The sequence below is a fragment of the Podarcis bocagei genome, assembly GCF_964188305.1.
Source record: "Podarcis bocagei genome assembly, chromosome: 2".
Classification (NCBI taxonomy): domain Eukaryota; kingdom Metazoa; phylum Chordata; class Lepidosauria; order Squamata; family Lacertidae; genus Podarcis; species Podarcis bocagei.
In genome coordinates this window covers 17,465,115-17,534,493 of record NC_138126.1, presented here as the reverse complement: position 1 = coordinate 17,534,493, position 69,379 = coordinate 17,465,115, and the positions used below count along the sequence as shown (strand labels likewise).

Here is a 69,379-nt window from a genome sequence, read left to right as displayed (position 1 = left end):
TTAGGTCGAAACGGGTCTAATGTCACCACTTGGCACCCATGGGCAGCTGCCAATACCCCAGGAGCTGACTGGTACACGCCCTGGGCACCCCCTTAGAAACAGCAACAACAAATACATCTGGTGATCGGCCATGTTTTGAATTTCCCCAGCTGCCCCTGCCACAGCATTGCCCTGGGTCATTGTGGGAAATTTACATGGTGGGACTGTTTGTGGCAGCAGTAGGGCCTGGAGTAAGAGGGCCCCTAGAGAGGGCACAATGCCAAAGGGGCCACTTCCCAGGCTTCCCCCCCACATGATGCCCTCCAGACATTTTGAACTACAGCTCCTCATTGGCACCAGCTGGTATGGTCAGAGTTGTAGTCCGAAAAAATCTGAGAGGCACCATGCTGGGGAAACTTAACCTCCTCTGGCTAGCTGCATCTCACCTGTGTCTTGAGCAGAAGGTCTTTTCTCTCCCGCAGTTCTTGATACTTTTAACTGGAGAGGACAGGGACCGAAACCAGGGCTTTTTGGGTACAAAGCAAGTACAGTGGTACCTCAGGTTAAGTACTTAATTCGTTCCGGAGGTCCGTACTTAACCTGAAACTGTTCTTAACCTGAAGCACCACTTTAGCTAATGGGGCCTCCCGCTGCTGCCTCGCTGCCGGAGCACGATTTCTGTTCTCATCCTGAAACAAAGTTCTTAACCCGAGGTACTATTTCTGGGTTAGCGGAGTCTGTAACCTGAAGCGTATGTAACCTGAGGTACCACTGTACTCTGCTGCTGAATCAAATTACGGGCCCTTCCTGGTTCTCATTGTGGCAACGCGCAATCTGGCCTGAGGCCTGCCGTTCAGGACCCAGGGAATCTTCCCTACTGAGAGGGAAGGCAAGTCTTATAGCAAGGGTGGGCAACCTTCTCGCAACCTTAGGCAGGGATAGGTGAGGCGAGTTGTGAAATTGGGAACAGCAACTGACGCGGCACTTTGTTTATTTATTTTTGAATAGATTTTTATTAAATTTTACACAAATATCTCCAATCAAACAATTTCCCAAATAACATATTTTTCATCTTTTGAACTTCCCTCAGCTTCTCTGACAACCATCCGTATTTAAATTTTTTGTCTACGCATTCCTCAAATTTAGTATCACCTTTTAAAAGTACCTTTATGACCTTATTTACATTCTTGCAAGATTCCTTATTTTTTCACAAAGCTTCTTTAAAACCCACTAGCGTTGTTTGCTCATCACATACACTCTTCAAATATTCTGAAAATTTTTCCCAGTCCTCAATGAACTTGTGATCTCGTTGATATCTAATTGTCCCGGTTAATTTGTCCAGTTCTGCATAATCCATTAGCTTCATTCTCCATTCCTCCAGAGTCGGTAGTTCTTCCTGCTTCCATTTTTGGGCCATTAATATTCTCGCTGCTGTTATTGCATACTGAAAAAGTTTACAGTCCCTTTTATTTATTTCATTTCTTGTTATTCCTAGAAGGAAGGTTTCTGGTTTCTTTACAAAACTATATTTCAACATCTTCTTTAACTCATTATATATCATCTCCCAGAACCCCTTCACTTTCTTACATTCCCACCACATATGAATAAAGGTTCCTTCTTTCTCTTTACATTTCCAACACTTATTACAAGTTTTAAACATTTTTGCTAATTTAACTGGTGTAATATACCATCTGTATACCATTTTCATAACATTTTCCTTTAGCGTAATGCATGCAGTGAACTTCAGGTTATCATTCCATACTTTGACCCAATCTTCAAGATATATATTGTACCCAAAATCTGTGGCCAGATGAATCATTACCGACTTAACTTCCTCGTCCATCGTATACCATTCAAATAAAATTTTGTACATTTTTGAGATTATCTTACAATCATTATTAACTATTTCTGTTTGGAATTTTGAATCTTTTTCTATATAACCCTTTTCTTTCACATCTTTTTTAAACATGTCATTTATCTGATAATAGTGCAACCAATCAAATACATATTCTTTTACTTGTTCATATGGCTTCAATCTCCATTTCTCTCCATCTTTAACCACTAGATCTCCATAAGTAATCCAATTACCTCTCATGTTAATTTTTTTAACACACATGACCTCTAATGGGGACAACCAGTGTGGGACTCCTGATTCCAGTAAATTTTTATATCTGTCCCATACTTCGATTAACGATTTCCGGAAGATGTGGTTTTCAAAAGCTTTATGACTCTTCTTCTTCTCCAACCATAAGTACGCGTGCCACCCAGATCTGTTATCAAATCCTTCTAAATCCAACAATTTTGTATTCTTTAGTTTTATCCATTCTTTCAACCAACAGAGACATGATGCCTCATAATAAAGTTTCAAGTCTGGCAGGGCAAAGCCTCCTCTATCTCTTGCATCTGTTAGTAACATAGTGAATTCTTGGCTTTTTGCCCTGCCAGATATATCTTGAAATCACTCTTTGCCACTCTCTAAAAATCATTGTCCCTTTAAGTATTGGAATCATCTGAAATAAGAATAACATCTTTGGGAGTACACACATCTTAATCGTTGAAATTCTACCCCGACACGGCACTTAATTTTTGTATAGCACAGACGCATCTCCCCGTTTTGGAGAGCAGGAGGCCTCCCCACAGTTCAAGAAAAGTTTCCAGCCAGACAATAAGTCACTCAAGGAGAGGGTAGAGGAAGGCTGGTGAACAGCAGTGGCGACATCTATGGGGAGACGGGGGACCGAGCCCTCCCAGATTTTCTGTGGCCTGTGGCAGGTCCTGGCAAACTTACCCACAGCCAGGGCAAGCCTTGCAGAATAATAATAATAATAATAATAATAATAATAATAATAATAATAATAATAATATATTATTATTTATACCCCGCCCATCTGGCTGGGTTTCCCCAGCCACTCTGGGCGGCTCCCAACACAATCTTAAAGGCACAATAAAACATCAAGCATTAAAAACTTCCCTGTGCAGGGCTGCCTTCAGGTGTCTTCTAAAAGTCATGTAGTTGTTTATTTCCTCGACATCTGGTGGGAGGGCGTTTCACAGGGCAGGTGCCACTACTGAGAAGGCCCTCTGCCTGGTTCCCTGTAACCTCACTTCTTGCAATGAGGGAACTGCCAGAAGGCCCTCGGAGCTGGACCTCAGGCTGAATGATGGAGGTGGAGACGCTCCTTCAGGTATACTGGGCTGAGGCTGCTTAGGGCTTTAAAGGTCAGCACCAACACTTTGAATTGTGCTCAGAAACGTACTGGGAGCCAATGAAGGTCTTTCAGTGTTATATGGTCTTGGTGGCCACTCCCAGTCACCAGTCTAGCTACCACATTCTGGATTAATTGCAGTTTCCGGGTCACCTTCAAAGGGAGCCCCACATAGAGCGCATTGCAGTAGTCCAAGCGGGAGATAACCAGAGCATGCACCACTCTGGCGAGACAGTCCACGGGCAGGTAGGGTCTCAGCTTGCGTACCAGATGGAGCTGGTAGACAGCTGCCCTGGACCTGTGCCTCTATGGCTGCAACAGGTCCCAACAGGCCACCCTGTGGATGCAATGGGCCCTAGTGGGCCTTTTCCTGCCATGCAATGTCACACACATGCACCCCCCCCCCAAAGTTGGGCAGAACCCAGTGCATGTGGTGAAGGATGAGGCCTAAGGAGAAGGCAAGTAGCCTGGGAGAAGGGCATGGCCTAGGGTCCTGAGGGTCGAACAGAGAGGCCTGGAAGGCTGCCTTAGTCTCCTATGGCCTGAGGATCCCCACACCTGCTGTACATAGAGAGAAAGCCCTCTGGCCAGATCCTCAACAGGGTGGGAGCTGACGTAGCCCTATTTCAAACCTGCTCAGGGATGGAATTTTTGTAAACAAAATCTGCCCTTCTTCCCTTATGGGGTATCCATGAGCCCATATAGAGTCCTTAAGTGGGTTCTCTATCGGTAGGAGAAAATAACAGAGGCCAACCAGAGAATATTGAGAAGCAAAGCAGCTAGTAAGCCTGATCTTTATTGAACTGTTGCAACAGGGTGCTCCCCTCACACGCAGGAGGACGGAGGAGGAACCCAGAACAAAGGTGTGCCCGCCCTTATATAGACATTTTAAATTCCCTGCCCTGGAGCTCAAGACCACCCCTCCATACATCATACATACATCACAGAAGCGGTGTAAGCCCAAGACCACCCCCCACAAACACCATACTTACATTACAGAAAAGGCGGTCTACAACAGACATTTGAATGTTGTTGTTTTTCCTGTCTGCCAGGTTATCTGATAATGCCTTATCTGATTGCCTTTCCTGGTAGTCTGCCCATTCCTTTGAGATGGTGATTTCCCAATTCCTGAGACAATGGGAAGGTTCCCTCACCCCCTCCCTCCTTGCAGAGAAAACATTTGGTCAGTTTGGGAGTCAACATGGTTTCAGGGCAGTCTTCCTGTGCTGCTCCAGACATGTAGTCCACATATCTATATGTACATGCTTGGTTGGTACATTTATGAGCATTTATTATATATAAAAGACCTTAATTTTTTTATTACAGCGTCCCTGTGGACCTGCAGCCTGAGGCTGGGCAGTTTCTGGAACTCTCTGCACTCGGTCCTCAGAACTCCCTTTAATTTTAACTTATTAATGCTGCAATGGTATAAATTGCTTGCTGGCCTGAGGCCATCGAAGCGGCATACAGCGAGACAAAGGTAAGATAAAATACTAGCCGTACATATTCTGAAAGCATTGCTACAGATGCACCATTAATATTTCATAAATGGCCGGATCGCACTTCAGGGACAGGCTTCACATCATGATGTCAGGCGCCTGTCAAATTTCAGCCGGTAATTGATTCCAGAAGGCTGGTAGCTGCAACACCGAAAGCCCCGTTTTGAGAACACGCAGTACACTCAGCAGCACTCCATCTGAGGAGTGCTGGGATATATGGGGGAGAGGCAATTCTTCAGGTAACCTGGTTCCAAGTTGCTTTCATAGAATCATAGCTTTAGGGTCTTGACGTGCAGAAAGGGATCAAGATGTACGCAACTCAGTATCAGCAACTGGCGGGCGATTTGAAGTCTTTGGGTTATCCAGGCCAGGTACAAATCCTAGAAGCCTGGCCTTTTCCCTTGAAGACACAGCAATGCCATCTGTCTGCTGCACTACTGGCTTCAATGCCCTGGTTCCATCATGCGGCCTCAGAGACTCTCATGGAAGACTGCATGCCGGGCAGGAACCTGAACAAGGACTATTTGGCTGTCTGAACCAAGGACAGGGTAGACACAGGAAAACACCTGCTTCCACCTAGATCACAATGCCACCTGGTGACTCAAGCGTATAATGACACTATCCATCAGAGTTTGAATATGGCTACCCATTAAAGCTATGGTTTTCCCAGTAGTGATGTATGGAGGTGACCGTAAAGAAGGCTGATCGCCGAAGAATTGATGCTTTTGAATTATGGTGCTGGAGGAGACTCTTGAGAGTCCCATGGACTGCAGGAAGATCCAACCTATCCATTCTGAAGGAAATCAGCCCTGAGTGCTCACTGGAAGGACAGATCCTGAAGCTGAGGCTCCAATACTTTGGCCACCTCATGAGAAGAGAAGACTCCCTGGAAAAGACCCTGGGAAAGATGGAGGGCACAAGGAGAAGGGGATGACAGAGGACGAGATGGTTAGACAGTGTTCTCGAAGCTACCAGCATGAGTTTGACCAAACTGCGGGAGGCAGTGGAAGACAGGAGTGCCTGGCATGCTCTGGTCCATGGGGTCATGAAGAGTCGGACACGACTAACTGACTAAAGGTAAAGGTAAAAGGACTTGCACTTTGACGTGCTTTTGAACTGCTAGGTTGGCAGGAGCAGGCACCGAGCAACGGGAGCTCACCCTGTCACGGGGATTTGAACCGCTGACCTTCTGATTGGCAAGTCCTAGGCTCTGTGGTTTAACCCACAGAACAACTAAACAACAACCAAAGCCCCAGGATGAGCCCAGCCATCGAGTAAAACTCTGCTGGATGCTATTTTTGAAAACGTGGAAGTCTTTCAAAGGTTTCACTTGCGGTTTCCTCTCTCGAAACATACTTTACGTAAACATCATTGCACAGAGATCCACTAGGGGGCACTGAATGCTCAGTCACTAGTTAACCTGGGTTTACACTAGGATATGATACTAGAACACGACAGAGAGGCAAAACACCGATTGCTGTGTGTACATTGTTATTATTTGCAGCAGCATGGATTATGTATGTATGTGCATCCTTAAAACACCTGTGTATACGCATGCTGGCTCGCACCATGTGTGTGCTGTTTGGGGGCTGCTGTATACTTACAAGCATAGTAAGGAGACGAGTGTTTGCAAAATGTGTACTGGAGACTCTGCAGGAAATGGTGTCAGAAGTGTCAGGCCTTGAATCTGTGACCTGGGAGAAGTCAGGCGGTTGTTTGGCTTGTGTGCCACCAACTGGCCAAAGGAGAGAACTACAGGCAAGAAGCCTCTTAACGGTGATAGGCCTGCAACAGGTTGTGTGAGCTTGGCATCTTAACAATATTTCCAGCCCAGGGTCACTCATCAGCCCTAGCCAGCATGGTGAATGGTCAGGAATGATGGGAGCTGTAGTCCTGTAACTTCCGGAGGGCAATACATCCTCCACCCCTGATTTTAGGACTTGCAGAGCAAAATTAAAGTGGTTCTGCAGAAAGCAAATGAACCAATGATCTGAACCAATGATTCTTGAATTTTATTGATATTGATGCTGCATTTTATGTTGTATTTTATGCTGTTTTAAAGTCACATTTTAATCAATGTTTTATATTTGATGTTAGCCGCCCTGAGCCCAGTTTTTAAACCAGGAATAAAAAATTATTATTATTATTATTATTATTATTATTATTATTATTATTATAATTATTATTATTAGGCATTTCCCAAACTGGTGTGTGTGTGTTGTGTTTTGCAGAGATAGCACAACCTTTGAGTCCTTAGAGAGGTCTTATATGTATGTGTTTCGAACCCGGGGCCCTCCAGAAGCTGCTGGACTCCAATTCCCATTAGCCCCAGACAGTATGGCCAATGGCTAGGGAAGATGGGAGTTGTTGTCCAGTAGCATCTGGAGGGCCCCGGGTTCGAAACACATGCATATAAGACCTCTCTAAGGACTCAAAGGTTGTGCTATCTCTGCAAAACACAACACACACACACCAGTTTAAAAATATTTTTAAATGACTGAACTATATATACTTGCAAAAAAAAAGAAGAAGTGCCATTTAGGTTCCTGTTTTGTGACCAGGCCTACAGAAAGGATTTGATCCTGTGAAAAAAAGGCATTAAAAGTCACATGTCGTTTGGCCCCCAACCAATCCATTACGAAGCAACAGGTGGAGGTTGCAGCCCATTTCTGCAGGACCAAGGACAGCTCAGCCAGGCAAGCTTTAATTAATGGGATCTAAGCTGGCATGGGGGACACGGGTGGCGCTGTGGGTTAAACCACAGAGCCTAGGACTTGCTGATCAGAAGGTCGGCAGTTCGAATCCCCATGACGGGGTGAGCTCCTGTTGCTCGGTCCCTGCTCCTGCCAACCTAGCAGTTCAAAAGCACGTCAAAGTGCAAGTAGATAAATAGGTACCGCTCTGGCGGGAAGGTAAACGGCGTTTCCGTGCGCTGCTCTGGTTCGACAGAAGCGGCTTAGTTATGCTGGCCACATGACCCAGAAGCTGTACGCCGGCTCCCTCAGCCAATAAAGCGAGATGAGCGCCGCAACCCCAGAGTTGGCCACGACTGGACCTAATGGTCAGGGGTCCCTTTACCTTTACCTTTTAAGCTGGCCTGGAGGACATAGACTCATAGAATTGCACCAACCCCCAGCAACACAGGAATCTTTTTGCCCAATAAGGGGCTTGAACCCAAGACCCTTAGATTAAGAATCTCCTGCTCTGTTGACCAAGCTGTCCCAATATGTATCCCTGCCATGGGAAGCTGCTTAACAACTGATTGGTTCAAAATTGGGAAAGGAGTACAACAAGGCTGTATATTGTCTCCCTGCTTATTTAACTTATATGCAGAATTCATCATGCAAAAGGCTGGGCTGGATGAATCCCTAGCCGGAATTAAGATTGCCGGAAGAATCAACAACCTCAGATATGCAGACGACACAACATTGATGGCAGAAAGTGAGGAGGAGTTAAAGAACCTTTTAATGAGGGTGAAAGAGGAGAGCACAAAATATGGTTTGAAGCCCAACATCAAAAAAACTAAGATCATGGCCACTGGTCCCATCACCTCCTGGCAAATAGAAGGGGAAGAAATGGAGATGGTGAGAGATTTTACTTTCTTGGGCTCCATGATCACTGCAGATGGTGACAGCAGCCACGAAATTAAAAGACGCCTGCTTCTTGGGAGAAAAGCAATGACGAACCTAGACAGCAGCATCTTAAAAAGCAGAGACATCACCTTGCCAACAAAGGTCCGTATAGTTAAAGCCATGGTTTTCCCAGTAGTGATGTATGGAAATGAGAGCTGGACCATAAAGAAGGCTGATCGCCGAAGAATTGATGCTTTTGAATTATGGTGCTGGAGGAGACTCTTGAGAGCCCCATGGACTGCAAGAAGATCAAACCTCTCCATTCTGAAGGAAATCAGCCCTGAGTGCTCACTGGAAGGCCAGATCCTGAAGCTGAGGCTCCAATACTTTGACCACCTCATGAGAAAAGAAGACTCCCTGGAAAAGACCCTGATGTTGGGAAAGATGGAGGGCACAAGGAGAAGGGGACGACAGAGGACGAGATGGTTGGACAGTGTTCTCGAAGCTACCAGCATGAGTTTATGAGTTTGACCAAACTGCAGGAGGCAGTGGAAGACAGGAGTGCCTGGCGTGCTCTGGTCCATGAGGTCACGAAGAGTCGGACACGACTAAACGACTAAACAGCAACATATTATGGTCAGGAAATTCCATTGGGAGCAAAATAGCCTGCAAACTGTGCTACCATGATCCTCTGCAGGGGTCAGAAATTGCATTGCAGTTTTGTAATGCCTGTATGTCTGGAGTTGTGCAAATGCTGCAATTTTGCAGGTTTCCTTTCAAACCCGCTCGTCTGCTTTAGAATTTCACTTCCCTTCAGGATGTGTTATAAAAAGGACAGCGAGCCCCTGGCAGGATCAGGGGTAAATATTTGGTTCGTTTCACATCTTAATGTCTGTCTACCTACTCGGCGCTTTCCAGAACAACAGGCAAAACTGAAATGCAGACTGAAATCTTTCGAAATGTGCACTTTTTGCAATGCAGTTTTCTCTGCATCTACAAAAATGCAGATATTGGCAGAAAACGTGCATAGGCTCATGAAAATGCATTCACAAAATGTGTTGTGTTGGGGGTAATCGCTTGCAGAAATGTGTCTGTTGGGCCTAAAGGGCTGACAAATTTTCAGGATGTCTTTAAAAAGAAACACAGAGAGAGAGAGAGAGAGAGAAATTGATGTGGAAATGTTGCAAACTGAACTTAAGATGGGAGAGATGAGAAATTGCTGGAAACTGAAATAAAGAGATTCACCCGTCCTTAACTCTGGGAGATACTGAATGGGATGCATAGGGAACATAACTAGCTTGGACCAGCTCAATAATAATGGACCACGTTAATAATCATCATCATCATCATCATCATCATCCCCTGCCCATCTGGCTGGGTTTCCCCAGCCACTCTGGGTGGCTCCAAGCAGAATATTAAAAACTTCCTTAAACAGGGCTGCCATCAGATGTCTTCTAAAAGTCAGGTAGTTGTTTATTTCCTTGACATCCGATGGGAGGGCGTTCCACGGGGCGGGTGCCACTACCGAGAAGGCCCTCTGCCCGGTTCCCTGTAGCTTCACTTCTCGCAGGGAGGGAACCGCCAGGAGGCCCTCGGAGCTGGACCTCAGTGTCTGGGCTGAACGATGGGGGTGGAGGCACTCCTTCAGGTATACTGGGCCAAGGCCATTTCGGGCTTTAAAGGTCAGCACCAACACTTTGAATTGTGCTTGGAAACCTACTGGGAAACATACTTCTTGCCAACTCTGGCTGGCAGCAGCTCTCCAGGGTCTCTGACAAGAGAATGGTATTTCCACCACCTGCTCCCGGATCCTTTGGCCTGAAGATGCCAAGGATTGAATCTTGGATCTTCTGCATGCAAAGATAGGAGCCAGGAGCTTCCCCCAACCAGCTGTCAGGACAGCACAAAGAGGGATGCAGTGGTACCTCTGCTTACAAACTTAATTCGTCCCTGAGAGTTGTACCTGTACATGTCTGTCAATCATTCCTCTTTTTAGCAGTACGGTAGTATCTTGGGTTAAGAACTTAATTGTTCCGGAGGTCCGTTCTTAACCTGAAACTGTTCTTAACCTGAAGCACCACTTTAGCTAATGGGGCCTCCTGCTGCCACCGTGCCGCCACAGCACGATTTCTGTTCTCATCCTGAAGCAAAGTTCTTAACCCGAGGTACTATTTCTGGGTTAGCGGAGTCTGTAACCTGAAACATCTGTAACCTGAAGCGTCTGTAACCCAAGGTACCACTGTACACTAGGTTAAAAACACACCATCTCACAACCACACACACCCCTTTTCCACTTTTTTTAAGAAGCTGATGAGTTAAAGTCATTTCTAGGATGTTGTTAATTATGTACAAGTACAAGAATATTTGGCTAGTTTAGATGTATTCAAGTCTCCAGGGCCAGATGAACTGCATCCAAGAGTATTAAAAGAACTGGCAGATGTGATCTCAGAACCACTGGCAGTCATCTTTGAGAATTCCTGGAGAACAGGCGAAGTCCCGGCAGACTGGAGGAGGGCAAATGTTGTCCCTATTTTCAAAAAGGGGAAAAGAGAGGACCCAAATAATTACCGCCCAGTCAGTCTGACATCAATAGCAGGGAAGATTCTGGAGCAGATCATTAAGCAAACAGTCTGTGAGCACCTAGAAAGGAATGCTGTGATCACCAATAGTCAGCATGGATTTCTGAAAAATAAGTCATGTCAGACTAACCTGATCTCGTTTTTTGACAGAATTACAAGCCTGGTAGATGAAGGGAACGCAGTGGATGTAGCCTACCTAGATTTCAGCAAGGCATTTGACAAGGTGCCCCATGATATTCTTGTAAAGAAGCTGGTAAAATGCGGTCTTGACTATGCTACCACTCAGTGGATTTGTAACTGGCTGACTGACCGAACCCAAAGGGTGCTCATCAATGGTTCCTCTTCATCCTGGAGAAGAGTGACTAGTGGGGTGCCACAGGGTTCTGTCTTGGGCCCAGTCTTATTCAACATCTTTATCAACGACTTGGATGATGGACTCAAGGGCATCCTGATCAAATTTGCAGATGACACCAAACTGGGAGGGGTGGCTAACACCCCAGAGGACAGGATCACACTTCAAAACGACCTTGACAGATAAGAGAACTGGGCAAAAACAAACAAGATGAATTTTAACAGGGAGAAATGTAAAGTATTGCACTTGGGCAAAAAAAATGAGAGGCACAAATACAAGATGGGTGACACCTGGCTTGAGAGCAGTACATGTGAAAAGGATCTAGGAGTCTTGGTTGACCACAAACTTGACATGAGCCAACAGTGTGACGCGGCAGCTAAAAAAGCCAATGCAATTCTGGGCTGCATCAATAGGAGTATAGCATCTAGATCAAGGGAAGTAATAGTGCCACTGTATTCTGCTCTGGTCAGACCACACCTGGAGTACTGTGTCCAGTTCTGGGCACCACAATTCAAGAAGGACACTGACAAACTGGAACGTGTCCAGAGGAGGGCAACCAAAATGGTCAAAGGCCTGGAAACGATGCCTTATGAGGAACGGCTAAGGGAGCTGGGCATGTTTAGCCTGGAGAAGAGGAGGTTAAGGGGTGATATGATAGCCATGTTCAAATATATAAAAGGATGTCACATAGAGGAGGGAGAAAGGTTGTTTTCTGCTGCTCCAGAGAAGCGGACACGGAGCAATGGATCCAAACTACAAGAAAGAAGATTCCACCTAAACATTAGGAAGAACTTCCTGACAGTAAGAGCTGTTTGACAGTGGAATTTGCTGCCAAGGAGTGTGGTGGAGTCTCCTACTTTGGAGGTCTTTAAGCAGAGGCTTGACAACCATATGTCAGGAGTGCTCTGATGGTGTTTCCTGCTTGGCAGGGGGTTGGACTCGATGGCCCTTGTGGTCTCTTCCAACTCTATGATTCTATGATTCTATGATTCTATGATTCTATGTACCTCATGAGAATTATTTTAAGCTTTCTGTTTAATGATATACAGTGGTACCTCTGGTTACGAACTTAATTCTTTCTGGAGGTCTGTTCTTAACCTGAAACCGTTCTTAACCTGAGGTACCACTTTAGCTAATGGGGCCTCCAGCCATTGCCGCCATGCGATTTCTGTTCTCATCCTGAAGCAAAGTTCTTAACCCAAGGTATTACTTCCGGGTTAGCAGAGTCTGTAACCTGAAGCGTCTGTAACCCAAGGTACCACTGTATTGGGAAGCTGCCTTACCCCCAGTCCGACTCTCAGTATAGTGGTACCTCAGGTTAAGTACTTAATTCGTTCTGGGGGTCCGTACTTAACCTGAAACTGTTCTTAACCTGAAGACCACTTTAGCTAATGTGGCCTCCTGCTGCCGCAGTGCCGCCGGAGCACGATTTCTGTTCTCATCCTGAAGCAAAGTTCTTAACCTGAAGCACTATTTCTGGGTTAGCGGAGTCTGTAACTTGAAGCGTATGTAACCTGAAGCGCATGTAACCCGAGGTACCACTGTATATCAAGTTTCAGTTCTGTCCACACTGCCTAACAGCAGCTTTCCAGGTCTTCAGAGTTCCTTTGCAACCTATACATGGGATGCCAGAGATTGAATTCTACATACAAAGTGTGACATTTGCCCCTGTGCTAAAATCCTTCCCTCGAGTGCTTGCCGGCAAAGGCTGCCCCAGTCAGCTGCCAAGGCTATGTGCAGAGGAGCAAAAGAGGAAAAGGGGAAAGGGGGCAGGTTACAGCCAGCACTGAGAGGCAGCTATGTTGCATTTTAGCCAGAGAGTCAGCAGCTCCTAAGCGTGAACTACATACAGTGGTGCCTCGCAAGACGAAAAGAATCCATTCCGCGAGTCTCTTCATCTTGCGGTTTTTTCGTCTTGCGAAGCAAGCCCATTAGCGGCTTAGCGGATTAGCGCTATTAGTGGCTTAGTGGGCTTAGCAGATCAGCTGATAAGCGGTTTAGCGGCTTAGCAGATCAGCGGATCAGCTGATTAGCGGCTTAGCGGGTCAGCTGTTAAGCGGCTTAGCAGATCAGCTGATAAGCGGCTTAGCGGATCAGCTGTTAAGCGGCTTAGCGGCTTGGGATCAGCTGATAAGCGGTTTAGCGGCTTGGGAAAAAGGGGGGGAGGGGAAAAAACCCGCAGGAACTCGCAAGACATTTTCGTCTTGCGAAGCAAGCCCATAGGAAATTCGTTTTGCGAAGCACCTCCAAAACGGAAAACCCTTTCGTCTAGCGGGTTTTCCGTCTTGCGAGGCATTCGTCTTGCGGGGCACCACTGTATTACCCTTGTGTTGCATTAGCCAGGCCACAGATGGGTGGGGCGTTGTCAGTCGTAAGAGCTGCCTTTGAATGAGCTGGACCACGGGGTCATTTAGCAGAGGCAGTACTGCGTACACTGGCTGGCAGGGACAATCTCCATGCTTTTCAGACACAGTTCTCTCCTAGCCCACCATGGAGAGGGTGGGGATTAAGCCTGTGGCCTTTGACATGCCAGAGCTGGATTAACCATTAAGCAAAATAAGCATGCGCTTAGGGCATCATGGGCAGTGTGGGGAGAGGGCACCATCGAGATTTTCCATTGCCGGATTTTTCACATTAACGGTGACAAAATTGCTCAGCTGAACGATTGTTTTCTCAGCTGAAATATATTAAAAAAACCCAACAGAACAACTACGCAACAAGGCCCAGGCTGGGTCCCTCATCTTTTCTGCTAAGTGTTGGAAGCAAATGTGTTACGTAAGATTCGTTTTGAGGATCTGATGAAAGACTTTGCAATTAGAAAAAGTAGCAGAATTTCCTTTCAAATATAAAGTGGAAGTGTACAAAAGTAAACATTGTTTTCCACCTTACTGTTGGTTTTGTTTCATTTTTATTTTATTTTATTTTTATTTTACGGTTGTTTCTTGTTTATATTTTGAATTAGATATACAGTGGTACCTCGGGTTAAGAACTTAATTCGTTCCGGAGGTCCGTTCTTAACCTGAAACTGTTCTTAACCTGAGGCACCACTTTAGCTAATGGGGCCTCCCGCTGCCACTGTGCGATTTCTGTTCTCATCCTGAGGTAAAGTTCTTAACCTGAGGTACTATTTCTGGGCTAGCGGAGTCTGTAACCTGAAGCGTCTGTAACCCGAGGTACCACTGTACATGAGGGCACCAAAATCTTTTAAGTGCTGCATGCAAAGTTTATTTTTCTTCTCCTTTTCAAAGCTTCCTGGCCGAGGAGGCAAGAGGAAGTGCAAAGCCTTCCTCTTTTCTTGAAACTCACCCACCCGTTTTTTCCGTGGGAGAGAAGGAAAGAGCAACACGCTCAGAACCTCAAAAGAGGATCTTTCTCTTTTCTTGCTTGAGCGTCATTTGTGGCAGTTCTATGCTCAGAGTTTATTTATTTTTTCCCCTCCATTTGCACATTCAGTCATCCTTTGAAACACAGACTGTCTATCTGCCAAAGCAACACACCCCAATCTCTTCCCCCAAAATATCACCTCTCTATATACACCTGAAGTTGGAGGGCATGAGATTAGGGTAGCCTAGCACATAAATAGGGACATGGGTGGCACTGAGCCTCTTGGGCCTGCCGATCAGAAGGTCGGCAGTTAAAATCCCCGCGACGAAGTGAGCTCCTGTTGCTCGGTCCCTGCTCCTGCCAACCTAGCAGTTCAAAAGCACATCAAAGTACAAGTAGATAAATAGGTACCACTGTGGTGGGAAGGTAAACGGCGTTTCTGTGCGCTGCTCTGGTTCGCCAGAAGTGGCTTAGTCATGCTGGCCACATGACCCAGAAGCTGTACGCCGGCTCCCTCGGCCAATAAAGCAAGATGAGTGCCGAAACCCCAGAGTCGTTTGCTACTGGACTTAACGGTCAGGGGTCCTTCACCTTTACCTTTTTTTAGCACATAAATGCTCCTTGCACCGGGGCAATGCTCCATTCCATTCCTCCAGTGACCAGACAGTGAACGTAGCTGAATGAGTTTGACTTGAAGACGTCCTACAGCACTTCAGCCACATTCGTTGTAAGATTATTTGAAAAATAAAAATAAAACGAGCAGATCTTCACAGTAAGTTTTACTGGTGCACCTTGCTTTGAGGGGCAGCGAAAGACAGGCTATTGTAGACTCAATGAAGCTAGTGTACAGTAGGAAAATAACAGCTTTGTGTAATGAGAGAGGGTAGGATGAGAACAGAGATGATTGCAGTATACAAGAAAGAGTCTCCCTGTTTTCAGCTCTGACATGCTGGGAAGTCTGGTGAGATGTCACAGCACAGATACAGAACCTGCTTTCTGTCACAGAATTGGTTTTCTTCTAGGTTTCTTCATGATTCGTATATATTCACGTTTGGTCACTTTTGCACCCCACCTATGGTTCCATACATGGGGTTCAAGCCTGAGAGGTAAGTCAGCCTAAGATGAATGGCTTATCTGAAGCCCAACCCATTGGAGATTTGAACCCAGGTCTCCAAGGGCATGACAGCGTGTCAGCGACTGTAGAGATGAGCTTGGGCAGCCATAGGCAAATTCCAGCCCTCCATATGTTTGGGACTACAATTCCCATCATCCCTAGCTAACAGGACCAGTGGTCAGGGATGATGGGAATTGTAGTCCAAAACATCTGGAGGGCCGGAGTTTGCCTATGCCTGAGCTAGGAAATGTCTCCATCCCCCCTCAACCCCCTTCCCTTTCTTTGCGAAAATGGAATCCAAATTGTTTGAAGATGCAAAAAGAGGGGGAGCAAAATAAATTAGGCACACCCCTCCCCGCAAGATCTATGCAAAGATATTCAACCTGCATCGAACAGTCCAATGGCCGAATGTTTCAGCTTCTCTGGGGCCAGAATCCGAGCACAACAGATACACAGTCCACATCAAGCACAGAACCTTCTTCCCCTCGCTGAATCTCCCATTCCAGTCCAACGAAAGTTCAGTCCTGTTCCACGAACGACTGGTCCCCACTCACCGCGCCCTCCGTTCCGTCCTCTTCATTTGGCTCAGGCCTGCAGCGGCTTCCCTGATCGGCCGTTTCCTTTAGCTCTGCCACTGTAGCATAGTCGTTGTTGAGAGATGCCAAAGGGGCTGGGCAGGTTCCCCCATCACACTGCCCCCTATTGCAATCGGGGAGGTTCTGCAATTCGGCATAATGCAAGCTAGCTTCATCCGGATTGCCGGCCACACCCTAGTGAAAGGGAAGGATACAGCAAGAGGTCACATCGGTTAGTGCCAAAAGATGAGAAGAGCGGGCTGGTTAATTCGAACGTGAAATTCAGCCCCCCCACCACCACCATACCTCCTCCTCCATCCTTGTTGGCCCCTGGGAGTTCCCTGGGCACAGTGCTTGGATGGTGGCAGAAGCCACCATTGGCAGAATTCACCTGTCAGGGAGGGTCTCAAACCCATCTCTTCTTACCTCCCCCTGTGAGGGCTATGTTTCCGTCACCTGACCTCACAATAAAGGTAAAGGTAAAGGGACCCCTGACCATTAGGTCCAGTCATGACTGACTCTGGGGTTGCGCGCTCATCTCGCTCTATAGGCCGAGGGAGCTGGCGTACAGCTTCCAGGTCATGTGGCCAGCATGACTAAGCCGCTTCTGGTGAACCAGCGCAGCGCACGGAAACACCGTTTACCTTCCCGCTGGAGTGGTACCTATTTATCTACTTGCACTTTGACGTGCTTTCGAACTGCTACGTTGGTAGGAGCAGGGACCGAACAATGGGAGCTCACCCCGTTGCGGGGATTCGAACCACCGACCTTCTGATCAGCAAGTCCTAGGCTTTGTGGTTTAACCCACAGCGCCACCCATGTCCCTGACCTCACAATAGGCATGGATTTAATTCAGTTTTGTTTCTCTCGGTTTCCTATTTTTACAATCAGTTCTCCACATTTCTGAAGCAGTTTGTTTGTTTGTTTGTTTGTTTGTTTGTTTGTTTGTTTTACAAAAAGATCCCAATGAAAATTATTCAGCATTTTAGTGTGAATTTCTCTGAACGGGCACTTTTTTTCTATTTAGGTTTGAGTGATGTACACATTTTTTGCAAGCAGTTCTTCCTAGTATAATACATTTTTGCATGTTCCTTTCGCCACTCATTTCTATGCGCACTTTTACTTTATATAGATGCATTTATTTATTTTTGTAAATGTTATTTGATTGCAGAACTGCATCCTGTGAGTAAGCCCTATGGAACTCAACAGGACTGACTCTCCCTAGACCTGGGGCTCAGCTAGACTGGTAGAAGAAAAGCGATTTATATGCGTCGTATATGAGATATAACAATGTGCCACCAGACGGTGATGCATTTTTCTCTCCCTGTTTTCCCTGTTTACATTTGCAACGCTTTAAACTGGAGCGCTTCTCTGATGGGTCTAAATGCAGCCCTGGTTCGTATTGTGCAATTGTGTGCACCCAGAAGGAACCCCCACTGAGTTCAACAGAACTTATTCCTAGGTAAGTGGGGTTAAGATTGCAGCCTTAGTCCCTTGACTGGAATAAAAATATCTGTATTTGGGCCTTTGCTGTATCAGCTGATTTCCTCGCTACCCACCCACTTTCTGCAGCAAGTACAAATTTAGCCCTATCACCTCCACCACCACAATTCTGGTCACAGTTCAGCGGAATTCAGCTTCATCCCACTGCTCAAATTTTATGCAAATCGGAGTCCTTTTTTGGTCGCACACTTCTTCTGCATTTTTTTTAAAAGGGAGATTGGTAGCTACCTGACTGAAATCCAGCTTCCACCGAGGAGCTAAACTTGTTTCTCTGGACTGTACCAGACTTTAGATGTGCCCTCATAGGCTGGAATTATTCTCCAGTCCTCTGGACAGAAAACCCCCCCTCTCCACATAGAAAAGTAGAAGTCATTCCAAAACCGCAATGATCAGCTCTAACACCTTGAATTTATCTCAGGGATGACCTTCTGGTATTGATAGAATTTAGAATCTAGAGATTCTCCCTTAGCATCATGAAGGTTGGTGATTCGAGGCCTTGCCCTAGAGCCACATGGGCAGGGACAGCCCATGTGGTGATGTTCTGGGCAGGCTGGCTTGGGATGATAGGGCTTGCAGCCCTGACATCTGCAGGACTCCACAATGCCCTAGAGGTTGTTGTGCAAGTTTGCCTTAGAAGCTCCGGAGAATAAAGTTCCTTTGAGCCATTCCTCTAATTCGTCTGTGGATCATGAATCTACATGCTGCAAATGTGTACAGTTCTTCCTCACCCAACCTCCTCTGCCCGCTTGGGTATTGTCTCTAAATCACACCATACTTACTTCTACAGGTTTTCGCTTCTTTCCTGCGAAGGAAAACAAAAACACTTGTTATACCCGAAGGAGCGTCTCCACCCCATCGTTCTGCCCGGACACTGAGGTCCAGCGCCGAAGGCCTTCTGGCGGTTCCCTCGCCGCGAGAAGCCAAGTTACAGGGAACCAGGCAGAGGGCCTTCTCGATAGTGGCACCCACCCTGTGGAACGCCCTCCCACCAGGTGTCAAAGAGAAAACCAACTACCAGACTTTTAGAAGACATCTGAAGGCAGCCCCGTTTAGGGAAGCTTTTAATGTTTAATAGATTATTGTATTTTAATATTCTGTTGAAAGCCGCCCAGTGTGGCCGGGGAAACCCAGTCAGATGGGCAGGGTATAAATTATTATTATTATTATTATTATTATTATTATTATTATTATTATTATTATTACAAAAATTGTGAATTAAAGGTGTGTTTGCTTTCATTTTATATTCTTCTTTCCTCAGGTTGTACTTTATTTTTTTACAGCAAGCAGCAGCCCAGGAAGTTGCCTTAATAACCAAAACTCAGCCATTGCATTCTCCATAATCATCACACACCCACAGGCTTGGGGAAAACCCTGAGGTTTGCAGAAGTACAAAAATACTTTACATGCGGGCACGCAAAGCTCGCATAGGGCAACCACCTATTTTTCCAGGCAATGTCACTGGGACAAGCAACATTGTCAAGACATTCTGTTGCTCCCAAGGCAATTTACAGCCCCCGCTTCTTAAAATGTGGTTGCGTTGGGTCCCGGTAGCAGCCATACTTTGTAGCTGCTTGCATGGTGATTTTCTGTGTATACAAAAGTGATCCTTAAAAGTATTTGACAAAGTGAAATATCTGATTTATAGGTCCCTCCAGAATATTCCTTTTTTTAAAAAAATAAAATTTTTATTAGGGTTTTCTCTTTTTTTTTTTAGACAAACACAAAAAACATAAACATACACATCGACACTACACACAAATAACACGTATAATTTTAAAACCTTATTTTCTTAACCACTTTCCCGGACTTCCCCCACCTCCCCTTCTTGCATCCCAATTCCAAAAAATTTAGCTCAGCAAGTTCCTTACCCTCCAGAATATTTCTTTGGATTTGTTTGTTTTCCCCCAAGAGCTTTTGACAATACAGTGGTACCTCGGGTTAAGTACTTAATTCATTCCAGAGGTTCGTTCTTAACTTGAAACTGTTCTTAACCTGAAGCACCACTTTAGCTAATGGGGTCTCCTGCTGCTGCCACACCGCCGGAGCACGATTTCTGTTCTCACCCTGAAGCAAAGTTCTTAACCCGAAGCACTATTTCTGGGTTAGCGGAGTCTGTAACCTGAAGCATCTGTAACCTGAAGTGTATGTAACCTGAGGTACCACTGTATATCACTGATGCAATATAAGTATGTGAGTGGTAGATGTACACTGGGTCATCCACGTATCATTTTGGTATATTTGGTGCCTTATTGGCATCCAGAGAGGTGCTTTTACCCTACATCTTCCCATAATGGCTGGCTGGTGGACTCTGATTTTAAAGGTTTGCGCATTTTTGTTATGAATATATATAGCTGTAAATTGCTTTGGGGTTGTTGTTTTTTTAAAAAAATATAGTAGTATATAATTTTTTTTTAATGAATAAAAACAACAGTAACCCAGAACATTTGTGGTGTGGAAAGCCAACAGGATTTCAGTAGGAAATGGCAAGACATGCACTGATTGTGGAAACAAAGCAGTCTGCCACCCCACAAACACCTGCAAGTGCTTTTACATGTGTTGGAAGCCACCAAGAGTGGCTTATTATTTATACCCCAGAAGGATGTGAGGGGTGTAAATAATAAAACAATTACTAAAATTATTGTGGAAAGTGGGGTTTCGTATTCTAGCAGGGGGGTTTTAGGTTGAGTTATTTCCCTGTCCATATCTATACAGTGGTACCTCGGGTAACAGACGCTTCAGGTTACAGACTCCGCTAACCCAGAAATAGTACCTCGGGTTAAGAACTTTACCTCAGGATGAGAACAGAAATCGTGTGGTGGTGGCAGCGGCAGGTCCCATTAGCTAAAGTGGTACCTCAGGTTAAGAACAGTTTCAGGTTAAGGACGGACCTCCGGAACGAATTAAGTTCTTAACCCGAGGTACCACTGTACTGGAGATGTTTTGAATCTGTCATGGATGCTTTTGTTGAGATTTCTGCATTGAAGCAGGTTGAACTATATGATCCTCAGGGTCCTTTTGAACTCTACGATGCTATAATTTTTAAGCTTTTAATAAATCGCTTCATCACTTTTTCTTTGCTTGCCTGAGATCCTTGATAATAAATACGATAAATAACATACCCTCCAACATTTTCCCGATGAAAATAGGGACATCCTATTACATAACAACAAGAAGTAGTTTGTGATTTATACCCCACCCCATTTGACTGGGTTGCCCAAGCCACTCTGGGCTGTTTCCAACAAACAAAAACATAATAAAACATTTTTTTTTAAATTTCCCTATACAGGGCTATCTTCAGATGTCTTCTAAAGGTTGCCTGGTTACTTATCTCCTTGGCTCAGGGGTCGGATAACTCCATACCCTCCAACATTTCTCCGATGAAAATAGGAACGTCCTAAGGAAAAGTGGGACATTCTGAGATCAAATCAGAAACTAGGACGGCTTCTGTAAATCCAGGAATTTTCCTCGAAAATAGGGACACTTGGAGGGTATGAAATAATAAATAAGGGAATTTCAGGTTAGCGCCTCCCACAATGGCGGATTTCCTCTGATCGGGAGGAATCCGCTTCGTGGGAAATAGGGTCTGGACCGCCACGGCGAGGCGGAGACCCATCAAAAACCACAGGCGGGAGAAGCCTGTGGATGTGGGATTCGGCTGGCACCTTTTGCGCCTCCCCTACTCGCGGGGAAACCCGGTTTCGGGGATCCGGAGCGACGTGGGGTGAGCGGCGCGGTGCTTCGAATCGACTGCTCTTTTCACGGAGTGAAGCCGCATTGCTGTTGCCGGAGAGCGCTGACTTTTTCCTGTGGACAATTGGACTTTAAACAACTACCCGTGAGTAGAACGGAAAATTGGACTATGAAACATCTTAATTTGGTACTGAAGCGGGAAGGTCTAAACAGGAAGTCCGCCTTCCGCTTTTGTAAATAGATTGAAGCAAAGACATTGCAAGCTAAAGTCTGGAAAGTCGTTTGTAAAGGACTAAATTTCCATCAGTTAAAACTACCAAACCCCCCTTGGAAGCAGGAGAAGAGGGGGAAAATCTTAGACTGTTTAAACCTGCAGGAGAGAGAGTAAAGAAAGATAAATTTCCACAGTCTTGAACCTGGGAACGGGTGTCAGAGACAGATGCTTTGAGGAAGTTCATTGACTGTGAATACGTTTCTTTTTGACAGATAGTTAAAAAAGAGAAACATATTGATTCCAATGTTTCCTTTTGCACTTAAAAGGAACAAAATATCTGAAAAACGAAAGGAATTTTGTTGCTGGATCTGCTTTTAAAAAGACGGATACAAACAGAAATTGTTTCCTCTAGAGGGAGCTTGTGAAACTGTTGCTGGAGTCGATCTGGGGAATTCTACAGCTGTAGAGATTAAAGATCGTGGGAACCAGACATTGACCTTGAATAAGAATGTGCCCAGAAGACGTTTTAGTGCTTGCTTTTTGCAAGACAAGCACTTTACTGGAACAGTTACATGAGAAGAGGGATTTGATGACTGTTGCAGTTAGCAATTTTGGACAAACAGTGAATACTCATATAGAAATCACTCAGGAACCAACCCAGGAATTTGTTTTGACAGGGCAAGTTGTGCAGAAGACAAAGGAGGAGGTTGTTGCTGAACCTCAAGTAATAGAAATGGAGAGAGTTGCGGCCCTGCAGGAACACAAATTGTTGTTTTTGACGACTGAATCTGGAGAAAGTCAGATTTGGAGAGATGGAGTACTGTTTGGTTTGGAGATGGGAAGTCGGATAGATCCCCCTATGCAGGGATGGTTTGACTTTTGGGATTTGGTTTTGGGTCAGGGGGAGTTTGGAGTTGTGGGGGCCCTCAACCTTGGAGGGACTTTGAAACATGCCCTCAAATATCTTTTGGATTTCAGTGCTGACTATGGAGAATGGGCTGACCTGTCGAGAAGGGATAAAGATACTGTCAAGTTGGAGTCTCCCCGAGATCTACTCCTCAGTGAGAAAGGAAGGAAATTAAGAATAAGATCAGCAGAAGACAAAGTAAAATGCAGGTATAAACATGAAGAAGACCTGCAGAAGGGACATGGAAAAGACTTAAGAGCCTCAGATAGAAGGTCACCAGGTTGATGGACTAGATGGAAGGGATAGAAAGGACTGACAAAACCCGAGACCAGGAAGAAGAGACGATGGATGAAGATTGGAAGAAAGTTTAAAAATTCATTTAGAGAACTATTGTAAAATTAATGAGTGTTAGAAAAAAATATTGGAATGAAATTACATGGCTTTAGTAGAAACGTTATAAGGAATTATGTATAAATAAGTTTTAAGTTTTAAGTTTTAGGGCTTTATAAGGTAAGATGAGGTAATGGATTGTTAATGGGCCAAAGTGTAAAACCTAAGGTCAGACTGGGTTAAGGTAATTTATAGAACAAAAATTGAGAAAGATGGAAAGGATTTGCTGAAATAGCTAAATTGAATTACAAAAAAGGGAGGTGTGAGGAGGTCGATGAAACAAGTAAATGAAAGACTAAGACATGGAAATACTGGATGTGTTTTTAAATGTTTTTGGTTTTTAAATGTTTTTGCTTTGTTTTGTTTTTTATTGTTGTGCTGTATTGTTTTTTATTCTGCTTTTTATTTTATTTTTTGATGTATTGTAACTCTTTATTGTCTCTTTCCCCCCTCTTTTTTTGTAATTGTTAAACTTTTAATAAATATCATTTTTTAAAAAATAATGAAATAATAAATACACAAAACAAAGGATGTCTGAAAGGGGCCCTGTATCTGTGTTCTGATCCTCACACTAGACCAGAGAGATCAGGTCTCTGCGAAACGCAAAGCCAATAAACTTATTGAGGTTTCCTAACTGTTGGGGACCGGGACTGATTTGAGGAAAATATTCCCAGCTTTAGAACAATTCCCCCCTTCCCTACTCATTTCAGGAACAGAGGGTTTAGGATTCTCCAGAGAGGACCAACATATGTATAACCTCTCAGCTAAAAAGGTTTTGATTTTTCAAAAAGGAAGTCCTTTGTTTCGGGAAGTTTTTCTCTCCTGCTTTAGAGGGTGTTCCCAGATATTTCACAACGAGATCCTTACCTCTTTTGCAGACACGGCAGAGGCAGATGGAGAGGATCACGATAACCAACAGCATCAGGAGAATGGCCGCTCCTCCTCCGAAGAGCAGCCACTTTGTGATTTGGCAGAGATCTGCATAGTTGGGAAGATGTGAGGCCATCAGTGCCAGGGAGCCCAGTCCCCCTCTTGCCCCCCGTTCCTCTTGCCTATGACCCCACTCCTCGCCTTGGAACCAAAACTAACTGTAGTTTGTGTCACCCCCTCCTGAGGTGGCTGGAGCAAGACCTCTTCCACCCAGCGCCCATTCCAGAGGGTGGCATGGCTGGACATTTGCCAGGTCCCAACACTGCCCACAGAGTATCTGGTGAACAGATGCCACCTAAGGATATTCTTTCAACCAGAGAGAGAGAGAGAGGAGACAGTGCCAGCCTGTTCCAGAGTGGGCATTTTTGTGTTGTTTTATATATATGTGTTTGTGTTTGTGTGTGTGTATACACCCACACACCCACACACCATAGCTGTCAACTTTTCCCTTTTCTTGTGAGGAATCATATTTGGAATAAGAGAATTTCCCTTTAAAAAAGGGAAACGTTGACAGCTATCACATGCACACACACACAGTGGACGCTCGGTTTGTGAATGTGATCCGTGCGGGATGCACATTCACAACCCACAGTGTAAACAACCCGCAGCAGCACATCTGCGCACATGCAGGTTGCGATTCGGTGTTTCTGTGCATGCGCAAAGTGCAATTTAGTGCTGCTGCTCATGCGCGACCACCGAAACCCAGAAGTAACCCATTCCGGTACTTCTGGGTTTCGGCGCGTCCGTAACCCGAAAAAACGCAACCTGAAGTATCTGTAACCCGAGGTATGACTGCATGTATATGTGTGTGTGTGTGTGTGTGTGTGTGTGTACACACACACACACACACACACACACACACACAGTGGTACCTCAGGTTACAGATGCTTCAGGTTACAGACTCCGCTAACCCAGAAATAGTACCTCGGGTTAAGAACTTTGCTTCAGGACGAGAACAGAAATCGTGCTCCAACAGCGCAGCAGGAGGCCCCATTAGCTAAAGTGATGCTTCAGGTTAAGAAAAGTTTCAGGTTAAGAACGGACCTCCGGAATGAATTAAGTACTTAACCTGATGTACCACTGTGTGTGTGTGTGTGTGTGTGTGTGTGTGTGTGTGCGCGCGCGGAACCTCAGTTTTCGAACGTAATCTGTTCCGGAAGACCGTTCAACTTTCAAAACATTCAAAAACCAAGCATCAATAGGCGGTCGGCAAAATCCATTGGAAAAATGGAAAAACACACAGCAGAAGCCATTTAACTTCCGAGGCACATTCGAAAATGCAAGCAATTACTTCCAAATTGTTCGGCTTCTGAGACGCTTGAAAAACCAAGGCTCCACTGTATTCTAGTTAGGACATTTTTAAATTCAGCTTTCATGAAATGACAGTTATTTGCTATTAAAATGCGCGATTCATCATGACGCTCTTTCATCTAAGTAAATTGTGTTTGAATATTTAAAGGGAAGATTTAAAACGTGTCCTTTCGCGTGCCCTTTTGAGTTTGTTCTTTCCTTCAAGGAAAAATGCTTTTTGAAAAGTCCTGCAGCCTATCCCAAGCTCCTGTTGGATTAGCTCACACAAATTACCTGATTTCTTTTTTTTTCAAAGCATCCACAACACACACAAAAGAACACAGCAGAATAAATCGAGACGTTTGCCTGAGCCAATCTAAGGGCTTGAGAAAATTACCTGCTCGTCTCAAATGCCCTACCTCATCGTCAAAAGCTACCACCCAAAAACATACTCTCCTCATTTTCCATGCCTTGGTGACATAGGTGCCAACTCCCTAGGGACCTGGGTGCCTGGGAACCCACAAAATTCCCCATGAAGGGGCCAGGCACCCACAAATTTTGGTGCCGGGGCCTTGCACACTGCATGGCACTCACGGCCCAAACATCCATGGTTGTGGGGCCAAACAGGCACTGCTGCTGGTGATGAGAGCAGAGGTGAAGGGGTCCAAGCAGAGGAGGAGAATGAGTTTTGGGGTGCCTTCTCTCGCCTTTGTGGCTCTGACGTCCTGGGTAACAGCACATCCCAGCTCAGGGGTCCATGGGAGGTGCAGTTTCCACAGCCCCTGGGAGAACTACATTTCCTATGGCGCCACCGACCGCACACTGAGGCACAAAGCTGGAAACAGTAGATTGTTAAAAGCCTCCAGGAATTGTAGGCCAGCAGATAGTAAACTACACTTGCCAAGATTCTTTGGGGGGAAGCCATGTGTTCTAAATGGGCATTAACGATACGATACGATACAATATCTTTCTTGTCATTGTCCCATAGAGAACAATGAAACTGAAAAATCTACGTAAGACATTCAAAAGCCCCTAAAAACTCTGAAACCCCATTTTAAAATACAATATACTATAGAGACCCCTTATACTGCGTTTAGAACCAGAATCGCATTTGGGTAGAAACTGTTTCTCAGGTGGCTAGTCCTGGTCTTTATAACCCTGTACCTTCTTCCAGAAGGCAGAAGCTGAAAGAGATCATTTCCGGGGTGCGCACTATCTTGCACTATCTCTGCAGCTTTCTTATAGCACCTGGAAGCATAGATTTGATCCAAGGTGGGAAGAGTGCACCCAATTATTCTCTCTGAAGTCTTTACAACCCTGGACAGCATTGTTTTTCCCCTGGCCGTGCAGCTCCCAAGCCACACACACAGACCATAAGTTAATATACTCTCAACAGTACAATGGTAAAATGCCATCAACAGGTCCTTTGAGAGATTGTTTTTCCGGAGGATTCTCAGAAAATATAACCTCTCAGGTTTTTGCTGTTTTCTCCCCAGGTTAGGTCATCTCTCAACTCCATTCCCAGAAATCGAAACCCCTCTGCCCCACCTCTGCCTCTGCCCCTTGAGGAACCTGCCTCAGTCTACCCAATGGCAGGGCTGGCCCCGATCCCAACCTGTGGATGAGAACAGTTGACACCAAGGACTGAAATGCACCTACCGTTTCCTTCACAATGCAAAACAAGCATTGCCAGAGTAAGAAATGAGGTGTTCTAGAACGAAACAAAAGAGACAAATAAAAGGCATGGGATTATTATTATTATTATTATTATTATTATTATTATTATTAATGGTAGTAGGGGGCAGGCTGTCTCAGAAAACATTTTCTGCCATTATTGATCTATAATTTAGGAACTTGAGAGTCCCATGGACTGCAAGAAGATCAAACCTATCCATTCCGAAGGAAATCAGCCCTGAGTGCTCACTGGAAGGACAGATCCTGAAGCTGAGGCTCCAATACTTTGGCCACCTCAGGAGAAGAGAAGACTCCCTGGAAAAGACCCTGATGTTGGGAAAGATGGAGGGCACAAGGAGAAGGGGACGACAGAGGACGAGATGGTTGGACAGTATTCTCGAAGCTACCAGCATGAGTTTGACCAAACTGCGGGAGGCAGTGGAAGACAGGAGTGCCTGGCGTGCTCTGGTCCATGGGGTCACGAAGAGTCCGACACGACTAAACAACAACAAATTAAGGAACAACAGGGTTTCCCACAGGCAGATAAAAAGAGCATTGCAAATATTCAAACTGCTTCATGTACAAAATGAGCAAACCCTCACAACTGCTGTAGAAGGTAAGTCAGTAATATAATCATCTCTATATTGGAGATTGTGGAAGACGGGTGGCTGAAGCTGAGGGAACAATGACCCGTCTGACAGTCACCAAGCGTGTCTGAGATAATTTTGTACCTAGAAATGCAACTCACATGACTAACTGCTGCACTACATTGCTGCAAAAGTTACATGGGGTGTTTTTTAACCACCACAACAACTCCATGGTATGTGTCCAATTTGCACAATGCATGCTCAGTTATCACAACTGGCACAGAACTGTAGAGTTGGAAGGGGCCGTGAGGGTCATCTAGTCCAACCCCCTGCAATGCCCGAATGTTTTGCCCAACGTGGGATTCGAACCCACATCCCTGAGATGAAGAGTCTTGTGCTCTGCCAGCTGGTCTATACAGCAGCTACACAGCAAACGCAAGTGGTGAGAGCCACCAGAATTGCAGACAAGAACCCCAAGGCTTGCAGAAGTACAAAATAAAATAAAATAAAATAAAATAAAACTGTTGAGCTCATACAGCTCAGTCGCTCCACCGCTCCAGCCCTCTGAACTTTGTAGGTGACTGAAGCCTCAGACATTTCACAGGAAGACTCACTGAAATCTCTCCCTGCCCCTAATATCAGTGTCTCTCTTCATTCACCCATTCCTTTGCGCTTTCCCAAATCCTCTGCCCTTCCCACCACCCTCTCACAGATCCAGGCCCTAAGCGGCTCACAGGTTCCATTTAATCCCCTCTTACCTTCTCCCACTTATTCAATTTGGTCCCAAGGGCTTTGGGGCGTCTTCAACATCCCAAGCGCTCAGGCATCCGTCCTCGGCCGCCTGTCTTCGCTTTCGATCTGACACCTTCTTGTGACAGATGTCACGAAGCAGCGAGCTGCAACTTCTGCTTCCACCAGGAAACAGGGACCCGGCGCGCAAAACCAGAACTTACAGAGCAGATGTTTCCATTCGACCACTGGGGAAGAAGAAGCAGAGCTCAGAAGGCGCTCACTACGGAGGACAACGGGCTCCGCTCCCCAAGAGAGAAGTCTCAAGATTGCTATCTGAGCTGTTAGAAACACGGGCTTCGTGTTCTCAGGCTGAACTTAGCCAACCCAAGACAAAAACTGGGTTAACAAACCCAGTTTGAACGACAGTCGCCAGAAAAGCAATGGAACGGAATGATCAAGGCGGCCTGACGACTTTCCCCCCAGGGTGAATTGAAATGGTTGTTTTGGGGGGCTTTTTTAATATATAATTTTTATTAAATTTTCTAATTTACACTTCAAAATGTTCATTTAAACAACCTTAAATCAATGACTCCCCTTCTTCTCTTTCATTTTGCATACCATACATCCCTGAATATTTTACATGAACTGAACCATTCAGTAATCCATTGTTACATCCATCAAAACTTATTTACACTGTTGAATTTATCTTAGTGCTGCCAGCGTTTTTAAATGAACACAATTTTCACCCATATATTCAGTAAACATTTTCCAGTCTTCTTTAAACGTGTGTTCTTCTTGTTCTCTTATTCTATATGTTAAATCTGCAAGCTGCACGTATTCCATCAGCTTAAGTTGTCATTCATCTTTAGATGGGACCTCGCTCGTTTTCTGTTTGGGGGCTAACAAATCACAGACCGCAGTAGTAGTAATATACATAGTCTTTTTTGACACCTGGGAATTTCCATCTGAATTGCCCTCAACAAAGAGGACTCTGGTTTTTTTGGTAAGGTACTTTTAAACATTTTTTTTTCAATTCATTATATATCATTTCCCAATACTCTTTTACCTTTTTACAAGTCTTCCACATATGATAAAACGTACCCTCAACCTCATTACATCTCCAGCATTTAGCTGATTCGGACTTACACGTTTTAGCAAGTCTACTCAGAGTTACATACCATCTATAAATCATTTTCAGGTAGTTCCCCTTCAAAGAATAGCATGCTGTGAACTTCAGATCACTCTTCCAAAGCTTCTCCCAGAGATTCAAATCTATATTAAATAGGTTTTTGTTATGAGATGGGTGCTCCTTACGCAAGCACATTTTTCACAGCAGCCACACAATGTAGGGCTTGTCCACACTTCTGCTTATCTGCACTGCTCAGGGGAAGGGAAAAAAAACCCTCTCTTTAGTGCTAAATCGGAGCAAACATCAATCAGGAGAAAACCCAAATTGCCGTTTGCTCCGACTGAGCGCCGAAAAGTGGTTTTTTCCCAGAGGAAATCAGCGCAACAAGAGGAATAGCGGATAAACCCATAGCCAGCCAAAAGCCAGCCCACAGCCCCACACTTCATCCACTTTAATTGGGATTTAACCTTTCCGGGGGGGGGGGAATCCCGTTGCTAACGATCTGCTTACAATATTGAGCCACCTCTTGGGAGCACCAACACACAAATTTAGACACAATGTCGGTTCACACATTCATACCCACCACGTGTTTGGCCCGTGTTCATCACTCACAGGGCTGTTTCACACATTACACCTGGATTTGCCACCGACTCCACATCTGATGTGTGGCTCCAGCCAATCCCAGATCCCTGAGAGTTGTACCTGTACGGGTCCGTTCTTAACTTGAAACTGTTCTTAACCTGAGGTACCACTTTAGTTAATGGGGCCTCCCGCTGCCACCACCACACGATTTTTGTTCTCATCCTGAGGTAAAGTTCTTAACCTGAGGTATTACTTCTGGGTTAGTGGAGTCTGTAACGTGAAGCGTCCATAACCTGAAGCATCTGTAACCCGAGGTACCACTGTATTCTTTAAAAAGCAGCGCACAAAGAGCCCTTGGATGCATGTAGCTGATGGGAGCTGCCCAAATGGTGTTAATTTTTGTGACAGAGCCTTTCTGGGTGGTGGCTCCCTGTTTTTGGAATGCCCTCTCCGATGACGTGTGTCTGTCCATTGTTCTTCACTTTCGTGAGGAACTTTTAAAAAAACACATATTGCTGTTCAGCTAGGCACTTGATAGCTCAAAGACCAGCAGCCCTGTACGTTAAGTCACTATTACTATCCCCATATCACAGGTGGGAGGACTGAGGCTGAGACTAAGTGGCTAGCCCAAGGCCACAGCCAGGATTCAGGGCACAGCAACATTCAAACCTTCTTTATAGCCCAATCTATTAAGCCACTATACAACACTCGCTCTCTCTGATGATTTTTTCACATTCGTAAGCTACCACGTGATGCGGCAGCCATCAAGTGACAAGCCACTGAGTGATAAATGGGTGGTGTGACATGGTCACATTCTCTTTTTCTCCCTTCATTTTTAAAAAATGTATTTATTTATTATTAATGTTGCAATACATATATGAAATCTTTACATAATGATACGTATACATTATATTTGTAAATTCGCATTTTCACATTTCATTATGTACCAACATTTATCCATTTCTTATTTCTTGCCCTGCGTCTTCCCTCCACCCGTGCGTGACTTCCTTGTTATTATTTTGTAACTTTATTATTGAGATTGTATTTTTCTATCTTAATAATTAAACATTCACTCTTATATATCTGCTTAACGTTTAATTTTGTGAAATCAGTCTATACATATCAATAAATTCTTGTTGGAGCATCGTTTGGTCATGTATTCTTCTACACATTTCCATTCCTGTTTGAGCTTTTGATTAATTGTTGCCGTCATTTTTGCTCATTCAATCATTTCAAAAAATTTATGTTGCCAGTCTTATGTTGCCAGGAGTGTTGGTACTCCTTCTGATTTCCAATTTTTTTGCAATCAGTAACCTTCCGGCAGCTGTTGCACATAAAAAGATTCTCTTCCTGTCTTTGGAGATGTCATTTGTTTTAATTCCTAAAAGGAATGTTTCCCACGTGGCATGGTCGCATTCATTGAATTGTGGCGGATAAGGGTTCATGTGACTACTTTTGTTTTAAATTGCAGCTTACTAGAAGCGAAGATGGGGCAGCCCACTATTCCATGAATCTCAACTACAGTGGTACCTCAGGTTAAGTACTTCATTCGTTCCGGAGGTCCGTACTTAACCTGAAACTGTTCTTAACCTGAAGCTCCACTTTAGCTAATGGGGCCTCCTGCTGCCCCTTCGCCGCCAGAGCAAGATTTCTGTTCTCATCCTGAAGCAAAGTTCTTAACCTGAAGCACTATTTCTGGGTTAGCGGAGTCTGTAACCTGAAGCATATGTAACCAGAAGCGTATGCAACCCGAGGTACCACTGTAATCTGGAATTACAGTGGATGATACCCAGCTCTACCTCTCTTTTAAATCAGAACCAGTGAAGGCGGTGAAGGTCCTGTGTGAGTGTCTGGAGGCGGTTGGAGGATGGATGGTGGCTAACAGATTGAGGTTGAATCCTGACAAGACAGAAGTACTGTTTTTGGGGGACAGGAGGCGGGCAGGTGTGGAGGATTCCCTGGTCCTGAATGGGGTAACTGTGCCCCTGAAGGACCAGGTGCGCAGCCTGGGAGTCATTTTGGACTCACAGCTGTCCATGGAGGCACAGGTCAAATCTGTGTCCAGGGCAGCTGTTTACCAGCTCCATCTGGTACGTAGGCTGAGACCCTATCTGCCTGCGGACTGTCTCGCCAGAGTGGTGCATGCTCTAGTTATCTCCCGCTTGGACTACTGCAATGCGCTCTACGTGGGGCTACCTTTGAAGGTGACTCGGAAACTACAACTAATCCAGAATGCGGCAGCTAGACTGGTGACTGGGAGTGGCCGCCGAGACCATATAACACCGGTCTTGAAAGACCTACATTGGCTCCCAATACGTTTCCGAGCACAATTCAAAGTGTTGGTGCTGACCTTTAAAGCCCTAAACGGCCTTGGTCCAGTATACCTGAAGGAGCGTCTCCACCCCCATCATTCTGCCCGGACGCTGAGGTCCAGCGCCGAGGGCCTTCTGGCGGTTCCCTCATTGCGAGAAGCAAAGCTACAGGGAACCAGGCAGAGGGCCTTCTCGGTAGTGGCGCCCGCCCTGTGGAACGCCCTTCCAGCAGATGTCAAAGCGATAAACAACTACCTGACATTCAGGAGACATCTTAAGGCAGCCCTGTTCAGGGAAGTTTTTAACGTGTGATATTTTATTGTATTTTTGGTTTTTATGGAAGCCGCCTAGAGTGGCTGGGGAGGCCCAGCCAGATGGGCGGGGTATAAATAAATTATTATTATTATTATTATTATTATTATTATTATTATTATTATTATTATTATGCTGCTCTGTGCTGCATGTATGTGCATAACTCTGGGTGCCACATTCCACTCTGGGGGCAATAAGCCAGTGGTGAGTGGGGCCAGAAGCAAAAGGGGATGGAACAAATACATACCCCACAAGAGTCCTGGAAAAGCCAGAACACCCTATACCAGGGGTCAGCAAACTTTTTCAGCAGGGGGCTGGTCCACTGTCCCTCAGACCTTGTGGGGGGCCGGACTATATTTTTTTAGGGGGGAATGAATGAATTCCTATGCCCCACAAATAGCCCAGAGATGCATTTTAAATAAAAGCACACATTCTCCTCATGTAAAAACACGCTGATTCCCAGACCATCCGCAGGCCAGATTTAAAAGGCAATTGGGCCAGCTCTGGCCCCCGGCCCTTAGTTTGCCTACCCATGCCCTATACTTTATCATGAGAGAATGGCGGCCATTTTGGTTGCTGTGATCTTGTTTGATTTTGCAGCACTATTTCCCCCTGGAAAATGTTGGCCTCCGTGCCCCCCCAAAACACCTTTTTGTGGGGAGTGGGGGGAACCAGCTGGGGACCCTTCCAAGGAAAGAGGGCTCAGAGCCCAGGGAGTGGTGATGTGCGGTTAGAGGGATAAGACTGAGAAGAGGAGGTGTCAGAAGCTGAAGAGGTAACAGGCTTTAGTGAGCAAGGGGAGTCTGTGGCAGAGAGACGTCCAGAATCAGAGGCAAAAGCGGAAGGAGGAGAGGGGAGAGGACAAGAGGCAGAGATGAGTCAGGTTGGTGAAGAGTCACGGGTGTCTCCCGCTCCTACTGCCACAAGCTCCCCTCCCTGCTTGTCTCCCAGAACCAGAAGAGGCATAAAAAGAGCAGAGGACAGCTTGGCTGCATTCAGGCCCAGTCTCTGATTGCTAGGGGAAAGCCCCAGAGAGGAGGGGACTTAGATGGCTGTGACAGCAACTGATTCTAATGGAGTAAGACCCCTGAGAATGAGCTGCTCTCCTCATTAGGCCTGACGTCTGACCAAGTTTGTGGAGATCGTATTTTTGCTAATAATGTGCTAACTCCAACTCTGAATGGTGCGATTACTAATCGGCCAGAGCTGCCAACATTTTTTGACTCTCCTTCTGAATTTCAGAATGTGGCACAATGCCGCTGCTTCGGTTCTTGCAGCAGAAGCTGAGATTTTGCAGAAAGGAAATCGAGTAGGGTGGGGCCCACCACCACAACCCACACAAAAGAAGTCGGGGGTCAGGGGGCACCTGACAGGATGAGCGTTCTGCTTCGCTGGGCTGCATCACCCACAATAGCTGGGGTGGGGCAACAATGTCTGCTCCTCTGAGAATACCTCAAATAGAGAAGGCCCACAATTCCCTGGGGTAAACGGTGGTGGTGGGAGGCAGGTTATCACATTTTACTGGCCCAGTAAAGAACTTCATTTCCCCCAGTAAACGGATGCCAGAAACCAAAAATGTGAGAGGTTTCATCCTCCTGTGAAGCGTACAAGAATGTAAAGACGTTTCTATAAAAGCATGTTTTTAATATACCCCTGCTTACTATAAGACAGCCTTACCCAACCACATGTTGTTGGATTCCAACTCCCATCAGCCCCAGCCGGTGTGACCAGTGGTCAGGGATGATGGGAATTGTAGTGCAAACATCTGGACGGTAGCAGGTTGGGGAATGCTGCTAAAAGCGTGTGGAACTCCCTCCCCGCTGAGGCCTCCATCTGTACTACACATTGTTGTTGTTTAGTCGTTTAGTCGTGTCCGACTCTTCGTGACCTCATGGACCAGAGCATGCCAGGCACTCCTGTCTTCCACTGCCTCCCGCAGTTTGGTCAGACTCATGCTGGTAGCTTCAAGAACACTGTCCAACCATCTCGTCCTCTGTCATCCCCTTCTCCTTGTGCCCTCCATCTTTCCCAGCATCAGGGTCTTTTCCAGGGAGTCTTCTCTTCTCATGAGGTGGCCAAAGTATTAGAGCCTCAGCTTCAGGATCTGTCCTTCCAGTGAGCACTCAGGGCTGATTTCCTTAAGAATGGAGAGGTTTGATCTTCTTGCAGTCCATGGGACTCTCAAGAGTCTCCTCCAGCACCATAATTCAAAAGCATCAATTCTTCGGCGATCAGCCTTCTTTATGGTCCAGCTCTCACTTCCGTACATCACTACTGGGAAATTTTAAAGCAGAAATATAGCACTTTAAAACAGGCTCCCCTGAAAGAAACATGAGGCCTGTAGTTTCTTAAGGGAGTTGTTAGGTGACCCCTATTCCCCTCACAGAGCTACAATGGCCAGAGTGGTTTAACAGCCAACCGCTCTTCCAGGAAACTTTTATTATTGTCAAAGGATTATTGTATAACAGGGGTCGGCAACCTAAGGCCCATGGGCCACAAGCGGCCCATGGGGGTCATTTAACCAGTCCATGGACCCCCGCCACCTGCTCAGGGACCCCTGCTGCCCGTTCGGTTGGCTCCCATGCACCGCGCTAAACTGGCACAGAGCAGAGTGGGGACTGCCTTCCGTGACACTGGCCGGCTTCCCATTGGTTGCAGGAAGCTCCTGCAGCCAATGGGAAGCTGCGCATGCCTCCTCCACACCAGAAGGAGCGCCAGAAATAGCATTTGCGCCTGGAGGGAGAGAAATAAAACCACACATCAACTATTTCAGCTTGATGAAAGCCTCAATACAGCTATGGAAAGCCTAAGTATTCTTTTACAGTACACTGGGTGCTGGCTGCAAATAAATAAAAAATAAAAATGTATTCACTTCAGGCACAACTTTTAAAATTTTTTATTCAGTATTTTTAAACAGGCCCCTTTTCTTCTCTCCCCTCCCTCTCCCCCCCTCAGCCACACTTTATCAAGCGAGCTTGATAAAATGATTGGTCTAAGTATTATTTTAACCAAAAAGATCAGGAGTTATTTTCTTTGAATAGAGGGCAGTACAGTGGTACCTCGGGTTAAGTACTTAATTCGTTCCGGAGGTCCGTTCTTAACCTGAAACTGTTCTTAACCTGAAGCACCACTTTAGCTAATGGGGCCTCCCACTGCCAACACACGATTTCTGTTCTCATCCTGAAGCAAAGTTTTTAACCCGAGGTACTATTTCTGGGTTAGTGGAGTCTGTAACCTGAAGTGTATGTAACCTGAAGCGTCTGTAACCCGAGGTGCCACTGTACTGTGTGTTCCCCCCATGTTACCTCTATTTTCAGTTTAGGGTTTTTCTTCTTTGGGAGTTGCATTATCTTTGTAAAACAAACATTGCTTTCTCCAATTTTTCTGTTAATGGCGAAGAATGGAAATAGAATAAAGTTTTACTGATTTTGAAAAAGAAAAAGAAAAAAGAAATAGCGTTTGCACAGGTGTGTGTGCGTGCGCAATCCAGCCCACCGCAGCGGCTGCAGAACGTGGACTGGCCCAAGCCATAAAAACTTTGCCGACCTTTGTTGTATAACAAGAGAGAGAGAGAGAGAACCAACTGTGATGTAGTGCAGTGTTTCCCAACCGGTGTTCCGCGGCACACTAGTGTGCCGTGAGAAGTTGGCTGGTGTGCCGTGGGAGGGAGGTGGGCGAGTCGGGCGGTGAGAGGCGGCGGCGGCGAGGATCCGTGTCGAGCCGGGGGCGGCTCCGCGGTGGTGGTGCCGAGGTTTCTCTCTCCATTCTCCCCTCACACACACACACAGGAAATAACACAGGATCAGCTGACAGGACCCAGCCAATGGGGCGGCGGCGGGGCAGCGCGTGCAAAAGGGAGGAGCGCGAGACAGCGGACGAGGAGGAGGCCGGCATGTCCGGGCAGCAGCAGCAACAACAGCAGCAGCAACTCCCGGCGACGGCTCCTCAAGCCCCGGGCAACCCTACTCCCTCACCGGCCTCGGCCGCCCTCCTGCTCCACCCGCCGCCGCCTCCCCCGCCGCCGCCGGCCACCTCGGCCCCGCCGCCGCCCCCTCCTCCGCCCGCTATCGCCGCCACCACCACAACAGCCGCTGCCGCCTCAGCTGCCGCCGTCCCTCAGTCCCTCGCTTTGCTGCCTCCTCCCCCCCCCACCCCAAAGCTTGGAGGTTCCCCGGCAAGGGGGAGGGAAAAAAATTGAAAACTTTCACTTTCGTGCGTCCCTCCCGGCGTGACGCTGCGCGCTGACGTCACGGGGCTGTAATGGTGGTGTGCCGCGAGATTTTTTTCCTCAAACAAGTGTGCCTTTGCCCAAAAAAGGTTGGGAAACACTGATGTAGTGGTTAGAGTGATGCGCTAGTACTTTGGAAACCAGAGTTGAAACCCCGGTTAAGGCATGAAGTTCACTGGGTGACCTTGGGCCAGTCACCATTTAACCTACCTCACAGTGCTGTTGTGGAGAGCAAAGGAAAATCATCCTTGGGCTCATTGGAGAATAGGCAGGATAGAAATATAATCTTAAATAAATTACCGTATTTTTTGCTCTATAAGACTCACTTTTTCCCTCCTAAAAAGTAAGGGAAAATGTGTGTGCATCTTATGGAGCGAATGCAGGCTGCGCAGCTATCCCAGAAGCCAGAACAGCAAGAGGGATTGCTGCTTTCGCTGCGCAGCGATCCTTCTTGCTGTTCTGGCTTGTGAGATTCAGAATATTTTTTTTTCTTGTTTTCCTCCTCCAAAAACTAGGTGCGTCTTGTGGTCTGGTGCGTCTTATAGAGCGAAAGATACGGTATGTTTCCTGTCTTCCTCTGTGCCAGCTGTAGGCTTCGACTCTTCACTCTCTCGGGCGTGAGGCTCCATACAGCCTCCTCTGACTTTTTCCTCTTTTTCTCGCAGAAAACACAACCAAAAATGTTTTGCAATCCGAGTTCAAGAAGCCCTCTACGGCTTAGTCTGACGTCACCCAGGAAAGCATGGGTGGAGAGCTTTGTTGTCAACTGCATAGCCTGGTCCATCATACGTTTACTTGGAAGCGAGCCCCTCCTGGTGGGCTTCCTTCCACGTCAGCGCCATGCAGGGAGCTGCAAACTTTTGGTGACTTGAGTGCAAACAAGTCTAGGGTGTCCTCGGACTGTGCAGGAAGTGGTTGTTTCCCCCAGGCCCCTTTGCCAGTGAACGTTTGAAAGGGCTACACCTAGGTTTCATTTTAGTCTAGGACAGGCTTCCTCAACCTCAGCCCTCCAGATGTTTTTGGCCTACAACTCCCATGATCTCTAGTGAAATAAAAAATTTAAGGTCTTGCTGTTGTTGTTTAGTCGTTTAGTCATGTCTGACTCTTCATGACCCCATGGACCAGAGCACGCCAGGCACTCCTGTCTTCCACTGCTTCCTGCAGTTTGGACAAAATCATGCTGGTAGCTTCGATAACACTGTCCAACCATCTCGTCCTCTGTCATCCCCTTATAAATGTTCATAAATGCACCAACCAAGCACATACATTGATATATAAACCACATGTCTGAAACCCCACAGAAAGTCCTGAAACCATTTTGTCCCTCCCAAATTGACCTCAAACATTTCTCTGCAAGGTCGAAGGAAAATGGAAAAGTCTCCCCATTGTCTCCTCCTTCACAAATCCTGTCTTAAGGGTATGTCTGTGTATGAATAGGGTGAGCCAGTGACCTGGCTCAGGAACTAAGTATTTGTCATGACAAAAGACTGGCCAGGCTCCCCAGGGTATCCAATCAAGTGACCGTGATCTCCTGCCAGACAGGAGATAAACAAGGCACTCAGATTTCTGTTGTAGTTCCCTCCTTTCTGTGATGTATCTGGGGGGTGGTCTTGAGCTACACCCCTTCTGTGATGTAGGTATGATGTTTCTGGGGGTGGTCTTGGACTCCAGAGCGGGCAATTTAAAATGTCTATATAAGGGTGGGCACACCTTTGTTCTGGGTCCTCCTCCTCCTGGGTGTGAAGGGGGCACCCTGTTGCAACAGCTTTAATAAAGATCAGGCTTACTAGCTGCTTTGCTTCTCAATATTCTCTGGTTGGCCTCTGTTATTTTCTCCTACTGATGGAGAACCTACTAAGGACTCTATAAGGGCTCTTGTGTTCCCCATAAGGGAACAAAGGCAGATTTTTGTTTATTACACTAGCTAGCAGGACCAGTGGACAGGGATGATGGGAATTGTAGTCTCAAAACATCTGGAGGGCCAAGGTTGAGAAAGCCTGGTCTAGGAGAAGCCTTTGTTGTGCCAAAGGTTTTGAAGAGCAGTTGGAAATGACAAGATTTTTTTAAAAGAAACATAGGCATATGTACCAAATATACAGGGATGGTTCTTACTTTTTATAACCTCAATAATTTTTTGTTTTTGCATGCCGTGTTGTTTCCTACAAGGCCTTGTAGAGTTGCCGTTCTTTTATATTCAAGTTCCATCTTCCTTTTTCCCTCCCTTTTTATTTATTTATGATTTTCAGGTTTATACCTGTCAATAATTCTACAGTCATTTTAGCATTTCAAAACTTGACTTCCTTCCCCCTCTTTCTGCGGTTCCTTAAATTTATTTTTAATATTTTCTGCATATTTGTTCTTGAACTTAATTTGTTCATTTATTCCTCTACTTTAAATACATGCTCTTATGAAACTGCAGCTTGTTACAATAACCCTGCCAATGTTCTTGTCTGTTTACAATTTGTTTGTGAATCTTCAATCAACCATTTCCATTCTTCTATAAAAAGTCTGTTATCTTGATTTCTTATTTTTCCGGTAAGTTTTGCCATTTCTGCATATCAAGTTCCATCTTCCATCCAGGCCACTAGAATGGAAATGTACAGGTTTGTGCATGCGTGGAATGAATATTGTTTTTAGTTTTTATTTTAATTTTCTTTATTAAATTTGCATACCGCCCTTCATCTCAGGGCGGTTCACAGCATAAAAATACAAGATAAAAACACCAAATAAAAACAAGAACAAGAACGAAAACAAACCAATACCCCAATACCCCTACCACTACCCCTAAGCAAACTCACAAACAGTAAGGGTGTCTCCAAGCTGTCACTGTTTTGCAGGAGGAATTCAAGTGTCTTCTTCTTTCTTTGGCGATCACTCGTAGCCAAAGATTTATGGAAGATTGTCTTCCATAAACACGGTTTTAACAATGCGTCCGTAAGTGACTATGGAGGCCAATTCTGGATCCACACGTCCTTCCACAGTGGGGACATTGGTTTCCGGGCAGGAGTTGATCACAGTGTAGATTTGCCAAGCGTGCCTTCCTCCTAGCACGTTTCTCCCTTGCGTCCTGAGTTCGAGTGTCTTCACAGCCCATGACACCTTTGGTAAAGGCTGTTCTCCAACTGGAGCGCTCGCAGGCCAGTGTTTCCCAATTGTTGGTGTTTATACTACAAGATTTGCCTTGAGACAGTCTTTAAACCTTTAAACTTCAAGTCTATACTGCTTGGTGTAAGGAAAGCAGATGAAAGTGCTTCGTCACCCAAGCACAACAAACCAACTCCATCATTCTTCTTTTTAAGCAGACCTTTTGCAGTTAGGAAAGATGTAGGAAATGCACTAAAAAGTGCAGGATGAATGGCTGAGTCAATGGGAAGACATATAAACACACATCCCGCAAGCAAATCAGGACAGATGCTCAACATATAACCTCCCCATGAACATTCAGTAGGAGTCTAACCTGTTAGAATTCCTGCTCCATGATTGCAGTCATGGGATTTTTGTCTATCACATGACGGTATATGTTTTGACTCCACAGAGTGGGAAGTGATGGAGACAGGATGTTTGTGTTACTGTGTTCCTTGAAGTGGGACTATTGTCCTTTGTTCTTTTCTCTTTGCTGTCTGATGTTAGAGAGTGGGAGCCATGTTGCAGTGCTCCGTGTGTGTTTATATGTAAATAAAGTAGATTAGCCAAAATGCTGAGTTGCTGAGGTCTGTCACGTGCATGATGCGCAAACTCTGCGGATCCCAAAGTTTGCTGGTGCCGGTCACTGTGATGTTTGGGCTGGAGAAAGCTTTTGAAGCTCCCGAACGATCGACCAGGAGGGAGAGAACATGCCAGTCGGGCATGAGTCTCTGCCAGGCTCCTACTCGAGTGTAGGCTGAACTCAATTAGCTCAGGATGAGAGTGGAATAAGAATGTCATCTGGAGGGGCCCTAAGGAACCTTGCAGTGAGTGGCCTGCCTTTAAGAAAAAAGAACCACAGCTACTGAGCAGGAAGCAACTGCAGTTGTGAGGGACCCTCAGCAAAGTGCCCCTTTCTTCCGTCACCTCCCTCCAGTGGCAACTCCAGGCAGCTAAAAGCCACCATTTTAAATTTCCCACAGTGCTTTGTCATCACTCGGGGCATTGTGACACTGGGAAACGTCAATGACAGGCTCCATTAAGGGGCAGGCCCTTACCTTTCTGAGCCCTCAGATTCAACTGTGTACCCCCCCCCCGGTTCCCCCCTGCAATTTTGGTGAGGACAGTGGAATCAAAGAAAATCTCAATCCACTCTATGGAGAACCTTGCAGGGCTTGTCATCTCTATTGCTAACATAGTTTCTTAGAACAATTATGTGTGTTTATTCATGGTGTTTACATCCCACCCTTCAACAATCACATGCACGCACATGACAAATTTGTGCTATCAGTAGAGATGGCTGAGTGTTGTGTAGATCTCCTCAGATTTGCTCAGGATTTTTCCAGGGCAGGGGTTGGGGGGGGGAGAGGGAGAAACTCAGGAAAAATCTGGTCCAGTTGGAAGACTCAGAAAGGTGTTGCTCTTGTGGTCTCTTCCAACTCTATGATTCTATGATTCTATGATTCTATGCTCTGTACCCTTAATGGACACAGCCTTTGCCAAAGGTGTCAAGGGCTTTGAAGACACTCGAACTCAGGACACAAGGGAGAAACGTGCTAAGAGGAAGGCACGCTTGGCAAATCCACACCGTGATCAACTCCCGCCTGGAAACCAATGTCCCCACTGTGGAAGGATGTGTGGATCCAGAATTGGCCTCCACAGTCACTTATGGACTCACTGTTAAAACTGTGTCCATGGAAGACAATCTTACTTGGTTATGAGTGATCGCCAAAGAAGAATGCCGGATCCTTAGTAGGAATTGCCAGTATTGTCTATTGGGTTGGGCCATCCAAGGACAGTCTAGCAATATAATTACTGAAACTATAACATCGAATTCAGCATAGGTTTGCTCAGTAGCAGAGGAGTCTACAGAAGGGTTAATTCTGCTCTGTTGATGAAGGTCCTCAGATTATAAAGGGGAGGATGAGTTCTACTGGATTGAAGGGGGAAAGGAATAGAGAATGGGTTGTGGGTTTTGTAGCTGCCTCTGCTGCTGTTGTCAATTCCTGCTTGTTGCTTTATATTTGTTCTCTCTGCGGTGCAATGGCCTGTTTTGTGGAGCTAGAATAAGGAAGAAAAGAGGTAACTATTAGCAGACTGGTTTTTTTCCAAGTGCGCAGCCTGACATAACCAAAACAACACCTGACACATGCGCAAGAAGGAAGTATCAAATTGAGGTGCATGAGAACTTCCCATTTGGCCCACAGGGCCATTTTGGCCAAGCCGCACCCACCTACCCCACACAGCTGATATCCAGGGGGGGGGGAATGGATGTTTCAGCGCACCAGAGATCCCACAGATCAGTTGCTGCCACCTACAACTCCCCACCGAGGCCTACAGAGCTGTTCTCTCTCCCTCAGAGCTGCCCTGCCACCACCTGGCTTAGTTGCCTGGCCTGGCCTGAGTTAGTAAAAGTAAAGGTAAAGGACCCCTTCCCGCTGGAGTGGTACCTATTTATCTACTTGCACTTTGACGTGCTTTCAAACTGCTTGGTTGGCAGGAGCAGGGACCGAGCAACGGGAGCTCACCCCATTGCGGGGATTCGAACCACCGACCTTCTGATTGGCAAGCCCAGTGCCGTCCCACCCATGACACAAGGTGAGGGGCCTGCCTCAGGCAGCAAGATCCACAGGGGCAGAAGTTCCTGATGTAGATATTTATTGCCCTCTTGTTCCTAATGAAGGTCTTCAGTCAACCCTTCTTTCCTGACCAGGAGGGGCATGCAGTTTTGCGATTTGCCTCAGATGCTAAAATGTCGGAGGCTGGCTCTGCCCCTCAAGACTGAATTCTGCAGGGTGCTCCTTCTCAAGCAGATCCTGACAGCGAATGTGCATGCTAAGCATGCTAAGTAAGATTGAACGCACTGCTCTCGGTCATGGAAGGGGAGCATTTCCTTTTCCTCTTGTCCTCCTCCCGCTTGTATATTGAATTAGGGATTTTTAAAAACCCTAATTAAGCATTAGCCTTCCCCTGAATGGATTCAGGACTGAGACTGGGTAGGCGGGCTAGAATTCCTGCTCTATGGACTTCCGGTCGGTGCCAGCGCTTAATGGCGGTCCTACCTCCGAGCTCCGGAGAAGGACTGCTTCGCAAGTTCGAGTCTTACCCGCTACGGCGAGCGGGGGACCCCTAAAATCTCAGGCGCTGAAGCCTGAGAACAAGGAGACTCGGTGGGCACCTTTGCGCCCCCCGGTACCGTGAAAGAGCCTTTTTAAAGGCTACGGATCGACATCGGGAGTGAGCGCGGTGCTGAGAGTCGTTACCCAGCCTGCGAAGTGAAGCCGCGTCGCCATAAGCGGAGAGCGCCGATTCCTTCCTGAAAAGAAAATTTGTGTTTTTTTTTAATAAATTTTTATTGGTTTTACAACATTTTTAAGAAAAACAAACAAACACAAAAAATGACAAACATACACGAATAGTTTCAAAGATATTTTCATAAACCTCTTTTCTTGGACTTCCCCATACCCCCCCTCTCTGCATCCCAATGTCCATATTTGAACTAGCAACTCCCAATTGTTACTTTCTAATCTCTGTCATCTTAGTCCTCTTTTATTGTCTAACCTTGTATCCCTGTACCCTATTGCTTCTGGCAACCACAACATTTTAACATTCATTCAGTTTATAGTAGTCCTTAAGATAGCTTTTAAATTTTTTCCATTCTTCTTCCGCCGTCTCTTTTCGTTGGTCACGGATTCTGCCTGTCATCTCAGCCGATGTCATATAGTCCATCACTTTCATCTGCCATTCTTCCAGAGTAGGTAAATCTTGTGTCTTCCAATACTTTGCGATGAGTATTCTTGCTGCTGTTGTGGCATACATAAAGAAATTTCTATCTTTCTTTGTCACCAATTGGCCGACAATGCCCAAGAGAAAGGCCTCTGGTTTTTTAGGAAATGTACATTTAAGTACCTTTTTCATTTCATTATAGATCATTTCCCAGAAGGCCTTTATCTTCGGGCATGTCCACCAAAGGTGATAGAAAGTACCTTCAGTCTCTTTACACTTCCAACATTTATTATCGGGCAAATGGTAGATTTTTGCCAGTTTGACTGGGGTCATGTACCACCTGTAAACCATTTTCATAATGTTTTCCTTTAAGGCATTACATGCCGTAAATTTGATACCGGTGTTCCATAACCATTCCCAGTCATCTGACATAATGTTGTGTCCAACATCCTGCGCCCACTTAATCATAGCCGATTTAACTGTTTCATCCTGTGTGTTCCATTTCAACAGCAAGTTATACATTCTAGATAAATTCTTAGTATTGGGTTCTAACAATTCGGTCTCTAGTTTTGATTTCTCCACCTGGAAACCGATTTTCCTATCCTGTTTAAAAAATTCCATTATTTGGCGATATTGAAACCAATTTTCTACTTTGTGCTTCAATTTCTCCTGACTTTGTAGTTTAAACTTGTCTCCATCCTGTTCTAAGATTTCCCAATACTTCGGCCATCCGACCTCCATATTGAGTTTCTTCACTGCTTTAGCCTCCACTGGTGACACCCATCTAGGGGTTTTATTTTCCAATAGGTCTTTATATCTTATCCAAACATTAAATAATGCTTTTCTAACAATGTGATTTTTAAAAGTACTATTAACTTTGTCATACCAAAGATATGCATGCCAACCAAAAGCATTATTGAAACCTTCCAGATCCAAGATGTCCGTGTTCTCGAGGAGCATCCATTCTTTCAGCCAGCAAAAAGCTGCTGCCTCATAGTACAATTTTAGGTCCGGCAGGGCAAAACCCCCTCTTTCTTTAGCGTCAGTCAGTATTTTGAATTTAATTCGGGGCTTTTTGCCCTGCCAGACAAATTTCGAAATGTCTTTGTGCCACCTCTTAAAACATTCCATCTTGTCAAGAATCTGCAAGGTCTGAAACAAAAATAACATTCTAGGCAATACATTCATTTTAATTACTGCAATTCGGCCTAACATTGACAGTTTCAGATTTGACCATATTTCTAAATCTTTTTTAATTTCTGACCAACATTTTTCATAATTGTCCTTATACAAATTGACATTCTTAGGTGTTAAATAAACCCCTAGGTATTTCACCTTCTTGACCACTGTCAAACCTGTTTCCTCCTGAAATTTCTCCTTTTCCATATCTGTTAGGTTTTTCCCTAAAACTTTAGTTTTTTGCTTATTCAACTTAAATCCAGCTACCTGGCCAAATTGTTGTATTATTTCTAAGACCCTTTTCGTACTAGTGTTTGGCTCTTGCAAAGTCAATACTAGGTCATCTGCATACGCTCTTAACTTATAATGTTTAGCTCCGACCTGCACACCTTTGACCTGCTGGTCATTTCTTATCATATTCAGCAACACCTCCAGAACCGAGATGAAAAGTAATGGGGAAATTGGGCACCCCTGTCGTGTTCCTTTTTCTATCTTAAGTTCCTCAGTCACAACATTATTTACAATCAGTTTAGCTTTTTGTTCAGAATATATTGCAGCCATACCATTCTCAAAACCCTGGCCTACCCCCATCCCATGAAGATTCTTCCTCATAAAACTCCAAGAGATGTTATCAAAGGCTTTCTCCGCATCCACAAAGATCAATACTGCTTTAGTGTTTATATTCACCTCCAGCTTTTCCAAGATGTCTATTACATTCCTTACATTGTCTGCTAGGTGTCTTTTAGGGAGAAAGCCTGCTTGGTCTTTATGAATCTTCTCCATCAAAACTCTTTTAAATCTTTTTGCCAAAATGTCTGCAAAAATTTTGTAATCCACATTAAGGAGTGATATTGGGCGGTAGTTCTTGAGTTGGGTCTTTTCAGTCTCTGACTTTGGTATGAGTGAAATATATGCCTCTTTCCACGATTCAGGTGCCCTTTTTCCCTCAAGAATCTCATTACAAACTTCTCTTAGTGGTTGAATCAGCCATTCCTTCAGCGATTTGTAGTATCTAGAAGTCAGTCCATCTGGTCCCGGAGATTTGCCCAGTTGCATATTCTGAATGGCAGCCTCTATCTCTTGTTCTGAGACTCTGGTTCAAGTCCATCTTACTTTGCTGAGAGATATTTTGTAATCCATATCTTCCAAGGAATTTGTCTATATCTTCTTCATTTTGCGGGCCTTGGGTGTAGAGTTTTTTGAAATAACTTAAAAAGCAATTTCTAATTTCATTGGGTTTAGATATGTTCTTTCCATCCACCTCTAGGCTTGTAACTGTATTTAGTTTCTGCCTTTTCTTCAATTGCCATGCCAAAAGTTTGCCACATTTATTTGCTGATTCAAAAGTCTTTTGCTTCATTTGCTTTATCTTCCATTCAATCTCTTGGTTCATCAATTCCATATATTGAGTTTGATATAACTTGATCTCTCTTAAAATGTCCTGAGACTTTGGTTTTGTTCTTAATTTCCTCTCTCCTTCCTTTATCATTTCCAAGATCTTCTCTTTTTTCTCATTTTGTTTTTTCCTCTTTATTGAATTTTGTTGAATCAAAAATCCTCTCATAACCGCTTTACTTGCGTCCCAGATCACTCTTTTCTCCACGTCGGTCCTCAAATTTATTTCAAAATAGTCTTTTAGGGTCTTTTGGGCCTTCGTGAGAATCTCCTTATCTCGAAAGAGGGTGTCATTCATTCTCCATCTAAATTGACCAGTTATTGTGGGTTTCATCTCCATCTTCACGGCGTTATGGTCGGAGCAAGTTTTTGGGCAGATTTCCACTTTCTTAATCTTTGGAGCCAGTCCACTAGTAACCCAGATTTGGTCAATTCTGGTCCAGGTCATCATTGCTTGGGAGAAAAAGGTTCCCTCTCTCTCCAGAGGGTTCCTTGTTCTCCAAATGTCTATCAAGTCCATGTTTTCTGTCATTTCGAAAAAAGTCTTAGGGAGTCTCCCTTCTTTAGTGACTGTTAGTCTTTGTGCCTTGTCCATATTAGTGGAGACCACGCCATTCATGTCTCCCATGATTATCATAATGTAATCCAGATAGTCCGTCAAAGTTTCATGAAGTCTCTTAAAGAAGTCAGATTTGCCTTCATTTGGTGCATAAATTCCAACAACTAGAAATTTTTCTCCTTGTACTTGTATCTCCACAGCCAGATATCTCCCTTGTTCATCTTTGAATATCATTTTTGGAGTCCATTTCTCCTTCACATATATTACCACTCCTCTCTTCTTAACTTTGTCTGATGAAATAAATTCTTGTCCTAGCCTTTTATTTGTGAGTAATCTCCTGTGGGCTCTGGTTATGTGAGTTTCTTGTAAACATATCAAGTCCAGTTGTTCTCTGTTCAAAATATGAAATACTTGTCTTCTCTTCAAAGGCCCATTCAGTCCATTACAATTCCAACTAAGGAATTGCAAAGCCATCTTGTTATTTTCTTAAGGCTCCTCCAACAGCTCCAAGTTGTTGCTCTTCTTCTGATGGTGGTGGTTTTTGTCCAAACGAGAGATTCAGGATATCCAGTGCTCTCCTCTGTTCTGCAAGTACGTCCACAGTCCCCTTCTGTAGGTCCTCCTGGTATCTTGCCAAAAATTTGTCTTTATCTTGAATTGTCTTTATTTTCACTTTCTTTGCCTTGTAGTCGAATGACAGTCCTTGTGGGAACTCCCACCTGAAGCGGATAGAATTTTTCTTTAACAAAAGAACCAAGTCCTTGTAGAAGTTTCTTAAATCCAAAATGTATTTTGGTATGTCTTTAAAGATCTGTACAGCTGAATTTCCAATTTGCAAGGCCTTTTCAAAGTGTAGTCCTAAAATTTTATCTCTTTCCTCCTTAGATCTGAGTGTGATCAGACAATCTCTCGGTGTCTTTCTATCTTGCTTTTTACCCAGTCTGAAGGCAGTTGTGATTTTGAATTCGTCTTCCTCAAGGTCCCAGCAATCCGCAAACTCCCGTGTCAAATATTCCACAAGGTTGTCTTTTTCATTCTCCGGAATCAGTCTTAATTTTAAGTTCCTCTCTTTCCTCTGTAACTCCCACAAGGCCAAAGTTGCTCATAGACCTTCTTGGCAAGTGGCTCTAATTTCTCCTGCGTCTCTCCAGCAGTGGCTTTGGCCTCTTCGGCAATTTGACGCGTGGTGGCGTTTTCCTCGACCAGTTTGTTTATAGATTCTGTATTCTGGTTTAATCTTGTAGATATTTCTGTTAATTTTTGTGTGTTCTCTGAAGTCTGTTTTGTCAGAGACTCCAGAGTCTGGTTTATCTTAAGCAAGGCTTCTGTCACAGCTTCCATAGAAGCGGCTGCTCCTTTGTCTTGTCCTGTTGTTCCAACTAATCCGGCTGTTGCGCCTGAGATTGAGCCTCTTTTCTTTGCTTGTTGCAGCTGCAACTGTTGTTGTTGTTGTTGTTGCTTGATCTTGGCTCTTGTAACTATCTCTTCTTGTGGTCCACTCATGTCAAGGTCAATTCCCACGGGATTTATTCTCCCTTGGAAAATTCCACTGTCTTAGGCCGTGCCGGACTTTACTTTATCCTCTAGAGGGAGCAAATCAAAATGGCCATAGAAGGAAGTTTCCAAATACAAGAACAAAGGAGACAGTCCAAAATGTAAAAAGAAAGGAGATTAACACAGTCAAAGTCAATGTTGCTAAAGTCTTATAACTTCCAATTGCCACAGTTGCCCAGTATACTGTTTATACTGTTTCTTCTTATAATATACAAAAGTCAGGCACTGTGGAAACTTTGTATCAAAGTGTCACTTCACAGGGAAAAATCAGATCAGTGTACTAAAAAGGCAGATCGTTTCAAGCTTTCAAATAGATGAGATAGCAGAGGTTTTTTCCTCCGGTCGGTGCCAGCGCTTAATGGCGGTCCTACCTCCGAGCTCCGGAGAAGGACTGCTTCGCAAGTTCGGGTCTTACCCGCTACGGCGAGCGGGGGACCCCTAAAATCCCAGGCGCTGAAGCCTGAGAACAAGGAGACTCGGTGGGCACCTTCGCGCCCCCCGGTACCGTGAAAGAGCCTTTTTAAAGGCTACGGATCGACATCGGGAGAGAGCGCGGTGCTGAGAGTCGCTACCCAGCCTGCGAAGTGAAGCCGCGTCGCCATAAGCGGAGAGCGCCGATTCCTTCCTGAAAAGAAAATTTGGACTGAATTCCCGTGAGTAAGAGCTGGAAAACAATCGGGACCCTTTAAATTTCAGAAATTGGGCTAAAAACGGGGAGATTTAAACAAAGGAAGCCTGCCTCCCCCCGACTGCATGAAAGTGAAAGCAACGGAACTCTAAACTTGCATCCGTTTAGACCTGCTCTTTGATCATATAAACCGGACATTTAGACCCTTGATCTCCCCTCTAGCAAGCAGGGCAGAGGGGAGGTGAATTTGACTAACAACTGCATGATTTACCTGAAAAGAAAATTTGGACGGAATTCCCGTGAGTAGGAGCTGAAAAACAATCGGGACCCTTTAAATTTTGAAAATTGAGCTAAAAGCGGGGAGATTAAATCAAGGAAGTCTGCCTCCCCCCGACTGCATGAAAGTGAAAGCAACGGAACTTTAAACTGGCATCCGTTGAAACCCGCTCCTTAATTAATTAAACCGGACATTTAGACCTTAGATCTCCCCTCTAGCTAGCAGGGCAGAGGGGAGGTGAATGAGACTTTAATAACTGCATGATTTACTTGAAGTAAAAATCCTCCGCTGTCTCATCTACTGAAAGTACGAAACGGTCTGCCTTTTTAGAACAACAGGACACTGAACTGACTGTTTCCTGCAAAAGTGATACTGCGATACAAAGTTTACACAGTGACTGGCTACAGTATATTACAAGAAGAAACAGTATAAATTGGGAAACTGTGGCAGTTTGCAGTTACAAGTTTCTAGTAACATTGACTTTGACTGTGTTAATCTCTCTTTTTTACATCTTTGGACATCCTCCTTTGTTTTCGTACTTGGATACTTTACTTTATGGCCATTTTGATTTGCTCCCCCTAGAGGGCAAAGTAAAGTTCGGCACGGCCTAGGACAGTGGAATTTTCCAACGGGGAACAGCTCCCGTGGGAAACGACCTTGACCTTGATATGAGTGGCACACAAGAAGAGATAGTCACAAGAGCCAAGATCAGGCAACAACAACAACAACAGCTGCAACAGCAACAGACAAAGAAAAGAGGCTCAATTTCAGCTGCAACTCCAGGACCAGCAGGAACAACAGAACAAGAAAAAGGAGCAGCTGCCTCTATGGAAGCTGTGACAGACGCTCTGCTCAAGATAAATCAAACTCTAGAGTCTTTGACAAAACAGACTTCAGAAAATACACAAAAATTAACAGAAATATCACTAAGACTAAACCAGAATACAGAATCTATAAATAAATTGGTGGAGGAAAACGCTACCACACGAAAAATTGCTGAAGATGCCAAAGCTACTGCTGGAGAGACGCAAGAGAAATTAGAGCCGATTGCTAAGAAGGTCTATGAGCATGACGCAACTTTGGCCTTGTGGGAGTTACAGAGAAAAGAGAGAAATTTGAAATTAAGATCGATTCCGGAGAATGAGAGAGACAACCTTGTGGAATACCTGACACGGGAGTTTGTGGACTGCTGGGATCTGGAGGAAGACGAATTTAAAATTACAACAGCTTTTAGACTGGGTAAAAAGCAGGACAGAAAGACCCCGAGAGACTGCCTGATTACATTTAGATCCAAGGAGGAAAGAGACAAAATATTAGGACTACACTTTGAAAAGGCTTTGCAAATTGGCAACTCAGCCGCACAGATCTTTAAAGACATCCCAAAATATATTTTGGATTTAAGAAACTTTTACAAGGACTTGGTTCTCTTGTTAAAGAAAAATTCCATCCGCTTTAGGTGGGAATTTCCACAAGGACTGTCATTTGACTACAAGGCAAAGAAGGTGAAAATAAAGACAATTCAAGATAAAGACAAATTTTTGGCAAGAAATCAGGAGGACCTGCAGAAGGGGACTGTGGACGTACTTGCAGAACAGAGGAGAGCACTAGATATCCTGAATCTCTCGATTGGACAAAAACCACCACCATCAGAAGAAGAGCAACGACTTGGAGCCGTTGGAGGAGCTTTAGGAAAATAACAAGATGGCTCTGCAATTCCTTAGTTGGAATTGTAATGGGCTCAATGGGCCTTTGAAGAGAAGACAAGTATTTCATATATTGAATAGAGAACAACTGGATTTGATATGCCTACAAGAAACTCATATAACTAGAGCCCACAGGAGACTACTCACAAACAAAAGGCTAGGACAAGAATTTGTTTCATCAGATAAAGTTAAGAAAAGAGGAGTTGTAATATATGTGAAAGAGAAATGGGCTCCAAAAATGATATTCAAAGATGAACAAGGGAGATACTTGGCAGTGGAGATACAAGTACAAGGAGAAAAACTTTTAGTTGTTGGAATTTATGCACCAAATGAAGGCAAATCTGACTTCTTTAAGAGACTTCATGAAACCTTGACGGACTATCTGGATTACAATATGATAATTATGGGAGACATGAATGGCGTGGTCTCCACTAATATGGACAAGGCACAAAGACTAACAGTTACTAAGGAAGGGAGACTTCCTAAGACTTTTTTTGAAATGACGGAAAACATGGACTTGATAGATATTTGGAGAACAAGGAACCCTCTGGAGAGAGAGGGAACCTTTTTCTCTCAAGCAATGATGACCTGGACCAGAATTGACCAAATTTGGATTACTAGTGGTATGGCTCCAAAGATTAAGAAAGTGGAAATCTGCCCAAAAACTTGCTCCGACCATAATGCCGTGAGGATGGAGATGAAACTTACAATAACTGGTCAATTTAGATGGAGAATGAATGACACCCTCTTTCGTGACAAGGAAATCCTCACGAAGGCCCAAAAGACTTTAAAAGACTATTTTGAAATAAATCTGAGGGCCGACGTGGAGAAAAGAGTGATCTGGGACGCAAGTAAAGCGGTGATGAGAGGATTCTTGATTCAACAAAATTCAATAAAGAGGAAAAAACAAAATGAGAAAAAAGAAAAGATTTTGGAAAAGATAAAGGAAGGAGAGAGAAAATTAAGAACAAAACCAAAGTCCCAGGAGATTTTAAGAGAGATCAAGCTATATCAAACACAATATATGGAATTGATGAACCAAGAGATTGAATGGAAGATAAAGCAAATGAGGCAAAAGACCTTTGAATCAGCAAATAAATGCGGCAAACTTCTGGCATGGCAACTGAAGAAAAGGCAGAAATTAAATACAGTTACGAGCCTAGAGGTGGATGGAAAAAATATATCTAAACCCAATGAAATTAGAAATTGCTTTTTGAGTTACTTTAAAAAACTTTACACTCAAGGCCCGCAAAATGAAGAAGATATAGACAAATTCCTCGATAAAAATGGACTACAAATAATCTCTCATCAAAGCAAGATGGATCTGAACCAGAGAATCTCAGAACAAGAGATAGAGGCTGCCATTCAGAATATGCAATTGGGCAAATCTCCAGGACCCGATGGACTGACTTCCAGATACTACAAATCGCTGAAGGAATGGTTGATTCAACCACTAAAAGAAGTTTGCAACGAGATTCTTGAGGGAAAAAAGGCACCTGAATCGTGGAAAGAAGCATATATTTCACTCATACCAAAGTCAGAGACTGAAAAGACCCAACTTAAGAACTACCGCCCAATATCATTACTTAATGTGGATTACAAAATCTTTGCAGACATTTTGGCAAAAAGACTTAAAAGAGTGTTGATGGAGAAGATTCATAGGGACCAAGCAGGCTTTCTCCCTAAAAGACACCTAGCAGACAATGTAAGGAATGTAATAGACATTTTGGAAAAGCTAGAGGTGAATATAAACACTAAAGTAGTATTGATCTTTGTGGACGCGGAGAAAGCCTTTGACAATATTTCTTGGAGCTTTATGATAAAGAATCTTCATGGGATGGGGGTAGGTCAAGGTTTCGAGAATGGTATGGCGGCAATATACTCTGAACAAAAAGCTAAATTGATTGTAAATAATGTAGTGACGGAGGAACTTAAGATAGAAAAAGGAACACGACAGGGGTGCCCAATTTCCCCATTACTTTTTATTTCAGTTCTGGAGGTGTTGCTGAACATGATAAGGAATGACCAGCAGGTTAAAGGAGTGCAGGTCGGAGCTAAACATTACAAGTTAAGAGCGTTTGCAGATGACCTAGTATTGACTTTGCAAGAGCCAAACACTAGTACGAAAAAGGTCTTAGAAATAATACAACAGTTTGGCCAGGTAGCTGGATTTAAGTTGAATAAACAAAAAACCAAAGTTTTAGGAAAAAACTTAACAGATACAGAAAAGGAGAAATTTCAAGAGGAGACAGGGTTGACAGTGGTCAAGAAGGTGAAATACCTAGGGGTCTATTTGACATCTAAAAATGTGAATTTGTATAAAGACAATTATGAAAAATGTTGGTCAGAAATTAAAAAAGATCTAGAAATATGGTCAAATTTGAAATTGTCAATGTTAGGCCGAATTGCTGTGATTAAAATGAATGTATTGCCTAGAATGTTATTTTTGTTCCAGACCTTGCAGATTCTGGATAAGATGGAATGTTTTAAGAGGTGGCAGAAAGACATTTCGAAATTTGTCTGGCAGGGCAAAAAGCCCAGAATCAAATTTAAAATATTGACAGATGCTAAAGAAAGAGGGGGTTTTGCCCTGCCGGACTTGAAATTGTATTATGAGGCAGCAGCATTTTGCTGGCTGAAAGAATGGATGCTCCTCGAAAACACAGACATCTTAGATCTGGAAGGTTTTAATAATGCTTTTGGTTGGCATGCATATCTATGGTACGATAAAGTCAACAGTGCCTTTAAGAATCACATTGTTAGAAAAGCATTGTTCAATGTTTGGATAAGATACAAAGATCTGTTGGAAAACAAAACCCCTAGATGGGTCTCACCAGTGGAGGCCAAGGCAGTGAAGAAACTCAATATGGAGGTCGGATGGCCGAAGTTTTGGGAAATCTTGGAACAAGATGGAGATAAGCTCAAATTGCAAAGTTATGAGAAATTGAAACATAAGGTACAAAATTGGTTTCAATATCATCAAATAATGGAATTTTTCAAACAGGACAGGAAAATTGGCTTCCCGATGGAAAAATCAAAATTAGAAACTGAATTGTTAGAACCCAGTACTAAGAATTTATCTAGAATGTATAACTTGTTGCTGAAATGGAATACACAGGATGAAACAGTCAAATCAGCTATGATTAAGTGGGCACAGGATGTCGGTCATAACATCATGTCAGATGACTGGGAATGGTTATGGAACACCGGTATCAAATTTACGGCATGTAATGCCTTAAAGGAAAATATTATGAAAATGGTATACAGGTGGTACATGACCCCAGTCAAGCTGGCAAAAATTTATCATCTGCCCGACAACAAATGTTGGAAATGTAAAGAGACTGAAGGTACCTTCTATCACCTTTGGTGGACATGCCCGAAGATTAAGGCTTTCTGGGAAATGATCTATAATGAAATGAAAAAGGTACTTAAATGTACTTTTCCCAAAAAACCAGAGGCCTTTCTCTTGGGCATTGTCGGCCAATTGGTGTCAAAGAGGGATAGAATTTTCTTTATGTACGCTACAACAGCAGCAAGAATACTTATCGCAAAGTATTGGAAGACACAAGATCTACCCACTCTGGAAGATTGGCAGATGAAAGTGATGGACTATATGACATTGGCCGAGATGACAGGCAGAATCCGTGACCAAGGAAAAGAGACGGCGGAAGAAGATTGGAGAAAATTCAAAAACTATCTTAAGGACTATTATAAACTTAATGAATGTTAGAGTGTTGTGGTTTTCAGAAACAAAGGGATACAGTGATATAAGGTCAGAATACAGAGATGATTAAGATGACAGAGGTTGGAAAGTAACAATTGGGAGTTGCTATAAAATTATGGACATTGGGATGCAGAAAGGGGGGGTATGGGGAAGTCCTAGAAAAGAGGGTTATGAAAATATGTTATGAAACTATACATGTATGTTTGTCTTTTTAAGTGTTTGTTTGTTTTCTAAAACTTTGTAAAACCAATAAAATTTTTATAAAAAAAAAAAAATAGAATTCCTGCTCTATGATTGCAGTCATGGGATTGTTGTCTATCACATGATGGTGTATGTTTTGACTCCACAGAGTGGGATGTGACAGAGTTACTGTGTTCCGTGAAGTGGGACTATTGTCTTTTGTTCTTTTTCTCTTTGCTGTCTGATGCTAGAGAGAGAGGGTGCAATGTTGCAGTGCTCCGTGTGTGTTTATATGTAAATAAAGTAGATTAGCCAAAATGCCGAGTTGCTCAGGTCTGTCACGCAAGCCATGCACAAACTCTGCGGATCCCTAAGTGTGCCGGTGTCGGTTGGCATCGGTCACTGTGATGTTCAGGCAGGAGGCAGGGAACATGCCAGTCGGGCATGTGTCTCTGCCAGGGTCCTACTTGAGTGTAGGCTGAACTCCTGACAGCTAGAACACTCGGGTCACCTTGATCTGCGGCATCAGATTGGGGGCCTGAATTTGGTCTGTGGGGTGGATCACACTTTCCCGGCCATGGCAATCTTCTGCCCCTTTCCCCTTCTGACTCTCTCTATGGTCCAGAAAATGCTAGCTTCTGCAGAGGGGGGGGGTCTGAGGGTTACTCACATCTCTTCCCATAATAAAGACGTGTCACCAAAGCAGTGGTTGTGATTCCAAAGGTACAGAGAACGGCACGCAGGAGAAGCCATATGAGGACCATGGTATCCCGTTGTGGTGCAGAATTAGACCCTGGATGATTCCAAACACGGGAGAATGGATTAAGACAGGGGAACACAGAGACCATATAACACTGGTCCTAAAAGACCTACATTGACTCCCAGTACGTTTCTGAGCACAATTCAAAGTGTTGGTGCTGACCTTTAAAGCCCTAAACAGCCTCGGCCCAGTATCCCTGAAGGAGCGTCTCCACCCCCATCGTTCAGCCCGGACACTGTGGTCTAGCTCCGAGGGCCTTCTGGTGGTTCCCTCATTGCAAGAAATGAGGTTACAGGGAACCAGGCAGTGTTAGAATTTCAGCTCTGGTCCTCCGAGCTGATCTGGCTCATCTTGGCTTGAGCCCAGCAGAGTATATACTCAGAGACCGCAACAGAAGGATGAGGCAGGTATGGCTACATTGCTAAGCTTTATTTCTAAGCTATGCAGAGAGCATACAAATATACATCTTGTCTCTGTAGGAAGCAGAGAGCAACTCCAACAACGAAACGACAGTACAAAGGAAACAGGAAACCAGTAACGTCACATCCCGTCTCCCTTTCCAGTGGGAATCCAACAGTATCTGTACTGTGGAATGAAAACATAGTCCTGTGACTACCAGCAGCTGCTCAGTGAGGGAAACAGAAACCAACAGGCAGAGGGCCTTCTCGGTAGTGGCGACTGCCCTGTGGAACGCCCTCCCACCAGATGTCAAGGAAATAAACAACCATCTGACTTTTAGAAGACCTCTGAAGACAACCCTGTTTAGGAAAGTTTTTAATACTTGATGTTTTGTTGTGTTTTAAATATTCTGTTGGGAGCCGTCCAGAGTGGTTGGGGAAACCCAGCCAGATGGGTGGGATATAAATATTATTATTATTATTATTATTATTATTATTATTATTATTATTATTCACTTTCACTACCGGTTCTCAGAACTTACAGACTACCAAAAGCTATTCAGGTCAGCTTGATCCTGGGCACCAGATTGGGAGCCTGAATTGGACAATACAATCCATCCATACAAAAGTCAGGCCTCCTAGATTTCCCATCAGCTTACCTTTCAGGTCTTCTCTAAGCACGCGAAGCTCAGTCCCGTTCCCCGATGTCTCCGGGAATCCAGGGATCTTCACCACACATCGATACACCCCTGAGTCGTAATGTCTCAGATCCCGTATCTCTATGTCGGCTCTTCTCCCCAAGAGGAAGGCCTGCTCCGAGGTGGGACTCACTCTTCCCATGAATTCCCGGGTGGTCTTTCTGACCTCCACCCCTGGCTCCTTCACCCACCGGAAGCTCCCAACCTTAGGCTCTGAGGTGGAGTTGTAGGAACAGTGCAAGGTGACGGAACCGCCTTCCATGCCTTCTGCTGAGCTGGGCTGGGAGACCATGAGGAGTTCTTGAGCCTGGGAAGCTAGAAGAACACAGATGGAAGAGTCAGGAGGTAAGACAGGCGTCCCACCCCACACAACTCCGATGGCTGGACGGCAATTCTCATCGTCCCCAATCGTATGCCATGCTGGTCTTGGCTTATGGTCTCTCTGTGCAATGGTCTTTGTGCTTCTCCTCGGTTGTCTCCCTTCTGCCAATTTTTAGGTCATAACAGCCTTGTATTTAATCACTCACCTGGTCACTAAAGGGACACAAAAATCTCCCTTTTACCAAGGGAGGGTGTTGGTTCATCTGGCTCAACAGTATTTACAGCTGTTTTGTACTGAGTTGAATAGGATCCAAAATGCAGCAGTCTGATTGGTCCTAGAACAATAGGATTCAGAATGCAGCAGTCTGATTGGTCCTAGAACAATGCAGCAGTATGATTGGTCCGCAGGAGCCACCCAATCCAGCTCCAGATGGAAGTGAATCCACAACCTGATTGGCCTACAGGAGAATCCCGGAATTAGCCAATCACATGCAGCCCATTGTGTAAATAATGTATATAAAGCAGATACTTTGGGGGAACCTTCATTCCTCCTCACCACTATGAGCTGAATAAAGAGCATAAAATCCACTCTTGACTCCGAGTATATTTCAACAGCTGTCCAGGCTTTCAGACTAGGGTCTCTACCAGACCTCTCTGAAGTTGCTGAGCATTGAACCCCGGCCAATCTGCCTGCAAAGCATGCATACACACACACCAACAACAACAACAACAACAACAACAACAACAACAACAACAACAACAACAACAACAACAAAACACAACCATACACAATCCTAAGTGTCTATTGGCCTTTCTTCCCGATTTTGGCTTCAGAGGAAGGCTTATCTTCTTGTGGAGGTAGAAAATGAGTCTCTTAGCAGGGTAGTAAATATTTCTGCATGCTAAAAAGGTTTGTGTGCTTGTTTACAAAGCTGGATTGCCAGACACTCAGCTTTCGTTAAGCCTTTCTGAGATTATTTACACAATGCGCTTTCAACAGGTGGAATGTGACAAGTAGGGTACTGGCAAGTAGGATCTGGATTGAAATTTGAAATGTTGCTTTTCTGCATGCAATTCTTTCAATTTTTTATTTTTATTTTTTGCATTTTGTAATGGCGTTCATTTTTATATATGCAATCATTTTATATATGTTTTAATTGCATTGTGAAATCACTTAAAGATGCCTCATCGGAAGCAACTCATAAATATAAAAACAATTGCAGTCGTACCTTTGTTTTCAAACAGCGTTTTGGCTCCCAAACACCGCAAACCTGGAAGTGAGTGTTCCGGTTTGCGAACTATTTTTAGAAGCTGAACGTCCAACGGGGCTTATGCAGCTTCTGCTTGGCTGCAGGAGCTTCCTGCAGCCAATCAGAAGCCACACTTTGGTTTCTGAACATTTTGGAAGTCGAATGGACTTCTGGAATGGATTCCGTTCGACTTCCGAGGTACGACTGTATAATGATAATAACTCCTCTTGCACAATGGGACTCCCCACCTCCCAGGGCAGCCCATGGACAGAACAGAACAGAACCCCTGGAACAGATTGAGGGGTGGATGAGGGGAGGAAAGGGGGATAATTTCCTGTTGCGCAAGCAGAAATCCTTTCGCTGATGGAATGTCCTATTATTAGGAATCTGCACACTTTTACTGTTTCGTGCAGGTTCACACATCCTGACGGGGTCTGTGTGGGATTCATTTTTTTGTGAAGAGGGATATTAGCAAGGCCACACACAGACACCCCTACGCACATCCCCTTCCGTTCCATGTAGCTGTTGCCGAATTTGGGTTTGTGGAAGTAGTTTGCAATCATGACATGAGGATGGCGCATGTGGGCAGGCTGTTGGACAACGTTATGTGAGGGGAAGTAGTCGACCAACTTCCTGTTTGACGGTAAAAAGGCAAACGTGCGTAAAGAAAGCAACCATGTGCAATCTATCCCTGCTTTTCCTTCCATCTCTGTAGGTCTGCCTTTGGCTCATTTGGCTCATTTTAGCCTAGAAAGGGGGTGCAGGAAATTTGGAAGGCTGAGAGCAGAACTGTATCCCATGCAGCAGCTTGTCTCAATAAAAGGAAGGATTGGAAATGTATTGTGTGGGTATCCATTGGCGTGATAACCAGCTCTGTATTTTGTTATCTAACAGCTGAGTTTATCTCAGTGAAGACCTTACTTGGAAAATAAATACAAGTGGTTAAGAAAGCCCAACAGAGACTCCATTTCCTCAGAGTACTGCGGAAGAACGATGCCAATCAGATTTGATGATCTCCTTCTACCAGTCCACAATAGAAAATGTCCTTTGATACTGCATCACGGTGTGGTACGCTGGTTTGACATCATCTGATAGGAAGTGCCTGCAGAGGGTGGTGAATACAGCACAAGATATTATGGGCTGTCCCGTGAATCCTGCTTGGCAGGGGGTTGGACTCGATGGCCCTTGTGGTCTCTTCCAACTCTATGATTCTATGATTCTATGAATCCGCTGGATGAAATAGCGGAAGAACGTTGCCTCAGGAGAGTGAGGAAAATTCTCAGGGATGATTTACACCCTGGCCGGCACTTTCTTGATCTGCCCTCAGGCAGAAGATATAGAAGCGGGATTAGTACCACCAACAGGGTAAAGAACAGCTTCTATCCATGGGCTGTTAGGCTGCTGAATGAAAAGATCACAACAGGGCAACTGACTTTGGGGTTTGGTGGGTGTGCATCAGTAAACGAGGGGTATTAAGACTAAGAGAGCTGAGTGGGGGGTGCTCGTGTAATCTCACTGTAAACCACAGAGCCTAGGACTTGCCGATCAGAAGGTCGGCGGTTCAAATCCCTACAACGGGGTGAGCTCCCTTTGCTCAGTCCCTGCTCCTGCCAACCTAGCATTTCGAAAGCACGTCAAAGTGCAAGTAGATACATAGGTACCGCTGCTCTGGTTCGCCAGAAGCGGCTTAGTCATGCTGGCCACATGACCCGGAAGCTGTACACCGGCTCCCTGGGCCAATAAAGTGAGATGAGCGCCGCAACCCCAGAGTTGGCCATGACTGGACCTAATGGTCAGGGGTCCCTTTACCTTTACTTTTACATGTTGTACAAGTGACAATAAAGTATTTCAAATATAAAGATGTTTGACTGGGGGGGGATACCAGCTCCTAGCTACCACCAGCCTGTTTTCGGTGTGGTGGGAGAGGAGGGATCAGGCGAGTGGTCCTTCAGTTCGCCATTTTGTTTTCACAACGGCCACCCAAATCCTTGTGGGAAGCCTGAAAGCAAGACCTGACACAAGAGCGCACTGCCCCCTTGAGTTTCCCAGCAAATGTCACTCAGAGGCATACTTCCTCCCATCAGAGCCTCGCTAGTCACCACAAATGACTAGTCTATTGGGTCACACAGCAGCTTTCATCTTAGACACCTTCCTGTTCTCCCCTCCCTCACAGTTATCTGTGGCTTAAATCCCTCACCGTAATTTAAGCCACATATTTCAAATGGCCACACATCACGGGCTCACTTTTATTTTGGTTCTGAAACTATCCCTCGCTTCACAGTTTTACAAGCCTGAACGTGTGTTGTCATGGACTTCTCTGTTCCGTATGTAATGGAAGTTCCCCTGCAGTACTAAATATATATATATATGAGTTTGAGGAACTGTTAGTAACACAGGATGCTGCCGCAAGAGCCGCTTTTACTCTGACCTCATTTGTTCATTCATTTGGTAGAATCCAGATAGGGACTTCCTATTTAACAACTATTATTATTATTATTATTATTATTATTATTATTATTATTATTATTATATCATCCCACCCATCTGACTGGGTTGCCCCAGCCACTCTGGGAGGCTTCCAACATATATAAAAACACAATAAAATATTAAACATAAAAAAACTTTCCCATACAAGGCTGCCTTCAGGTGTCGTCTAAAGGTTGTATAGTTATTGTTAAAAAAGTCAGGTGCCTCTCTCTGCAAGAGCCCATGGGGCTCTAAATCCCCTTTAAAAAAAATTAAAAAACAGATTTTGATTTTGCTCCAGCCTTTTAAAATGCAACGTTATTCGTTTTTATTAGGAATTATAGGTACCAAGGATCAGAAAATACTTTTTATGTGTGCGACAACAGCTGCACGGATGTTATTAGCCCAGAGATGGAAAGAAGAAACAATCTCAACCAGGGAAGAATGGCAAACCAAGTTGATGGACCATGCAGAAATGGCAAAATTAAGTGGAAAGTTCAGGAACCAAGAGGACAACAACTTTTAAAAAAGAATGGGAAAATTTATAATTTATTTAGGAGACCATTGCGAGCAAATGAAGACAATAGCAGGATTTTAATCTCAATTGTAAGGTAACAAAGACTGTGGATAACTCAGATGGATTTTTTTTTTAAAATGTGGATAACGGATTGATAAGCAGTTGTAAATGTTGACATTTGGACCTATGGAGGGGGGGAATTTTTGAGATTCAGAGCAATCTCTTTATATGGATTTGTAATTGATTTTGTTATTAATTTATATTTTTTTAAATCAAATAAAATCTATTTTCAAAAGGGGGGGAAATGCAACGTGATTCAGAACCACTTTTCAATGGTAGTTCTGCAAATACGGAATTCCAACTCCATCTTGCCATTTCATTCTGATCTTTAAAGCTGTATATACACCATTCATTTAAAACACACCGTTTCCACCACCAAAGAATACCAGGAAATGCAATTTAGCCCACACAGAGCTACAATTCTCAGCATCCTTTGTTTCCTTAGCATAATTTTACTAATCTAGATTTCCAAGATAGCCTAAAAAAAAAAAGAGAACCATAAAACAAATATAAAACAGATCAAAAACGTCAGAAACAAAAGCAATTATCGTAGCAACAGCAAAAAAAAATATACAAAAAAGCAGTAGATATAAAATCAGTTAAAATCCTGGGCAATTCTTTTTTCCCTTTTTAAAAAAATGTCTAAAACATTGTTCTCTGGGCAACACAGTCAGGTGGTGGCACATAATTAATAGTAATTATTATTGCAATTTGTATTATTTACTATTTACTATTAGGGACGTGGGTGGCGCTGTGGGTTAAACCACAGAGACTAGGACTTGCCAATCAGAAGGTCGGCGGTTCGAATCCCCGCGGCGGGGTGAGCTCCCGTTGCTCGGTCCCTGCTCCTGCCAACCTAGCTGTTAGAAAGCACATCAAAGTGCAAGTAGATAAATAGGTACCACTCCGGCGGGAAGGTAAACGGTGTTTTCATGCGCTGCTCTGGTTCGCCAGAAGCGGCTTAGTCATGCTGGCCACATGACCTGGAAGCTGTACGCCGGCTCCCTCGGCCAATAAAGCGAGATGAGCGCCGCAACCCCAGAGTCGGCCACGACTGGACCTAATGGTCAGGGGTCCCTTTACCTTTACTATTAATTTAATGTTTATTTGTTATTATTTATTATTATTTACTATTTTTATTATTGTTACAATTATTATTACTAACATGAGTTTGACCAAACTGCGGGAGGCAGTGGAAGACAAGAGTGCCTGGCGTGCTCTGGTCCATGGGGTCACAAAGAGGCGGACACAACTAAACGCAATTATTATTAAGAAAGCTTTCAGAGTGACATGGATATTTGGAGAAGGACTGGGCTAGCCCGGACGGGATGCTCCACAGGGCCTCCAAGGAGTCAGCCTGCCTCCTCCCACTCAGCCGCCCTACAGCTGAAGGGGAGGCAGTGGGTGGACCATTTGGGGCAGTCAGAAGCCTGTGGGTACCCAAGCCACCACATCACTCCCATAAGGGACGTGTGGCTGGGCGTGCTGCAGGCCCTGCGGTGAGTGCCGCATGTCATTTTGTCAGCCCCCTCAGTGGTGACACCCGGGACAGTCTGCCCCCACTGCCCCCCTTCCTCCACCCCTGTCACCAGTCCAGCTGCCACATTCTGGATTAATTGCAGTTTCTGGGTCACCTTCAAAGGTAGCCCCATGTAGAGCGCATTGCAGTAGTCCAAGCGGGAGATAACCAGAGCATGCACCACTCTGGCGAGACAGTCCGCGGGCAGGTAGGGTCTCAGCCTGCGTACCAGATGGAGCTGGTAGACAGCCACCCTGGACACAGAATTGACCTACGTCTCCATGGACAGCAGTGAGTCGAGAATGACTCCCAGGCTGCTCCCAGGTTTGGGGGACCAGGGAGTCCCCAATACCTGCCCGCCCCCTGTTCCCCCCAGACAGTATTTCTGTCTTGTCAGGATTCAGGTTTAAATGTACGGTATGTACCAAGAATGTCAGATAATTTCTACAGAAACAGAATCAAGTGTGGAAATCACTGTTTTCCCCATACAGTGGTGCCTCAGGTTAAGAACTTAATTTGTTCCGGAAGTCCGTTCTTAACCTAAAACTGTTCTTAACCTGAGGTACCACTTTAGCTCATGGGGCCTCCCGCTGCCGCTGCACGATTTCTGTTCTCATCCTGAAGCAAAGTTCTTAACCCGAGGTACTATTTCTGGGTTAACGGAGTCTGTAACCTGAAGCGTCTGTAACCTGAAGTGTCTGTAACCTGAGGTACCACTGTATTCACTCAACATCAGGACCACATTAACTTCAAACAAAGGCAAGTAGGCATTTGTTGACACCAAGTTTCAAAGCTGCAAGTATCTATCACAAATTAACGCAACTTGCGTTCAGTTTGGGGTGCTTGGATGCAAGTTCCATTGAATCTGGTGAAACTTACTTTATGATATTGCTTTTTTGTTGTTGTTGCAATTTCATTTTGGTATAGTTTTTTATTTTAGTTATTTATTTAGGTGCCAGCGGCGTCAACCACAGAATCCTTTCATCTCCCAACAAGACCTTTTAAGTGGAGATCTTTATCCCAGTCTGCCCTCTGTTTTCATATATGGAATTGTTTTTAAACGTTTTATATATATGAAGCTATTTTTGACAATTTTTACACTTTTCTTGTTTCGTTGTAACAGTTTAGTTTTTCCTGCTGTAACCTGCCAATGGGGTCTTACGGCACAGGGAGATAAGTAAGTTTTGCATAGACCATTTACCAATTATTTTTAAAACAAATACCTAAGCAGCTTACAGTATAGGTTAAAACATCTCAATAAAAAAAAAACAAGGGAAAAAATCACATTCTGTAAGGCACAGTTAACAACTAAATAGAAAATCTTCCTTGGCATTGAAATAGATATTACACATAAAAACCTGCTGCATAAATACAGTTGAAGACATTTTTCTTCCAACCAGCTTTCCCAGCTGTATAATTGGACCTCTAGCATGTATGTCTGTTCTTATTGCACATCACTTTCAGATGCTTGTACAGATGAATAAATGGTTGATAATGTGTTTTTTTTAAAAAAATGACAAAAATACAAGGAAATTTCAACAATGTAAAACAGCTGAAGAGAATATCCTCTAAATATAAAGAAATAAAACAAAATGTTACAAATATAAGCACAAAACTTATATTAAGTTTTCATTCTGCTTACTTCCCTCTGTCTGTAAAGTTAGGAGTAGCATAAATAAATAATTGAGAAAATAAAATTCATTTTAATTTGAATACTGAAGACACAAAGACAATTGTTTACAGACCGGAATTTGACCACCCAGAAATTAAAATTATCATTCTGGAGCCCTAAGATACCAGTAAATTCTACTCTCCTGCAGCTGCCATCGTGGGGCTAGCAGAGGATCTGACAATTTTGATTTTCTGTTTCTCGTTTTTCTCTAGTCTTAAATTCTGTTTTCCAAATTTCTGCAGCAATTGGCGTGTTAAAAAAATCCCCATGAGAATTCTTCAGCATTTCAGTGGGAATTTCTTCTAATAAGCATCTCATATACACATTTTCCCAAGCAATTTCACCTGATATAATGCATGTTGGCATGTTATTTTCACAAATATATTCATTTTAATCCCCCTAATATATGCAGTTTTGTAAGCACTGTCTGGCTGGAGAATTGCATCACAAAATTCAGGTGTTTGTGATTGTCAAAGGACGGCGGTGTTTCAGTTCTCGCACTGTTTTGGAAAGCACGAATTGGCTAGATTTAGCTTTTAATTGAAAGTGCATCCCTCCCACAGAGAGTTGTCTTGCCCTGGGGGAAGGAGAGAGCTAACTTTCAGAAAGGATTTCCCTACCACTGTTTCTATCTTGCCTCTATTGATCTTAATTGTTGCTGATTTGTGAGGTTATATGGAAAAGCTGCATGTCTAAATCCGTACAAACAAACAAACCAAATACATGCAGGGCCTTCTCAGTGGTGGCTCCCCATTTGTGGAATGCCCTCCCTGGCAACATGCATTTGTTTTCGCTCATTATCGACTTTCAGGAGTTGAGAAACATTCCTGCTTACCCAGGCATTTAATGGCCGGCTGAGAGAATGTGACTGTTTCAAGGATGCTTTTAGACCTGATCTAAGAATGTTTCAATAATTTTATAGATGTGTTTGCCACCCTGAGTTCCTTTGAGAGGAAGGGTGGAATGTGGGTCGGCTTGCTCTGGCAGGGTGGAAAGCTGTGCTACTATATTATGGGTTGCTGGTTCGCCCTCCTCCTCACTCCTGTGGAAGGTTTTTACAGTTTCGCTGGTACCATCAGACGTAAGGAAGTGAAATCGACAAAGCTTTTTGCAGAAATAAACAAAAGACATAGAGGAAACGCAACAGCTATCTTCCTGGTAAATATTGCCCCAAACAGGGATAGGGAGCATGTAGCCCTCCAAATGTTGTATGGCCACAATTTCCATCCTCCTCATCGCCTGCCGACATGCCCAATATTCAGGGTTGATGGGAACTGTAGTCCATTAACACCACACCACCAGGTCTGACTAGCAGAAGGATCTGAGAGAGGGATCTTTCCCAACTCAGTCTGGAAATGCCAGGGATTTAATCTGGGAGTATTGGGAAATAATTTATAATGAATTGAAAAAAAAAAATGTTTAAAAGTACTTTTCCAAAACAAAAAACCAGAATATTTTGTTGGGGATAATTCAGATGGAAATTCCCAGGTGTCAAAAAAGGCTATTTATGTATGCCACTACTGCAGCCCGTGTTTCGTTAGCCCAAAAATGGAAAACGAGCGAGGTCCTGACTAAAGAAGAACGGCAACTTAAACTGATGGAATATGCGCAGATTGCGGACCTGACATATAGAACAAGAGAACAAGAAGAACATACGTTTAGAGAACGGAAAACGTTTATTGAATAAATGGGGGGGAACTGTGTATACTTGAAAACGTTGGCATTATTAAGATAAATTCAACAGTGTAAACAAGTTTTGATGGATGTATTAGTGGAATACTGAATGGTTTAGTTAATGTAAAATATGTGGGGGTTTGCGATATGCGATTGAACCATGGAAAGAGAGGAAGGGAAGTCTTTGACATTTAAGGTTTAATGAATATTTTAAATTGTAAAATAGAAAACTTAATAAAAATATATATACACACATAAATAATAATAATCTGGGATGCTCAGTGTACAAAGCACATGTTTATCTCTAGCCCTTGCTGCCCAATGTGCCTTTATTGAGGGTGCTTCTAGATTACCTGCTTATTGACCATTAAGTCCTGATTTATTTGCAGGGAAGTTAGATAATAATCCCACACTTTCCCCATCACCTTCCCAAAGGTCCGGTTTTTGTGGGTGGGAGGGGAGTGGGTCTGTTGCGCACCCTCCAAATTTGCCAATATGTGATTGAAGCACCCCAAATCACTGCCTCAGTGCGAGAGATGGGAACGAGGCTCATTCCATCAGCTTTGCTGAAAGACCATCTCCATCAGACATCTCCTGCCCCTGAACTGTTTCTGTGTCAGCTGGTTGTGATAAGAATTACTATTTTAAGAATTGGTGCCTGTTTGTTTCCCCCCCCCCCTTCCCTCCCTGTCTCTTTTCCCTTGTGTGTTGCATTTTGGGGGACAAACGCCGGCTCCCTCGGCCTGAAAGCGAGATGAGCGCCGCAACCCCATAGTCGCCTTCAACTGGACTTAACCGTCCAGGGGTCCTTTACCTTTTTAACTTGCATTTTTTAGATTGTAAACCTGAGGGCAGGGACCACCTTGTTTAACTGACAGTAGACTAAGTTTTAATTTATATATATTTTTAACTGTTGCTATATCTGTATTGTCCCTGTTATACCTAATTGCAGATTCAAATGTATCCCTCTCGTGTTTTATGACTTCCTTGATATTGTATGTAGGCTGGAACTGGTCTGTGACCGAAATAATAAAATTCATTCAACTGACTGTACGTAAGCCACTCTGGGGGCCTTTTAAGCCAAAGACCAAGGTATAAATGCTCTAAATAACAACCCTCTTGCCTAAAATTCTGTAGATTCCAAAGCCTTATCAAGTCCCACTCTGCCCTGCCAAAAAGCAAGGTCTACCCACAGCCCCAGCCCCTCACACAATCCAGACCTCCGCCTGCCTCAGGTAGCCTGCAAGCTCCAGCAGAACAAAAACTTGAGAAATCAACTCAAACTATAAAAGAAAAGATAAAAAAATTCCCAACCAGTGAACAGATGAAAGATTCCTTCCCTGTTGCCAAATAAACAGTGATCAGTCAGAGCCTGAGTACAAGCAAATTCCATCCACCAGATCTAATCCACACTGCAAATTCTTGAGTTGCAGGCTTTGTTAAACACACACACACACACACACACACACACACACACACACACACACACACACACACCTCTACTCTTGTGTCAGCTGCCAGACATAAAGAAGGTAAGTAAGCGATGTTTTCCTCGTCATATTATGTCCGCAATCAGGGGAGAAAAAATGCTTACCTAATTTCCATTTGTTATGCCTGCTGTTAAAGACACAGGAACAGAGCCAGCAAAAGACAGTACTATTACAATTACTATTTTTTAAAAGACAGTTGGCAACCCTAGAAATCTGGATCAGAACTGCCCTTTTTTGACTCTCCGGCCCCCTCGCCTAAAACTTTTCCTTGTGAAGGTGAAACATCGAACACACCTGCCTTGGTTACCTGTGATCAGAGTCAACATCAAGTGAATCGCTTTCAGGTCCATGAGGCCCATCTGAGCAAAGCCGGTGGGTTGGTGGTAGTTGTGGACAGAAATGAAATTCCTTTTGGGGAAGGCGATAAGAGATGGGGAAGTATAGCAGTTTCTCTTGTCTCTGAAAGATGCTAGTTGCTAGTCACTCAGGACCGGCTGAAAACAAGGCTTCCTGTTTGTGGGGCAGATGCGGAGAGAAGCTTGTAGGTTGTTGTGATGGGGTGAAGATAGGAGAGGAAAGGGGTCTGGTGGGGTAGCGTAGAGACAGAAATAGGTGTCTCACACACACTTGTTATCTTTCCATAGTCTTCAGCCGTCCTGTCATACAACCTACGTTGTGAAAGTGTGCAATTCTTAAGTTCTGGATCAGAGCCTATGCTTCAAGAGTCTCTGGGCGCTTCATAGGGATGCAGAGATCTGTCCATTTCAATTTTCACAGTTTCTCCTCGGTCCAGTTTTAAATTTAATTCACATTTTTGCATCCATTCGCCCCCCTTCCCCAAAAAAAAACACATTACAAAACCTTCAGCATTTTGGTGCGAATTTCCCCTAATAAGCACATTTTGTGTGCGGTTTTGACTAATATACACATTTCTGCCAGCAATTTCTCCTAATACGGTGTGTTTTTATATGTTATTTCCACAATATGTTCATTTTTAGGTGCACTTTAACCTAATATATGCATGGGTCTTTTTGCTCTCAAATCTTCCTTTATTTAATATGTGCATTTTTGTAAATACTGGACAACTGCATTGCAAAATTTGGACGCATGAGAATTTTGATATTTGACTGTGTTTCAGTTCTCACAACACTCAACGGCCCAATTCCTATATTGTTCGGAATGGATAAAATTGTATCTACAGGAGACTCTCACCTGTTGAGTACAGGGGTCGAATGAGTATGTAAGTATAATTATCCTGGTCCCAAGCTGTGGGACCAGCACCTTGAGGTTAATAGGTAAAGGTAAAGGGACCCCTGACCATTAGGTCCAGTCGTGACGGACTCTGGGGTTGCGGCGCTCATCTCACTTTATTGGCCGAGGGAGCCGGCATACAGCTTCCGGGTCATGGGGCCAGCAGGACTAAGCCGCTTCTTGCAAACCAGAGCAGCGCACAGAAACGCCGTTTACCTTCCTGCTGGAGCAGTACCTATTTATCTACTTGCACTCTTGACGTGCTTTCGAACTGCTAGGTTGGCAGGACTTGAGGTTAATAGATTAGATTAAATGGCAAACAAAAATGTGTACTAGGTTAAATGGCAAACAAAAATGTGTACACATGTACAAAAATGTTGCATTAAGACCCTGGTGTGAATGATGATAAGGAGCTTTTCTTTTTTACAAGATCGCAAACAGATGTGGAAGTGTGGAGGACTGAATTTAAAATTGGAACAACGAGAAATTTGGAGAAACTGAAATGGGCAGATTCACCCATCTCTAATTAGAAGCAAGTCCCATTGAACTGAAGGAGATGATCTCCAAACAAGTGT

The 69,379-nt window shown here is 44.3% G+C and overlaps 2 protein-coding genes across 2 annotated transcripts; both read right to left on the bottom strand.

Annotated features, from left to right (window-relative positions):
- Nucleotides 1-15,273: 15,273 nt before the first annotated feature.
- Nucleotides 15,274-28,339, bottom strand: LST1 (leukocyte specific transcript 1). Its single transcript, XM_081183718.1, has 5 exons — nucleotides 28,144-28,339; nucleotides 26,784-26,835; nucleotides 23,772-23,882; nucleotides 18,483-18,505; nucleotides 15,274-16,395 (listed from the first exon to the last, which is right to left on the bottom strand). Exons 2-5 carry the CDS (start codon nucleotides 26,809-26,811, stop codon nucleotides 16,144-16,146), a joined length of 414 nt encoding a protein of 137 aa, XP_081039844.1. The 5' UTR covers nucleotides 26,812-26,835; nucleotides 28,144-28,339; the 3' UTR covers nucleotides 15,274-16,143.
- A 12,940-nt stretch (nucleotides 28,340-41,279) lies between these two features.
- LOC308581156 (natural cytotoxicity triggering receptor 3-like) lies at nucleotides 41,280-68,278 on the bottom strand. The gene is made up of 4 exons (XM_081183668.1): nucleotides 67,861-68,278; nucleotides 56,546-56,899; nucleotides 55,399-55,521; nucleotides 41,280-41,864 (listed from the first exon to the last, which is right to left on the bottom strand). Exons 1-4 carry the CDS (start codon nucleotides 67,910-67,912, stop codon nucleotides 41,803-41,805), a joined length of 591 nt encoding a protein of 196 aa, XP_081039794.1. The 5' UTR covers nucleotides 67,913-68,278; the 3' UTR covers nucleotides 41,280-41,802.
- Between the last annotated feature and the right edge of the window lie 1,101 nt (nucleotides 68,279-69,379).

Coding starts and splice junctions, on each gene's coding strand:
- LOC308581156 (XM_081183668.1), bottom strand. CDS start 67,912: ATGGGCCTCATGGACCTGAAAGCGATTCACTTGATGTTGACTCTGATC. Junction 56,900..67,860: donor GATGTTGACTCTGATCACAG/GTAACCAAGGCA, acceptor GTGTTCTTCTAG/CTTCCCAGGCTCAAGAACTC. Junction 55,522..56,545: donor GCTTAGAGAAGACCTGAAAG/GTAAGCTGATGG, acceptor GGAATCATCCAG/GGTCTAATTCTGCACCACAA.
- LST1 (XM_081183718.1), bottom strand. CDS start 26,811: ATGCTTGTTTTGCATTGTGAAGGAAACG. Junction 23,883..26,783: donor TTTGCATTGTGAAGGAAACG/GTAGGTGCATTT, acceptor CCAACTATGCAG/ATCTCTGCCAAATCACAAAG. Junction 18,506..23,771: donor CTGCCGTGTCTGCAAAAGAG/GTAAGGATCTCG, acceptor TTTCCTTCGCAG/GAAAGAAGCGAAAACCTGTA.